The following is a 72,089-nucleotide window of genomic DNA, read 5'->3' as shown; positions in this document are numbered from 1 at the left end:
ACATGGCTCTGTCCCTGCAACTCTCCAGGATAGCTCATTTCTCCTGCTCCTGTAACTAGAAATTCCTTCTGTACCTTTTCTTTGCCTCCGTAACTAGAACTTCCTTCTGAATTATTTTTTTGTAGCTTTACCAGTCTTAATTGCAAGGAATAATATATTCTCTCCATCACTGAATTGTTATAACTATGTTATAAATGTAAATGTCATTAAATTGCTATAAGTACATTTTAACTGTAAATGTATACTTCCCAAAAATTGTACTTGCCAATAGTATGCAATTTGTTTTAGTGAGAAGTGCTACTATTTCTTCCATGTATTTTTCTTTGTATTGTTTCTATAATGTATAACTGGAGCTTTTCTCCCTGGGCCTCCACTGAGAAAGGACCTATATCCAGTTGGAATTTCCTGGTAAACAAATGTAAAATAAATAAATATGTCAATGACAATGTGGCAACAGATGACATTGCAGAATGGATAAGTACTAATGTGGCATGGAAGGTCAACTGGTATATGCACACATATTTACAAACATGCACACACACACACAAACACACACACACACACACACACACACACACACACACACACACACACACACACACACACACACACACACACACACACACACACACAAAATCACAAAACATGCACACTCTCACATACATTTGCACACTGATGGAAACAGTTCCCTGTCTCTTTAAAGTGGAGGCAATGGGATATCAATGGCTTGTGTGTGCTACTATCATGGATGCCACAGTCACTGTGTTGTATCCACACACAGTCATGGGAGTGTTGTACACATGAATGAAATGTGTAACTGATGCTACCTTGTGCAGATCAGATACAGGAAACTAAAGGCAATGGGTATGGGAGGGGAAGGACAGATATAGTCACTCAAACATGTGCATGTGACTGACATATGATGGTAGTCTGCTACCGTAGAATGCCATGCAGAATAAATACATATGTAACATATATTGTAGAGGACACAACCTCACAGTCATATTGCACTATAGCTGGATAGCCATGACACTGTGGTAGAATACATGAAATAGCACTGTAGTGTGGCATGATACATCACATACAGTAAGATGCAGGTGTTCTACAGCATGATACAGTGGGCCTAATACACCTGATGGCTTGCACAGCAGGCAAAAGAAAGCCACTATAGGACTGCAATGGTATGTGAACTAAAAAAAACAGTTATGTAGGCAATGCAGCAAATTTAAAACAGCATGAAAGTGTGCCATGCAGCACACTGCAAGCATCTGCCACGGGGGTAATGCCAGGTAATATGGTATAGTGAACATACGGAAGCACATAACTATGTGCCTCAGCATATATCAGCTGTAAAAGGGAGGCAGTATGTTGCTACTGTGTCATGCGGGAAGGGATTCTGTTCAATAATGGTAGGATAGCAGTATAGTAGACCTTGACAAATCATGCAAACAAAATGCAATAGCCATACATGATGTAGGCATACACCTGAATGCACACAGAGGCATGCTAGACATATATCCACTTATCTATAACAACACATGTACATACATGACTGAATATACACCATCCAGCAGGTGATAGCAGGCTGTGCATCCCAGCTATTGAATTATAGTGTGCAGCATTTGTGGTGGTACACACATTATGACCAACAGGCACAGTTCCTTCTAAACTTGCAGCACACTGGAAATAGTGGGAACATGCATGGTAATGTCCATGACAGACACCCATATAATACCAAATAGGAATGTAGCTATGTGGCAAGGGATTTCCAGTGGCTGAGAATTCTGTGGAAGGCATACATGTTGACACAATGTGTAGGCAAATTTGCACATATAGTTTGTATGACACCTAGGGAGGTGGCACTGGGTCCACTCATGGGGGGGGGCATAATTGTGTTACATTATGGATGTGTCTGGTGTGCCACCATACAATATATGGATAGCAACATTGTAGAAAAGTAAGCAGCTGCCCAGCAGTTTTGTGGACAACATACACACACATACATATTCAAAACCCATACAACACACAGCATGGGGGACGTTGTCTAGATAGATGCAAAGGGTGGAATGAATGCATATGCCTTCCTCACAAATGAGGACAGTTTGAAAATACATATAGGCCCATTCTTTACAGGATGGTCATGGTGTGTGATACTTTGGATGGTAAGAATGCACCAACAGATTTGCTAATAAGTTCATAGGTTTTATAGGAGATTACTACACTAATGTCCTAACAGCCCTTACAAGCCTAGTCAGTTTTACCCAATTTTCTGTTGAAAGAGAAAGATAACAAGGGTCAGCAAGTGTGGCACTGACAATTTTTACAACCTGTCTCTGTCCATAAGGGACATGGGCACAACCCCAGGACAGAATTTGTGATTTCCCATCCATTGGTCCAGACTGTGCCAGAAGATGGTCAGGGAAGTGCTCTGCATCATATGAATATGAAGCCTATTCCAGAGGAGGGACAATCTCTGGGACATATATTTGTCTCTCTATCATGATCTATTTGTATCAGAGATCAGGTTTAGATCCTTGGAGCGGGTAACCGTCATGTAGTTAGTTTTGCAAATATGCAATATTTCCATCAGGACTGGATCAGAGGTTGCCTTGTAGGTCAGGCATATATCACTCCTCAGTAATTGGTAGGAAAATGAGTACTGTGATAAGGCTTTAAATCAGTCTGCATATGACATGTTGGTTACACCCTGCATTTTTTTTGGTGAGAAATCTCTGAGGATGTTCCAGCTGTTGCAGTTGCCTGGTGAGGTACATGTCAAAGGGTACACTGTACTTGATTATTGGTCTGATGAGGGCTGAGTACAGTGGTACTATGACATCCTTAGATCTGGATGCCATAAGCTGAGCCTCATAGAAAGATTTCATCATCACTGTATACACATGGTGGTCAAAGTTCAGATTACTGTCTTTCTGATTATCGAGATCTCTCACCACTGGATCCACTCTTAGGGAGGTGGCACTTGGTCCACTCATGGGGGAGCATAATTGTGTTACATTATGGATGTGTCTGGTGTGCCACCATACAATATATGGATAGCAATGTTGTAGAAAAGTAAGCAGCTGCCCAGCAGTTTTGTGGACAACAGCATGAATGTATGGCCCCACACACACCTGTGAAAAACCACCATGGAACAGGCCACTGTTATATATCTTCTATGCCTGATGACAGTCTACACACAGGAACACACACACACACACACACACACACACACACACACACACACACACACACACACACACACACTTGCACACACATCATGGAATGTAAAGAGTATATGGAAAACATGTGCATTTGTCAGACTAAACTAAACATGCACTATTATACATGAAGTTGACTGCAGCTATGGCATGCAGCATTGCAGAGGTAATTGTATCCCCTTATGTGTAGACATGTGGAGAATATCATGTGACCATAGGCAATAGAAGGAACGACATGCATGAAATATCAGCACATACTGAACACCAGCTGGGTGACAACAAGGGGACATCACTAGCATGTACAGGCCACAGATCATTGGGAACTGCAGGCAGGGAAAGCATAAGGCACATAATGCCAGGTATTCACAGGAATGCAACCACCAGTATCACAAACACATAAATCATGGGGGCATGGGCTGCAACCTCAATGACATCTAAGTGCATGACTAACATTTGCATACTGCAGTGACAGTGGACAGTCATATATGTCACTAGATTAGGTCACAGGGCAGCGTAATTACAAAACAGCCACCAGTATACTGCATGATGCTGCACATAGTAGTACTATGATATGATTAAAATGGGCCACTGTCATGTCATGGCAATGCCTATATTGCTGTGTGCTACACTGACCATATAGTAATGTATATGTATGTGTGCTATAACAGCAGAAGTACACACTTGTGGGAATGACAATCACAGTAGTTCAGATATGAAATGTGTTAGTCCGCTGTACATCACAGAGGATAAGAGTGAAGGACTACATCACCTTCATATGCATTATCCAATATGACTACATCAGTTGCAGGTAGTCTGTATAAGTTAGGTGGTGCAGGACACATCAGAGGAGACTGAGTGTAAATCTTCAGTGCTATGCCACTAGATAACCATAGCTGTAAAATGTCTATGTACATACTGTTGATGACTGCATGTGATATGTGCCACTATTCAGCATTCCCCTGTTACTTACTACAGTAAATACTCCAGGCAGTCCAGTGGTCCACTATAGGTCTGTGTACAGCTGCAATTGGACAAGAGGACAATGGGCTACCAACTATAGCTTTCAACCTTCAATATCTAAAATATGAAACACTGCCTCTTGCAATGTGGAAAAATGGGTAAAATGGGGAATACTTACTAACAACTTTGACTAGGAAACTCAGAGCATAGTTAAATGTACTATCTTATATTTATACAAGTTAATATTGATAGAGTAATATGATGCAATATTATGTACCCAGAATATTTGTAAACTAAGTTTTTGACAATGTATATATGGCAGATGCATTCATTTAGAATAGTATGGAATATGGAATTCACTGTACTCAAAATGAGAAATGTTTCTGATTAGGTGGTACATTTAAGAAGTATGGTGCATGTCCTATCTACAGTGGCTGCACATAAAATACATCTAGTCTTTGGCAGTTTGTCCTTCTCTGTAAGCATTTAGCAGAGTATGAAAGATGCTGTAGTTGTACATCTCTACACATAAACAGTAGTACCTCTGGCTGTGTGAAACATGAAAGTGTGCATATGTCACAGCTGGCATACTATGGATATTATTCCAATAGTCACAATTATACCAGTACATATTGGTCACCTGTATGGCAGGTATGTGTGTAGCAAGGGCAACCAGCATGCATTTAGCGCATAAATACGGCTATTCCTAGTATATAAACCATGCAGTATGTGTGAGTGTGAAAAGGTATAGCACATCGTACATTGCCAAGCTAATTATACCTCTCAGCCACTTAGAGTAAGAAATGTGGACATAGCCACAGATAATTGGGGCACAAAAGTCCAAAAATATGGCCACTTTTTAGATACTGTTCTTACAAACTTAGGAAGTTGATAGAATAACAGGTTTTACATTAGCATGAATTTTTCTGAAGGATATGAAGTCTTGAACATCAAATGTCTGCATGTATTTTCTGACTTCAGTCCTCAATGATTTACCAGTTATTTGCCAGAAAACCATAATTTTATAAGAAACAGACCAAAAATATGAAGCAAAAATCAGGACATTCTGTGAAAATCTGGAAAGTTGAGAGGTATGATGCTAATACATGGGTTCACTGCATGTTTTTCCCAATGCTACTGGGCTTTGTGAATGTGTTGTACCAAGCAATGCAAGTTCATGTCCTGTGTTACATATAGCACTTATAGCCCAACAGGTCATGATGTAAATATCATACTGGCAACAACAGTCTCCCTCAACATCTAAGGTTCCTACTGCCTGTGATTCATACTTTCACATCTCTTCAGCCACAGGTTGTTGTGTGCACATTGTAGGGATCCACAAAGAATATCCATGTTGTACACATCTGTAGCAAGACAATGTATATTAAACCTTGAAGGCAATGTAATCTAGGTGCTAGTTTGTGAAGTGGTTTTATTGTGTACAGTGTATATACCAGTACACCAAGCTATCATTGTGTGCATTGCTTGGACAAACTATATTACTTGTAGGTCCATGTTTTTCTGAATCGTCTGAAATAGGAAGTATTGCATGCCTGCATTTGTAGCAAATGTCAGTATGGATTGCTGTTTTGTCAGATGTATATTTTTGACAGCTAGGTGTAAGACATTAAAGGAGTCCAACAACTACCATTAGGATAACAAACAATTCCGCAGTGAATGTAGCACTCATATTCTCTAAATTTTTCCATATGGTATACACAGACTTGTAACAGCAAATAGCCCCCACCATTCTGCTTTTGCTACTTTGAACTGTGTTGTCCACCCTGCCACTCAGAATGATGCCATCCACATCACTGCTGAGGTATTAAATGGACGGTAGTTCCACTTTGTCCTGGTAAGGTAATAAGATTCCATAACATTATAAGTTACTGATTCATATTATCCATTCCAAACATAGCCCAGATGTCTTGATGAGTTGCTGAGTTACCAATTCTGAAATTCTTGGGTGTAGCAGCTCTACTTGTATGTCTGATCTGGTATTGCAGTCAGACAGACTGTTTACAATACCAGGTCTAATATATAGGTGGTGCTGCACAACCATAATGCCATCCAGGGTAACAGCTCCGCCTGTATGGAGGACTAGTAAAAGCAACCCTGATGGCCATCATGTCTGCATTCCACATTCCGAGAAGAGTAACAGCCATATGAGGCTAGTAGCCAACCAGGGAATTAACAGTGGAGCTTTGCTGCTGGTAAAACCTTAAATAAAGAATTATAAAAAGGAAAGAGGGGCTATACTTTGTTTAACGGTTATTCATTTGGAGTACTTTAAAAATGGTTTCCAAATTGTCTATGAGGCTGTCATCATGATGGAGTAAAGAACTGAAAAGTCCAATTTTTATTCCTGCAAGATATATTAAATTTAATTTTTTGACCTAAAGAAGTTTGTTTTGTCACAGAAAATACAACTTTCATTTAGACAGTTGTTTCTAGTGCAATATTTTTTTCATGGTAGCATTTGTACTATTGTTTCCTATGTTCTTGCTATAGCATTAGATACAGAGTTATAACTCATATGAATCCCTGTATAAGGATATACTCTTTTCAATCCTGGCAATTTCTTGTGAGACGGAATTAACAGAAAAGCTTTGCATCCAAATGCTGTAAGTGCGTGCTTTTCCTCAACTAAAGATAGCCACATTCTGATCTGAAACATTTAAGCCAAAATTATGAATTGTCTGAGATGAGCTTCAAAAGTGCTTGAGGATTAAGGAACATGTCATGCCTAGCAGTTATTTCACATCCAAGCCAAGGTCTGACACTCCATTGCCAATATATACTCATGGGGACTAACAGAGCCTTATTTCCAATTCTAAAAGGGGAATCAGGCTCACTGTGCTGAAATGATTCTGTATTGCACATTGGTAAAAGTTTTGAATTAATGGAGAATCTTATTAAAGTCAATAGGAACTAGTGGTGAGCAAACAACACAAATTGTGTGTGGGCCTTAGGACTACAGGCAGTACCTGCTGGCAAGCCAGACTATGTGCTGTACCTAGATACATAAAAGTGGAGCAGTACTACAGATGTCAGGAGTCAGTGAAAATCTGGAACCATGCACATGCTCAGAATTATGCAATGCAAATCATTCCCCAAAATCCCTTTTGGAGTAATCACAATGACTAGATGTTAAAAATAGATGCATTTCCCAGGTAAACTAGTGGTCTCACATGCCCATCCATCTTCTTGGTTGCAGTAAAGCAGGTGCCTTCACTTGTCAGACACCTTCACAGGTGGAACTGTAGAGCTGAGCCCACAGTTACATTCAGGCTATGCTAAAAATAAGGTATGGGATACAGTAACATGGAATGTTACAGAATCCCATTAGCTTGTCTGGACATTGCAGTACTCCTTCTTTTCAATAGCCCAACATTGCAAAGTATTGAACTGGGCAAGCCCTACTCTCCAGGATGATGTTATTCCAGGAGATTGGATGGAGTTTTCAATTTTGTGAAGCAATGGTGAAATGGTCAAGACAGTTTGTTAACAACATATACTAATGGGGACTGCTGAAGCCTTACTTCACAGTTTCATAGGTTCATACAAGGCTATTGACCACCTAATCTTTACAAGCCCAGCCGTGCAACCCAACCAAGTTTTGTCCCAGACTCCCTTGGACATCTATATGGTGGTGGGGGGGTGTTAGTAAGGAGGAAGCTAAGGGCTATATTTGTGGGGACTATGTTAGTTGGGGATTAATTTACTTCCATTCAACCTCTGTCCTTCAGAGACATGTAAGCCAGGCCAGGGGTGAATTTGTGATTTCCAGTCCAATGATCAATGCTTCTTCTGAACAGGGTCAGGGATGAACTCTTCTTCATGTAGATGGGGAGTTTATTCTATAGGGTGAGGATCCTTTGAGACACATATCAGTCCCTCCAGCAGGTTATATTTACGTTGCAGATGAAGATCATGTCTTTGGATGTAATGTTCTGGTGTTGTTTGTCTTGCTAATGTGCAAGAGATCCAACAGAGCTGGATCCATGGATGCCTTATGTGGTAGGCATAGATTGCCTCACAGTAACCTGTAGAAGACTGAGTACAGAGATAGGATCTTAAGGTGATCTGTATAAAACAGGGTATTCATAGCCTGGATTCTCCTGGTGAGGATCCTTTGAGGGCATTCCACCTGTTGTATGTGCCCTGTTAGGTACATGCCAAAAGGGTCATTGTATTCAGTGACAGGTCTAATAAGGGATGAGTAGAGTGATATGATTACTTCCTTGGACCTGAATGCTATACCTTTGCTTATGAGTTGGGTGACATAGAATGATTTTCTTACAATATTGGCTATGTGTTGCTTAAACACCAGATTACTGTCTAAAATGTTCCCAGATACCTAACTATCAGGTCAGCTCATAGGGGTGTTTTATTAATGAAGTAATTAGCTTGGATGGATACTTTTCAAAAGGCACTATAATGCATTTCTTTGCATTGAGTTTTAATCCATGGCTTTTGCACTAGTCATTTGTTTGTGTCATACTCAAGAATGCTGGTGAATTAGCTATGCTATGCTGAACTGATTCAGCACTGAACCTTCCCAATGTACAAGGTAGAATTACTGGAGAATGCTACTAAAGTCAATGGTAAGTGTTGCTGAGACAACAGCCCATCTTGTATGTTAGACTAGGTACTGCAGGCAGTACCTGCTGGAAAGTCACACTGCTTGCAGTACCTACTTCCACATATAGATGGAGTTGTACAACAAATATCCAGATTGAAATGGGAGGAGGGGGGAGGGCTGCCTGTGACCTTACACATGAGCAAAGTTGGATAGTGTAAGCTATCACCAACTTTCTCATGGAACGGCTCATTTTGTTTGTAAAAAAAAGGATGCAATTCCTTGATGGTACAGTTGCTCTACACCCATGGTGGCTTGTGACTTTAAAGCAAGGGGGGGGGGGGCTACAGGAAGTAACTGACTGGGTGGCAGTAACTGGACTGAGGTGGGGCTGTATTATGACATGTCAATGACCATTATTTGCACTTAAACAACAGATGGAGTCAGTCTCGTTCATCCCCAGATGACCTCAGTACTCATTTATCATAGCTACTTCATAGACTATATACATCTCAGATATCTGTCTGCAATGAACAAGGCCAGGCTTAGGCAAAATGGCCACTCTTGCGCACTGTTCTCCCCTGTACCTCACCACTGCCCTTCTTCTGTTGCACCCTTTCTAATCCCATACTGTACAATCTAGGTGATTACGTCCTTCTTGTTTTTTAACAGCTTGTCATACTCTTTAGCTTTTACTTCTACCATTTCAACAAACCCTAATCAGCATGACTTCACTGCAATAAGTGTGAAGGAAGTAAATGAATTAAGCCAAGGGCCTGGGAAGCACTAGTCCCCCCAGAGGTCATAGGGTTCTAGATGGTTCAAGGCACATCTTAAAAGAGCTTTTTTGTAACCTTTTCATCCAGTGATAATCTGAACACAAATTATAAATAAGGAAATTCAGTTTTAGTTTTTTTTTCTTTCAATGAAAAATAAGTCATGTCTATAGTAGTTCCTAATAAATAGAGATGGCAAATACTTGCAAAGATAAATGAATGGTATCAGAAAATAGTGTTCTCCTTCCCACCCCTCCTAAAATGTTAACTTCTATGTGCCCTTCTGGTGTTATATAGGGATGAAAGTAAAATCACAAATAGCCACAGGTACGCATTATACACCTGAGGGTATGGGGAGGAAACCATAGAACCTAGATAAAACCCACACCCAAACAGGGAGTACATGTTGACTCCACATATCAGGAATCACAACCAAAATCTCAACCAGAGAAACAAGTGCTGTGAGACGGCAATGCTACTCAGGGCACCACTGTTGGAACTGCCCAAACTATCACAGTCTAAACAACAGCTTCCATACCCAGCAATTAAAGCAAAATGTTTATTCTGTAAGCCTTTAATATCAGAAGGTAATACAATAAAAAATAATAACAACTGCCCACATGCAAACACACACACACACACACACACACACACACACACACACACACACACACACACACACACACGCACACTTGTTCCCATGGTTCTGTAGCCGTTTGCTTTCAGTCTCAGCTGCTACTCAGTGCAGCCCGGTGAGCTGCTTGAATATTGGACAATGCTTCTAAACTTGTCAGCTCAGCATCAAGAAGTATAATAAGGTGCAATTGCCTCATTCAGCAAACTAAAGATGTAGACTGCATGTAAACAGCCTGTCAAATGAAGTGAGACAATTTTTTCTTTGCCATCTAACCCTCTTTGGAACTCCCCCATGTGCAGAATTCTGAGTACCAGGAAAAAAATTGAAGATGAAAAAGTCAGTCATTATTTTTAATTCAAAAATTATGTTCAACTTTCAAACTTTAAATGCTGCAATTCTTTCTTTTTTTTTTTCATGTGGGGGCTGCAGCCTAGCAGTCTGTACAAGAAGCTCTATTGTTCCACACCCATATCCCTCCTCCAGGATGTGCTAAAAGCATGCATGATGTCTGTGTTCATCATCTCTGCATTTATCTTTATGCACAGATTTTGCCATGACACTCAACAAGCCTCATGACAGAGACCTTTCAACTGTATGATGAACCTGGTACTTTAGAATCTAAAGATTTGTAGTTAAGGGAGATGTTCAGTGGATCCGTTTGAGAGACAAGGGTCTAACGGCAAAAGTAGTTTTGAGACGGTTTGCGTGGGTTGTAGATATTGTGTAGTATAGCTTTCAAAGTGTCAGGAGGTGATTCTTTTGAGTTGTGGAGAATCGTTTGGTTAACTAGCAGTTTACAGTAATCCAAAATTGCTTGGGCTGGCTGAAATGTGAGTGCTGTTTAAAAAGGCAGTAATTTGACTTAGCTATTTTAGTATTTTTTCTAGTTTAGTTGCACAAGGTCCTATGGGTGTGAAGTTTTTTCCTGCTCAACGGGATTCATTATTCATTGTATCCATGCCAGATCCCTACTTTGATTTGCTGTGCTAGTCCAGGTGAAAGCCACAGGACTTATGGTTTGTAGTCTGGTTTTTAATGGATATAGTTTATGTCATGTGAGATTTACATAACTGAGTAATACTTTTAATGCAGCTTTCCTATTGGACTATTATCTCAAGGACAACATGTATACAATAATGGTCAGAAGTTGCTGCCAGTTAAACATGGTCTAGAGTAGACACAATCTGATAACCATTTGGGACCTGCTAGAATGAGTCCCAAAACATAGAGACTGAATAGTCAAAAATAGACTTACATGTACTAAGTCCTTTTCCCATATTCCACTTTCTCCTAGGTATGGGGATCTTGGAGTTGGTATAAATAAATAAATAAATATATATATATATATATATATATATATATTGTGTGTGTGCGTGTATCTATATATACAGATATATGTGTGTGTGTGTGTGTGTATTATATATACATATATATATATATATATATATATATATATATATATATATGTGTGTGTGTGTGTGTGTGTATAAGTACATAAGTTTTGGGGTGTGGGTTCTTGCCCCAGCCCCCACAAAAAAAACTATGTTTAAAGGAGAATAGCAATGTTCCAAATTAATGCTCTTGGAAAGTTGTTAGAATAACAGGATTTGCACTAACATAATTTTTTGAAGATTATTTAGTCTGAAACTCTGACTTGTAGTTTATGCCTTTCTTTTTTTTTCAGCTTGTAGGCACTCAACATTTTGAGGGCTGCCAGTTCAATACGAAGCTCATAATCTAGTTGGAGTTCAGTGAAGCCTTTGACACACCCATACACAGGAGTCTGATAACAAGCCTAAAGTGGGCAGAGTAGGACCAAGACCAAGGAATTGGACTGCTGCATGGTTGATGGTTAAGACATAGAAGGTTGTGGCCAGAGGAATGATGTCAGGAATAAATAAAGAAAGAGAGAAAGAAAGTGACAAGTGAGGTATCACAAGTGTCAGTGCTTGGTCTAGTATTTTTCAGTGTCTGTCTCATTTATACTGAAGTCACTAGAGAATTTAAGGTCATTCTCTTTGCTAATGACACAAAGACTGGTACAACAGTGGGTGATGGGGAGAGGCATACTGCTCAGCCTCAAAGTACAAGAAACCTGGACTAAGCAAAAATAATGGGGGGAGAGGCAAAGACTCATAACCAGAGGTAAATGTCAAAAATTGTTTTTGCTCTTATAAAGGTAGAAAGTTGCTAGAATAACGTTTTATATTAGTGTTCATTTTTCTGAAGGATATGAAGTCTATAGATATCATTATCTCATTACATCCAAGTGACGCCTCCATGTGCATCTGTAGTTAACTCCTTCTGACACCTCTAGGCATCAAATATTGCTTGCTCATATTTGCATCAATAATTCCCAAACTATGTCATGTACAAGGTTTTAAAAGATTTCATCTTTAAGCTTATACAATGGCAAACTCAACTACATTAATATTTGACCTATGTCTACTGCAGGTTAAAAGGATGCTAACTGTTGTTTTTTTATATTAATTTATACAGATATAATTTTCACATTTTTCTAAATATCTCAACAACCAAGTAATACAGACAGAACTCCTTAGCCTCATATGAAAGCTCTCAGCTAGATGAACAAAATGCTGCTGACAGTGTGTGTGTAACTTGAATGGCTGCTGAGATAGTGTAAGTTGTTTTCAAAATATTACAAATGTAATAGTTACCGTGTTTGCTGTGACTTAAACCTAAAGAATACTACTTCTATAAATATAGCTTGTGCTGAAGAGTTTGCCATTTATACTGCTTTCATAACCCGTATGGTTCCAGAGATATGAACATTTATTTGAAATGTGAGGACATAATTTGATTCTGTCAAAAGGCTTAGGCTTTGTCCATTGGAAGTTACATTGCAAACTTCTTGAACTCCATTAGAGTGAATGAATTATTCAGAAACTTCATTCCTCAATGATTTCATAGAAAACCACAAATTTTATGACGGACATATTAAAAATATGAGGCAATATCTGGGCTTTCTGCAAAAATCAAGACCGTTGAGAGGTATGAGTGGGTGGGAGTGAGTCTAAGCAAGGATTTGGGAAGGCTTACCAAGTGGTTAGAAATGTGGCAGTTGAAATTTATTGCAAAGCACTGCACATATACCACAATCAACCTTATGGGAAGTATCAGCTGGGGGAGTGGAACCAATGGCTGCAGAGTAGGAAAAGGATTTGTGTATCTTGATCACACTCACTGGGCCACCAGGAGGTACAGTGTCAGTATCAAACAAAATGTTGGAGTATATCCTATGTGGGAAGAATTTGAAAACTATAGAAGTAATGTTTGTGCTGTACTTGTACCTGATGGTTCCACACCTTGAGCACTGTGTGCAATGGTGAAGGTTGTGTAAGCTAAGGGAGTCCAGAGGAAAGCTACCACAAAGGTGTGTGGAATGATGGGTATATGATATGATATGATAAAAGATTAGCAGAGATAGAAATCTTGTCAAGTAAGACTTGGTGGGGGTGTATGATAATGGTGCACAGAATCACATCATAGTGGTGTGAAGGGATCATGCTGGACAGAAACAATGAGGATGCAGGCAGCAGATTTAGTGGAAAACTACTACAGGATCTGCTAAAGTACTTCTTCACAGTGAGAGAGATTGAGAAAGAAAGAGAGAGAGAGAGAGAGAGAGAGAGAGAGAGACAGAAAAGGAGAGTGCAAGAGTAGTAAACCATGGAATGGACTATAGGAATTTGTGGTGGAGACAGAATCTATAGGACAGCTGGATAAAGAATAAGATGGAAAAAAGTGATAGTGGTGTGTATGATGTTGAATGCACTAAAAGGACAGATTAGACAGGCTTTTCTCCTTCTTACAGTATTTTAGGAAAACATAATGTTACAATAAAATGAAGCTATCCTCTTTATAAAAGTAGTACTTTTCCAGGCTTGGATAAACCATTGTTTACATGTGCTAAGGTTGGTACTGTGCTGTCCCTGCTCTGGGCCAGTAATCAAGGAATCTCAATCGTCACCACTGACACTAGTGAGGAACTTTCACTTGGAACAAAAATGGATACATCAAGCACAATTTCCCTTAAGATCACACAGGGACACACTCAGTCCAGGGGCTGAGTTTCCTTGTCTCTCCCCAGACCCACAGTAAGATGCCCCACTGACACCAACATAGAGTTGAGTCCTCAGCCGAGTGTTCCAAGCCAAGTTTTCCACCACCCTCTCTGTGAAACCAGTGATTTGTGTCCCTGCTCCAAATAGCTGACACACATACTCTTTGAGATTTGATTTTTCAGATGCACACACACACACACACACACACACACACACACACACACACACACACACACTTTGAAAACGCTGGCACAGATTTACTAGCTCTGTCCCCTTGGCCCAGAATATAATTTAGATTCACTGCCACCAGCCAGCTACTTTAACGGTCTTACAAGGATACTCAATTGTACTGAGAAAAATTAATACTAATACAAATTGTAGTGTTTGATCAACACAACAACGCTTTCAGGAGTGGCCACAGTGTCAACAAATAAATATAAATACTCTCAAAGGTTAAAATATTCTCTAAAAGACCAGTCACAATGAATAGTTTAGATGTATTTAATAATAAATAATAAAAGAACATGAAAATACTAAATGTCTATTTACTATAAACACCAGACTTTCAATCACAGAAAATATTAAAAATAATACAGATGGATAGATTCACATATATACAGAAAACAGTACTTAACTAGTCTAACTATATTTTCCTGAGTGATTTAAAGTATTACTGTTCCCTTGCTACTTAGTAAAGCAAGGCAAGATGAAGTGGGTTGAGTGTTTTTGCTTCTTTGTCAGGTCTCAAAAACAGACTGCTGTGAGAACTCTTTATCATCTAGTATTAAAACATCATTTCAGTGCTGTATTACAGAATGACATCACATACATCTGGTCATCTGATTTTGGTTCCCACATTTCCCCCCTTTACTAGAAACTGAACCAGAATTTGGCACATATGTGTTACCATACACATAGAGCATTGCTAAGATGTGTTATAGCATCTGGAAGCTATAAAACCATTTCAACACTTCTACCCTTTCAGGGCAGCAATTAGTTCACCACTAAGGACAATACAGCAGGATTCCTAGTCCTTATTTTCACAGATGCTGTGTCTCTGGCTGCAGTCAGAACTGTAAAGTACAATATTTATGGCTTAAACCAGGTAATTTTATTTCAGACTATTTTTTTCAAAGTTAGATGGACTGAGATTAACCTCTTCTCTTCCAGTATCCTCTGTTGCAATATATTCATTCAACAGTTACAATACATTCTCACATACATGTGCATTTCTTGTCTGTAGCAGGACCCCCTTTTGTTACATTTTTAACAGAAGCAGCTTACAAATACATTTCAACACAAGCACCTGTACAAATCAGTTTGATGACATATAATTTTTAGAAAACTCCAGCTAGTTATGCTGGCATATGTTATACCTCCACTGCCCCACTTCTCGTGGCATATCTGGCAATACCTCACATCATTACAGGTACATTCAAGAAATTATATTTTTACTAGTATTCAGACTTATTTTGTAATATTTTTCTTAATAGAGTTCACAGCTGGAAAGGCCAACCCCTGCTTTATACATGAACATTTACTGTATAACTTCCACAAGGAAGCTCTGGAGCCTAGTGGCTGAAATGTTTCTTAATTTTACAGCTTGTCTGCCACACATTTGCTCATTATCAACAACATGCTGTTCACAAGATGACTCAGAGAAATGTCAGGTCAAGAAACAACCAACCTTGCGGGCAATTGCTGTATGTATAAGCCTGGTGGCAGTTTTAATTTGCATTCACTAGTGCAATAAGATGCATCAAACTGTATTCACCTAGGATGCCTGTATTTGAAGCATTTATAATGCCTTTGTGAAGGATGGAGTTCATCAAAGCCTTCTTTTGATCAATTTGACTGCTTGTGCATCCCTGATTTATTTCAGCATGATTCTTTTTTGGAGAAAGTAGGGCCTATTAGGCAGAATGATGTTTGTATTTTCACCTGCATATCACTTTAAGCAGTCTGTATTCAGGAAATATATACTGAGACACAAAACTTTTGTACTCTGGCTAACACTTTCGTGTCCTGGAGCAGTCTCAACATATATGACAGACTGAAAAGGCCTTTAGTATGTGTACAGGAATGGATGCATTCTTATGGTGTTTGGACCACTCTGTTTCTTCTCTTTGCCCCTTCCTTTCCAGTGGAAATGAACTTGCAATACTGTTGCCTGCTTTTTTCTCTGCCTAGTATAGATCTGCCTCCATTATGTCTTTGCTCTTCAGCCAAGCTATTCCAAGCTACTGAGTTAGAACCATGGCTTTCTTTGTTCCTTTCTTTCTTCCTTTGCTTTATCCCTGAGCTATCAAACGAAGTGATAGCAAGTGAATGGTGTTTCTAGACTAGGGCAGTACTAAATGTCAATAATAAGTGACACACGTCTGAAGGTACTGATCTCATTCTGTCTGCCACATTCATTTTTAACTATGTTCTCTATGGAAATAGGTCACTGAAAATGTGCTAGTGTGATACCTTCAAGGCCCTACAAAGAACATTGGTGTTAGCAAATGTGAGCGATGCCATATCACAAAAGAGGAGGACATTTGGATATGCAACATACTCCTCAGTTATCCCAGGGAAGGATTCTCTCTTTTCCCTCAACATCTAGCTCTCTGATTGACTCTGTCCAGATCTGGACCTGGGTCACAAGCATGATGAGCAGAAACCCTGACATATATGTGGTGGTACTAATGTATTAGACATGAAACCACTTATTTATTAAGTAGGTTAACATTGTTCAGAAGGTTTATCTTGTACTGTCACTGTAAATTTAACTTAATAAGAAGGCATAGTTATTCTTCCTTAAGGTGTGACCTAATAAGATTTCAGTGAAGTTAAGGCCATATAATCATAGATTTAAAACAGCAAGAATTTAAGGTACCTTCAGTCTAAAGATTAAGTACTTCATCTGTTTCTAAAATTACATCTGTCCTTTGCTTTGCAGTCTGCAGTCTGACTCACACTTGAATGTCATTTTTATTTGTGGTAGGCATCTGGCTTAAAATACATTGCAAAGCTGATCTTTACTTCTAAAAACAAAAAATTGACAATGACTTCTATAGAGTCCATCATTTTTCTACAAAATTGATTTGTATTGTCCATCAACAGGCATCTGTCCATTTAAAGCATCTACAGCAAAACTGGAAATGACCTGGTTAAATGTACTTTTTATCTTTGATTTGTGAGAGCACTTTTTAAACACAATGGGCTGGATTCCAAAAGAAAGTTGCAGACAGTGCATCACTCTGAAGGAAAACATCAATGCATCAGTGGCAGACATGCCTTCATAACTTGCACCAAAATAAGACCAAGTAGTTTTCTATTCAGTGTAGGATAATTACAGATTCTGTGCACTCCCACTGGATTCCAGCACACCATGGGAGTGCTCAGTGCAACTTAAATGCACCAAAGTACTTTGCCAAGAACTTTCTGAAAGCAGTCAGTGGAGGCCATATGTGCTTTAACTTAATGCATATACAGCAGGCTGGGGTACTGAAACCATACCAGAGGTTGCCCTGCAAACACATCCCAGAAGGCAGCCAGCTAGATGCCAGTCTACAGTCTGCAATTAAGCCATCTCTCTGACCAGGAAATAATACATAGATTCAGATTAGACAGAGAGCTGGTGCAGGACGCAATCTGCTGGGTAATCGAGTACCGATAGAATCAAAAGTGTTTCTTAGTCTAGGTATACTAACATCTGGGACATTTCAGCAGCATGTACGAGATGTTATAAGAGTGTCCCTCACAGTTGCCAGTCACATCCTGTCACAGTTCCTGGCAGAAATGTATCCATTTCCCAACAACATCCATAGAGAATAGAACTACCATGCAATAGTTTATTTATTCATGTTTATGAATGTATGTTTGTATGTATGTATGTATGTATGTATTTATTTATTTAACATTTGTTTACCAGGGTAGTCCAACTAGACAACAATGTCCATTTTCAGTGGAGGCCCAAGGACAAAAGTTCCAGTGTAGTACAATTTTTACTAATACATGTCATGTAAAAAGAAAAGAAGAGAAAAAGTATATTATACAGATTATTTGTGTCTGCTTACATTTTAGCAGTTATTTAAAAAGCACATTTATATGCATGGGGGATTAAACAAAAATATGTACATGAGAGATGAGATAAATACATAAATACAGTACAAATATAGTACATGTCTTAGATTTTCTTCTGCTACTACAGCTCAATTAGTATGTCATCAAACAGTATAAAGTTTATAACAGTGTGGAAGACCTAAGGATTTAGAAAAGGGAGAGGGAGGTTATAGGAGTTATAGAGTGGACAGAAGTGTAAATTGAGGTTATATCTGGTTGAGGGCTTTATCCAGGGTTAGTACATGAGCAGATCCAAGTGGATGTTAGGTGATCTTTTAGTAATTTCTTAAAGTTGGTAGTGCTGATGGTGGATCTAATATCTATGGGTAGGGAGTTCCAGATTTTTGGCTATGCTATTTGAGTACAGAGAGTCAACAGCATTATTGCTACTTTTAGTGATGTTTAATAGGTTTTTGTTACTGGAGTGCAGGGTTCAGTTATTGGAATAGTGAGTGAGTAGGCCTTCGAGACGGGGAATTTTTTCAGGTTGGTTGACTATTTGGTGGGCCATGAAGGGCTGGTTAAAAGTAAGTAGGCTGGGGGAATTCTAGCCATGAGAGTTCTTTGAGAGCATGTCATTGATGGGATCTGTAGCCGGCATCTGTAGAGAACTTTGCTATTTTATTATAACAGCTATCTGGTTTGTTTATGTAAGTTTTCTTGAGATTGGTAAGGATGGGAGATGCTTATAGGACAGTAGAAAGAAGGTGGGTTCTGGCAATGGAGACTTTGGATTTGCTTGTCAGGAAATGTTTACTCCTGTACAGGCTACCTACTTTTTGTGGACTTTTTTAATTGTTTGGTTTATGTGGAGATCAGAGTTCTTGTTTTGGTCTATTACTCCTCCCAGGTGTTTGGTGTGGGGGACTGGGGTAATGATGGTATTGTTTGTGATTTTGAATAGAGGAGAGGGGTCTTTTGTATGGTGAAACAGGATGAGATTTGTTTTATTGGGAATAAGTATTATCTGGGCATTGGTTAGCCAGGATTCTACTTTAGAGAAGACTTGATGTGTTATTTGCTGTAGATGGTGGATTGTTGTGGCTGCACATATTAAGGTGGAATCATCAGCATATTGTATTAACATGGCTTCATTAGTGGCAGTTTGCAGGTTTTTGGTGAATAATGTGAAGAAAAGAGGGCCAAGAATGGATCCTTGTGGGACTCCTAAGGTAACTGATAGCAGTGTGGAGAGGGTGTCACCTGATTTTACTGCTTGCTGCCTTCTTGTGAGATAGTTCTGGAACTAGGTGAGTGTGGAGTGGCTAATTCTAAATTCTGATAGTGTGTTTAAGAGTTTGGAGTGTAAGACCATGTCAAATGCTTTTGAGAGGTTCAGAAAGACAGATAAGACCAGGTTACCTTCATTCTTGAGAAGTTTGATAGAGTTAGTGAAGCTTAGAAGGGCAGTGATTGTACTATGGTGTGGGCAGAATACATGTTAAGTTTTGGATAGCAGACTGATAGCAGATAGTGGAGGAATTGGGTATGGATGCATTTTTCCAGGATTTTTGATAGCGGAAAGAGGATAGCAATTGGACGGTAGTTGGAAAGCTCTGTAAAGCTGCCACCTTTATATAGTGGGATGATGTGGGATATTTTCCAGATAGCTGGGATTTTTGTTCAGTGATGGAGCAGATTATGAGGATGGAGACAGGATATGTGATTGTTTCTGCAGTAATTTTGAGAAAGTCTACTGGCAGGCTGTCAGCAGCTAAGGTTGTTGGTTTGAGTATTTTGAGGTATTGTTTATACTGGCAGTAGTAATAGGTTGTAAGAAAAGTTATTGTTGCTTAGAGTTGTAGAGAGGACAGTAGGGGGAGGAATTAGTGTTTGTTAGCTTGAGTATAGAACTGGTGAAAAATGTATTCAGCTGTGTGGGTTTGTCATCTGTAGTGTTGTCTGTGCTTTGGGAGGGGGTATTGATTTGGCCAGGTTGAAAGATTTTCTTGATTGCTGACAAGAACTTTTGTGGGTTTCCTTGGTATTCGTGTTGTATTTTAGCATAGTATTCTTTTTTTGCCTTGTCTTATATGTTTTATGGCAGAATTTCTTAGTTCTAAGTATTTCTGATGATTAGCTAGTGTTTTGTTACGGTGCCAGTTGTCTCAGGCTTTGTCTCTTGTTTTTAGCAGGGCTCTTGTTTCTTTGGTTAGCCATGGGATGTATTTTCTTTTTTTTCCTAATTGTTCTTGGTGGGGCAAGTCTGTTTAGGATGCTAAGGAAGGTGTAGTTAAAGAACTCCACTGACTCATCTAATGGGAGTTGTTTGAGAGGTGCCCATCTGCAGCTTTTGAGTGCAGATAAAAACAATTGGGGACTGAAATTTTTTTTTGTTTCTTATTTTCTGAAAGGAGGGGGTTTTGGAGGGTTTTATTTTTATTGCTGGAGTAGAAAGGTGGGATGGTGATCACTAAGACTGTCAGGAAGACAGCCTGTGCATTGAGAGAGGTTGGGTTGATTGGTGAGTATCTAGTCTAGGATTGATTATTTTTTTGTTTTGTCTGCCTATTAGTGTGTTGGATTAGTTATGAGAAGCCAAACAGAGATATATGGTTTGTGAGGATATCTGAGTTGCTAGTATACAAATCAATATTAAAGTCCCCTAGTATAATTGTTTCTTGGGGGAGGATCTTGTTTGCTCATTGTAGGATATGTTCTAGAGCAGGGATATTATTCCTTGATGAGATGTAGACACCTACTAGTTTATTTGCTTTTTAGAATTAAGTAGAAGTTTAGTTAAAAATATTTCTGGATTTTTGCTATCTGGGATACTTATATCTAAATTTTTGAGGTTTAGACTATTTTTGTATAATATGGCAATCCGCCCACCTCTTTTTCCTATCCAGTCTTGTCTATATATGTATAGCCAGGGGATGTTGTCTCATTGCTGTTAATCTCTGGTTTAAGCCATGTTTCTGTTAACACAACTATATTGTGTGAATAGTGTGAGATGGTAGCGTGGAGCTCACTAGTCTTGCTGAGAATATTTTTAAGGTTTATGTTTAATATTAGGAGATTGGAATTTTTTTCTGGTGCCATTTAGTGGGGTTGATTGTATCTTGTTATATTTTGTTGGGGGTGGCCAGGTAAGGATGTATGTCTCCACTAAGAATTAGTTATGATGCAATATTAAGTATCATTTTTATGTATCTTTGTAATGCTTTGTCATATGTTAAGGAGGTATGTGACTGTGTTTTGAGGAGGACAAGATTCAATGTGAATAGGGAGGTGTTGTTGATATTAAAGATGTTAGCAGCAATGATAATGGAGGTTTCTACTTGTTTTAATGGGTCGGAGTTCTGGAGGTGTGCTGCTGCCATGTGGTATTAAGATGTTTATGATAGGATGTGAGCTGTGCAGCTATTAATAGGGGAATCAGGGTAGGAATGTGATAAAGTAACATATTGTACTATCTATGGATGTAGGGTATTAGGTATGTCTTTCTCTTTAATGTGGGATTCATGAGACGGTATGGGTGATGTGTATTTAGTGATTGGCTGTATTACTTAATTCAGATATTTAAGTAGTAGAGATTAGTTGTAGGTTATGGTGACTTAATTTAGGTTATAGGGTGGTGGCTGGGTTTATATAGCATTCTGATTGGAGGGTGTAGGAGGGTGGATGTGGTTTCTTAGGATTAAATGTAGTAGTAGTGGGGGTGGGTGGGGATTGAGGACAGGGTAGTGGAGCAGAGTGAGCCCATAGGGTGAATGGAGCAGGAAGAGCCAAGCTAGGTATGTGCAATAAAAAAAAAAAAATATATATATATATATATATATATATATATATATATATATATATATATATATATATATATATATATATATATATATATATATATATAATTTGCTCTGAAGTCATGGTTGCAATTTTAGTTCTTTGGCTGCTACTTTTAAGAAGTTAGTGAGACTCTTTTAATTTAAGCAGTTGGATGTCCTAACAAATTTCCTAGTATGAGGTCTGTAAATGAACGAATCAGCTTTTGTTGACTCTGAGATACAAACTGGGGATGGGAGTTGGGGAGATATCCAGATAGAAAAAACAAATGGCCAAACAATGTCTTTAGAGACTTTAAAGGGTAGAATTGTAATTTAGTGTAGTGTGTTTTTGAGACCTGATGGATGAGAAACCAGAATGTTTTAGCATGGGGGTAGATAAGAGTTGAAATTTCTACTGCTGCCTCATGCGGTAATGCTCAATACATTAAGGGTCATAGCAAAACACAATCTACTAATGTTCTTTGTGGTATAATGAGACATACATTTATGCTCTGTTAGGTTCCTCAGCACAGTTGGGATTCCCGATGGTTCTACTTTTGTTAGTGGTGCTATTTGAAGCAGGATAGGAACCCTGAACACTAAGGGACACAGCTGGCTTGGGGCTGAGAAAAAAAGTAAAAGATGATAGAGAAGAGTAAGCAAATGTACAGCTCCAAAGCTTTAACAACCAAAAATATACATATTAGAGTATTATTCACAGTTTAGTAGTGCAGTTGTAAGTAAACAGTCTATTACAGCAACTGCTAGATTCTTGTTCTGTAATAAATACTCAACACATATTTAAAAGTGCACCTGGAAGCTGAATAATCTTCAAAAGGTACAACTGATCTAAGTCCAGCAAGTCCTGTTCTGGATTAAACTAAATAGTTTGTTTTAGCAATGTAACAAATAGCCTCTGGTAGTTAAATCAAACACAAGTGCTTAAACCTGTAGACAAATATAGCCTGTGGTACTGTGGGTGAACTAAATGATTCAGTTAACAATGTATCAAGAGCCTCTGGAGCCGACCGTAAGTTTACAGTGGTAACTGACCCAGTCACTTAATTATGTAATAAGAATAACCTGTGGTACATGTCATAGGTATAGAAAGAATTGCAAAACCACAGTCGCTAAGTCTCAATTCATCTTCTTCTTCTTCCATTACCATTTCTTTCTACTTTGCTTCATAATTCCTACTCTTGTACTTCTCATAGAATGTTAGAACTGTTGCTTGCAATTAAAGCGTGAAACGTGGCACTGCTATTCCCCCATATTGCTTTAGTAGAACCATCCTGTCCCATGCCACTTGATATTTTGCCCTGCAACACAGAATCTCTCCTTCGGTCACTCTTCAGTATACTGTTTGCCTCAAATGAAGCCCAGAATGCTTGTGCTATATACAGCACATGTGATAAAACATGCCAATATAGTATTTGGGCTTGAAAGTCCAACCCTAATTACTAAGGTTTTCTCAAATTCTTTGCATTCCTTTTATATACATTCTTCTTGATGCCTCCAAATCATGTGCCATCCAGATGCCCAGATACTTAACCTCTGCATAATCCCAGAGGCCTGACTCTCCAATTTTTAGATCTTAAAGATTGATCAAGTTAATCCCAACAGCTTGTGTCTTGGTCTTATTTATCTTGTATTCCACTAGGGAGCCAAATCTACCCAGCATGTTCCATAGTCTGGGAATATTATTTCCAGGATTGGTTAAGGTTAGCAGTACATCAGCAGCAAAGCTTGAGAGTTTCAGACTCATATTGCCACACAGGTTACCTTCAGTTTACTGACAGTTCACTTCCCTGACATGCATTCAACTGACACTTCAAATTACCGACATTCCCAAAGCCGACGTTACCAACACGGTTAGTGAACACTTGGCCATCTACTTGAACTTTGCCCCTTACCCCCCGCGGTAGTGCGTTCTCAGAGTTGGTATATTTAGTAAGGGGGGTGTTGGGGGCGTAGCCCCCCCCACATCTGTGGGTTTGTTTTCTTCGGGTAGTTCTTCCATCAGGATGGCCAAGTGTCGGTAAACCAGGTTTCGAGGAAGTGGACTGTTGGTAAACTGAAGGCAACCCATTGCCACACATATATCCTGGTATATCCACCGCTCTAATCCAACTGCCAAGGGGTTGATATATATATATATATATATATATATATATATATATATATATATATATATATATATATTTATATATGTAATGCAATCTCGGAGTTGGTATATTAAAGTTACGGGAGGGGGTGCAGTGGGGCGGAGCCCCCCTGCTAGCACTTTAAAGGAAATTTTATTTCCTTTTTTTTGGATTTATTCATAATGTCGAGATTTTGAATGTCGGCCATATGGTTGTCTGCATTCTAAAATTTTGACATTATGAAGTAGATCTATATATATATATATATATATATATATATATATATATATTTATTTATTTATTTACATTTGTTGACCGGGAGTGTCCGACTGGATGTAGGTCCATTTTCAGCAGAGGCCCGGGGAGAAGAGCTCCACAGTTAAAATAAAGAGACAGCAGTTACATTGGATTACATAGCGATTAACAATTTAACATACCAATTACTTACAACATATTTACAGATGAAGAACATAGTACATCAGTAGACAACTAGAATATTTATCTGTGAAGTACATAACAGACATTAACAAATGTTACAATAAGAAGTTCCTGCTGTATAATAAGTACTAGGCTTATGAACATTTGAGCTTGCTATAATCAAGGTAGTTAGTGGAGTGGAAAGAAAGGTAGTGGTTGGATGGGGTGGGTGATATTAGAGTGGGAGTTGCAAGGGCATAGCCAGCATGTTTTTAGGTGCACTTTTAGTAAAGTTTTGAAGTGGGTGCATGATGGTATGGAGGTAATACTACCCCCTCAGCTGACAAACTTCCTGCAGAATATCTGCAAAAAGGAGCTAAAGCCATAGCCTATCCCATTTTCATTCTGGTTAACAGAACTATATCTACCTGGAAAACTTCTCACATTATCCCTCTACATAAAGGTGGGAACTCTACTGACTTTTCTAACTACTGTCCTATTGCTCTTCTATCTCCCCTAGCAAAAATTATGGAGAAATGCATCCATAAGCAACTACTTAACCACCTACTCCAAAACAACTTACTAGCCAATTGTCAACACAGATTTAGACCTTTCCACAGTACTACCACTGCCCTACTAACCTTCACAGACTTAATCAACAAAAACCGAAACAACAAAATTCTCTCCTCTGCAGTCTTTATTGATTTATCTAAAGCTTTTGACATGGTTAATCACCATCTCCTTTTAAATATACTGAAATCCCTCTCACTTGAACCTCTAACCATAAATTGGTTTAAATCTTACTTAGACAATAGACAACAGGCTGTGCTATGGGAAAACAACCTATCTACTCACCTCCCTATTTCCCTAGGTGTTCCACAGGGCTCTATATTAGGCCCACTCCTATTCGCCATTTTTATTAATGACCTTCACTCAGCAATTCCTGAAGCCACCTGCATTCAATATGCAGACGATTCCACAATAATTTGTTCAGCCACGTCTGCAACTGAACTACAGTCCCTTACCCAAAAAGCATTTAATACAGTAGAACAATGGTTCTTATACCACTGCCTCCTCCTAAATACTAAAAAAACTAAACTTTTACTTTTCACACCAACCCAAAAATCCACACCAATAAATTTCACACTAGTATCTAATAATGGCACTATTATATCTCCCGACTCAACCACTAAACTTTAGGAATAACAATAGATAACCACCTTAGCTTTGATACTCATATAAACAGTACTATCAAAACAGTCAACAAGAAATTGGGGTCCCTCTATAGAATCAAACCCTTTCTTACACCAGTAGCCAGGACCGCCATAGCCAGAACTCACCTGATCTCCACCCTACTCTATGCTTCACCTATATTCACTAATCTTTCTAAAAACAACCTCAACAAACTGACTATCTCCTATAATAATACTTTTAGAACTCATCACTGTCTTAATCTTAAGCAGCTAGGATGGCTAGAGTTTCAAAACCAACTGCAATTTCACCAGCTTGTCATAGCCCATAGGACCCTGTATCAACCCACCAACACTCCAATACTCTGTTGCCTCATTATCCCATATAACAATCTTAAACACTTGTGCTCCTCAAACAAACTTCTTATCAACACCAGCATATCTAACAACTTAGCAGGAGACTCTATGTTCTCTAATACTGTTGGTAAGCACTGGAATCTTCTTCCCACTGAACTCATATCTCAGTCTTCATTGACACTTTTTAAACAGAATCTAAGACTATTTCGCAGTACTCATTGGTTATGCCCCTGAACTAACCCTGACTAACTTTCTCTCCATACACTAGTTTTATTACTCTTTATCTTTATTGGCCTATTTTTAATCAACCAAAGACCATGTTATCGCAATTTAAAATATGTATATATGTATATAGTAACATCTCTTGCACATTAGCGTATATGCTCACCAGGAGTATTGTATTTTACTAACAATAGCGGTTATATACTTTGACTATTGTACCTTGCTATATTGTCTTTATGTAAGTGTCATGGAGCTTTTCACCCCGGGCCTCTACTGAAAATGGACATGTATCCAGTTAGACTAGCCCAGTCAACAAATGTAAAATAAAATAAATAAATAAAATAAAATAAATAATTGTGGGTGGGACGGAGTTCCATACTTTAGCTATGGTGCAAGAGAATAGTGCTTCACCAGCAGATTTATTGGCTTTAGTGATCTGCAAGTGATTTTTGTTGCTGGATCTTAGTGGTCTGGTGGTGCGATAGCGTTGGAGTAGATTCTGGAGGGATGGGACATTTAGTGGATGGTTTACTAGTTTGTGGGCGAGTGAGAGTTGATACCATTGAAGGAGGTGAGGGAGTTCAAGCCAGCCCAGTTCAGCAATTGAGATAATGGTGACTAAGGTAGGATGCGCCTGTGGCGAATTTGGCGATTTTGTTGTAGCAGGTCTCTAGCTTGTTTAGATCGCATTGCCTTAGGTTGGTATATATTGGAGAGGCATAAAGTAGGGTGGAGATAAGGTGGGAATTTGCTATTGAAATCTTTGCTGCTTTGGTGAGAAGTTGCTTATTTCTGTATAACGCTCCTAGTTTTTTGTGGACTTTTTTTATGGTCATGGATATGTGAATGTCAGATTTTAGTTTATTGTCTATTTCCACTCCTAGCAATTTGGAGTGTTCAGTTGGGTATATAGTGGTGTTGTCTTTTGCTGTGATGTTAAAGTGAGAGTTGTTTTGAGTATATTTGGCGGGTTGGAAGATGAGTAGTTTAGTTTTGTTTGGATATATATATATATATATATATATATATATATATATATATGTGTGTGTGTGTGTGTGTGTGTGTGTGTGTGTGTGTGTGTGTGTGTGTGTGTGTGTGTGTGTGTGTGTGTAATCAGTAAAATATGAGAAGGCACACATGGGGACTACATGTTAGTATGGGGATTGACATGGGAACAGTCCATAGAAGTGCAGTATTGCTGAGTGTGAGGCATGTGCAGTACCATATTAAAATGCCATAAGTAACACAGGTGCTCATACAAAAACATACTTGTGTAGGTGGGAATAGCAGACAACAAGGAAATGTGTAATGTAGCAATCAATGAGGGATGACAAAGGTAACATGCTGTTGACCATGTAAATATATGCTATATGTCAGTTAGCAAGAGATGCAAACATAGAAGCATGGAGATAGTCACATATAGCATTACTGTTGTCAATATCTGTATTAACATATACCAAAGACAAGTAAGTACTACATATCACAACCTGAAGCTAGTCATCTAGGTCAGATAACTGATCACAAAAACCCTGTGTCATCAAACATTTGAAAAAACTCCTACAGATAGATTAGTTAGTGGTCATCATGGTTATGGGATCAGAATGACACAACTGGGCACACATTGGATTAACTGTCATTGTTACTCTAACACAGTCTAGGGCAGCCATGCTGATGGCTCATACCATGGTCTTGGCTGCCATTGCTGTGTCCAGAAACATTTGGTCCTGGGTGCTGTAGCTATGAGCTGGATGTACTGATGCTAGCATTTTGGGACACAGTGTGGTCAGGATTAGAGCTGCAATGTGTCTGTCTGGATATAAATACTGAACTCACAGTTGAGTGACCAACAGCAGATGTGCATGTGTGTAGTGGCACAGACATTGATATCTGAGGACCACTTGTGGGCATAATGAGAGGTGGTATACCTCTCCTCACTGGAGGTAATATGCTCAGTGCTGTTATGGCATATAAAATCCAGTTCATGCTACAGTACTGCTGTAGCACCACCATAAAAAGGCTTCTAATACAGTGTGCAACAGATGTCACATTGTCATGCTGCACAGCCAGTGTTGCCATGACCTTTCCATGCCTATGTTCCTGACCTTCATGTAACGCACACAGCTGGTGTGCTGCATGATTGTTGGCACAGACTCGTGTTCACAGGTCAGAGGCATGACCTCAATGTGGCCCTGGTCATCATCATGTCTGTCATCTGATGTCCTCACATTATCAGAATTTGTCAGACACATTATCTTTCCTATCAGAGGCTACACCAGGAAACACATCTGTTTCTTTCCAGTCTGGAGAGTGACCCCAATATATTGGCCTGTGTGGCAAAAAAGACAGTTGACACATATCACATACATTCACAGAAGTCAAAAGATGCAGCATAGGACAGATATTCAGATAACTTCTACTTGAAAAGAACCAGACACCAGGCAGGGTAAGGTTATAAGTGCTTTTGTTCCCTTTTTTCACACTCAGTACAAAGGGAACTTCATAGGTTCATAGGTAGGTACTAGGCTATCGGTCCTGGGGCATATACAAGCCCAGCCAAAAAGGTACTCTGGCTTTTGCCACCCAAGAAAATTATTTTCCTGTGCCACTGTCGAGCAGAGCCACAGAGGTGATCCCCGGAGTGAATTTCCTATTTCCCATCCAATCATCAAGATTTTTCTTGAAGAGTGCTAATAAGGAGCTTTGTTTGATATAGACAGGTAGTATATTCCAGAGTATGGGAAGTCTCTGGGACAGGAATCTATCCCTCTGGCATGTTTTGTTTATTGTGGTGACAAGGTTTAGGTCCCTAAAGCGTGTAGCTTGGAGGGATTGGGATTTCTTTAAGTGGAGCATATCCAACAGCTCTGAGTTTGACATAGCTTTGTATGTTAGACAGAGATCACCTCTGAATAGGCGATATGCGACGGAGTAAAGCTGGAGTTTTTTGAGACAGTCTGCATAGGGCATCTGTTTGAGGCCAGTAATCCTCTTTGTGAGGTATTTCTGCAGCCTTTCCAGTTGTTGTAGATGTCTTGTGAGGTACATACCAAAAGGGACATTGTACTCTATAATGGGTCTAATGAGTGATGAGTAGAGGGGAAGATTGACCTCTTTTTTTCTGGATGAGAAACCTTTTGTGATGAGGTGTGCCACGTAGAAGGATTTCCTGACTACTGTGGCAATGTGATTATCAAAGGAGAGACTACTATCCACCTGTGTCCCAAGGTCTCTTATCACACTTTCAGTGTTAAGTATACTACCGCCTATGTTGTAGTTCATGGGTACAGAGTTTTTACCAAAGGGGGTGACAATGCACTTTTTGGCATTGAGCTTGAGGCCATGGCTTTGACACCAGGCATCTGTCTCAATGAGAACCTTTTGTAGGATGTCCACATCGTTAGGAGTTTCGATTATGGCTCCTTGTTTGCAGTCATCTGTGAACTTCATTAGCCAAAGACCTTCTGTGTTAGCCTGTACTTTGGAGAAGTAGATACCAAACAGGAGAGGACCCAGGACTGAACCCTGTGGTACTCCACTTGTCACTGGTCTGAAGTCGGATTTGGAGTCTGCTACTTTCACAGTGTGGGTTCTGTCAGTGAGCCAGTTGGCAACCCATCTTGTGACATAGGGATTTATACCTAGTTTAGTGAGTTTATCTATAATTCCATAGTGGGGTATGGTGTCGAAAGCCTTGGCAAGATCTAGATAGGCTGTGTGAACCACCTTACCCTTGTCTACTGCTTTGGTGACTGCTTCAAAGAAGTCTATCAGGTTTAGGAGACATGATCTGCCTTTTACAAACCCGAACTGGGTGGGATCCAGAGTTTGGAGATTACTAATGTCTTTATTTATAAGTTCCATGATGATACGTTCCATGGCCTTGCAAACCAGGCTCATCAGGCTAATAGGGCAGTAGTTCCTGGGGTCCGTGGTGGCTCCCCCCTTGTGGAGTGGGATAACAGTTGTTGTGCACCATTCAGTAGGCACAAAGCCTGAGGTGAGGCTATGATTGAACATGGTACATAGGTGGGGTGCCAGTTCATTCTGTAGTTCGTGTAGAACGCAGCCTGGGATGTTGTCTGGTCCCATGGATGCTGTGTTCTTGGCTTTGGAGAGGGTGGTTTTTACCTGTGCAGCCGTGATTACAGGAACTTTGCATTCTTCTGGTATAGAGATAGGCTCTTTAGGGGGTGAGAGCGGGTAAAGTTAGCACTGAACCTATCTGCCAGGATGTTGGCAATATCAGATACAAAACCTTACACACTTCCCCCCTTTTTTATATACAATTCAATTAATTAATCACAATCAATTAACCTAAACCAATTAATTAGTTAAATGTGCTCTCAAGTTAGACACATTAATTTGTTCTTTCTTTAAAAATATATAGCTATGTATAATACATGAGTAGTTCTCCTATAAAAAACACATATATAATAAACATTTCACCTAAGAAAATATATTTATAAATAACAATACATATATTAGATTCTAATTTAATTGCTTCTATATTCAACCACTTATACCATTTTTATTTAATCTCATCTGCCTTTAAATGAAGCAAGCTCCTTAGAGAAATCCTGTCATCGATACCAGGAAAAACTGTGGCATTCAACAAAACCTGCCAGTGTGTTTCCCTATATTCTAAAAAACAGGGCCATTTACCCCCCTCTCCTGTCTACCTACCTTTTCCAATACACAGAAGAGGAATTTTTTTAAAATCCTTACAGTTTATGCTGTGTCTAAATAAAGCATTTGTTTTGTTTTGTCTCTTAACTGCATAAATGTGTTGGTAAATTCGCTTTTTTAACTTGTTTTCCATTTTTCCTATATAATATGCACAGCATGACTGGTACAAGGCCATGTAAACAACTCCTTTTGTATTACAGTTATAATTTCCTGCCACTGGAATTATTCTATTGTGAACCCCTTTCACTATATTCCTGCATTCATAGATGTACCTCCATTCCCTGCAGCCATTGCATTTCCTCATATTACCTAATGGAATCCTATCGTTGTCTTTCTTCCTTTCAAATAGGTTCTTAATGTTGGGTCCTCTTCTGAAAACTATTTTTGGTTTATTACCCAGTTTTTCAGTAAATCCATATGCCCCAAAAACACAATTCCAGTTCTTTTCCACCATTTTACGTCCCTCTACACTATCCTCATTATATGTTAGCACACAGCAAGTAGTTACCTCTTCTGTCGTCTTAACATTCAACAAACTCTCAGGTTTTTTCAATAATGGGGGATAAAATTCTTCTCTCCTGCTTGTTACGTAAATCTCTTGTCCCTCTAGGACACTAGTTGGGTAGCCCCTTATTCCCAGCATAGTCTTTAACTCTACCATTTGTTCTTTAAACCTATTGTCATCTGTTGTTAATCTTGATATTTTAATCATTTGGCCCTTTACAAAATTTCATTTTTGCCAAAAGGGGTGGGTCACTCTCAAAGTGGAGATAACTACTCGAGTTGGTGGGCTTTCTATATATACATGGTTCATAACATCCATCCCTTCTATTTTGTTATAGGTGGATATCCAGATAATTAACTGCTTCTTTTTCAATTTTACTGGTAAAGCTCAAAAAATCAGTAGTGGCATTAATATAGTTCAAAAAATCATCTACCTCATCAAGCCCCCCTTCCCATAATATTAGAATATCGTCCAAAAATCTATAATAGCTAAAGATATTTTCCTGAACATTGAATTTATCCCAAATTTGGTTTCCCAATACCAAAGAAAGATATTAGCAAATATTGGGGCTACTGCTACACCCATTGCTACCCCTTGGGTTTGCTTGAAGTGTTCCCCCTGAAACCATACAAAATTATTTTTCAGAACCAATTCCATGAGGGTAGCTAAGACATACACAGTATCCCTTGAAAATCTAGTTCCTTCCCTGAGTGCTTCCTGGAGATATTCCATTCCTTCTTCATGTGGGATACAAAGAAAAAGGTCCTTAATATCAATAATCAAGAAAATAGCTTCTTCCTTGAACTCATTCTTTGCCATGCACTGTAATAAATGCCAAGAGTCCTTCAAGACATGTTTTTATCCTCAAAAAATCCTTTTAGATGGAAATCTAACATTTTTGCTAAAGGTTCTGTTTTACTCCCACCTTTTGCCACTATGGGTCTCATCAGCGGATTCCCTAATGATTTATGAATTTTGGGGATCCCAAATAAGGCTGGGGTTACAGGATTGTTCACCTTTAAGTATCTCACCTCATCTTCACTGAAGGTATATTTGTGGAAGAGTTCTTCCAAAATCATGTCTAATCAAGCATTAAAGATGTTAACCTCATTCAGTGATGCCACACTAAAGTAGGAACTGTCATTCAAATATTTCATCATTCTGGTGATGTAGTCATAATGTTCCATCACAACTACCCCTCCCCCCTTACTGGGCTTCATGATTCTTACTTCTTGGTTCCTCATTAACTCTGTTAATGCCTGTTGTTCCTCTTTTGTTAAATTTTGGTTAATCTGCCTAGTCTTATTCCCTATTAAATTCCTGTATTCTATTTTGTTCAATCTTTCGAAAAAGGCCACTGATGGTAATGGGAGGGTTATAAGTACTTTTTCTTTTTAGGGTTACTCTAGTTGCATCACTCGCCTTCCCATTCTGCATTACCAGCTTTAAATGTATGGCCCTTGCAAACATCTTCAAATCTAAAATGGTATTAACCATATAATTATGTTTCTTAGGGATAAAACTAAACCCTTTTACAAATAGTTCTGCACGGATGTTATTTAATATGATTCCACTGTAGTTATAAATATTAAGGCCCTTATATTCCAGAATACAAACATTTCCATTTTCATTGTTGTCATTACTGTTCCCTGTATTATTACTATTGTCATTATACATAGCTTCAATAGGGACATTATTAAACTCAAAATCATGCTGTAAAAATATATCATTTCCTTCATTGGTTGTACTCAGTACATCTAGATTTTGTTTGTTCCCCAAAGATTCATCACAGTATATCTCATGTGTAATTTCAACACAGTGCTTTTCCATGCTAGCACCAAAATCATTATACAGTTCCTTAAGACATGCCTCATTAGATAAATCGTTACATTCTACAGCATACTGTAACAATGAGGCATTATTGCTAAAACTTTCATTTATAGTACAGTCCATTTCCAATGTCCCAAGTATCAGCAACAAGCTCTTGAAACACCATAGTACAAGGAAAGTCAGTATAACACTCACTGCTGTCATTTCCACCAAACAGAGGTGACCTTTAATTTGTTTTATTCTGGATTCTTGTATAATCAGTCTTCTCCAAGAATTTATCACCAACAGACTTATACATCACCTCAGTACTAGAACAGTTAGAAAAATACTTCAACTTGTCATTAACAACAAACTGAGATGGCCTTACCATTGGTAGAATGATTGTGGTGATGGTGGTGGTCTCCCTTTACTTCTGTTTTGGCCCCCTTGTTGCCCACAATAGTCTCTCAAATACTGTTTAGTTGTTGTTTCTGGGTGTCCAGAAACCATACTTGCCTTTCAGCCATGCAGACCTCCTTGGCACTGGTTGAAAATCCTGCTCTAAACCAGTCCTTTGCTCACCAAATACCTCCGGTTCATCAACCTCATCTCCTGGCAAAATTTCCACAACTTCTTCATCTGTTTCTACGAATGAAACTCTTGGCCGACCTCCTGCACCTGAAATCAGCTATGCCCTCTTCTGCTAGAATTCTTCCTGGTTATGTAACAAGCAGGAGAGATTTTTATCCCCCATTATTGAAAAAAACCTGAGAGTTTGTTAAATGTTAAGAAGACAGAAGAGGTAACTACTTGCTGTGTGCTAACATATAATGAGGATAGTGTAGAGGTCCGTAAAATGGTGGAAAAGAACTGAAATTGTGTTTTGGGGGCATATGGATTAACTGAAAAACTGGGTAATAAATCAAGAATAGTTTTCAGAAGCGGACCCAACATTAAGAACCTATTTGAAAGGAAGAAAGACAAAGACAGGTTTCCATTAGGTAATATGAGGAAATGTAATGGCTGCAGGGAATGTAGGTACATCTATGAATGCAGGAATATAGTGAAAGGGGTTCACAATAGAATAATTCCATTGACAGGGAATTATAACTGTAATACAAAAGGAGTTGTTTACGTGGCCTTGTACCAGTCATGCTGTGCATATTATATAGGAAAAACAGAAGACAAGTTAAAAAAGCGAATTTACCAACACATTTATGCAATTAAGAGACAAGACAAAACAAATGCTTTATTTAGACACAGCATAAACTGTAAGGATTTAAAAAAAAATCCTCTTCTGTGTTTTGGAAAAGGTAGGTAGACTGGAGAAGGGGGGTAATTGGCCCTGTTTTTTAGAATATAGGGAAACACACTGGCAGGTTTTGTTGAATGCCACAGTTTTTCCTGGTATCAATGATAGGATTTCTCTAAGGAGCTTGCTTCATTTAAAGACAGATGAGATTAGACAAAAATGGTATAAATGGTTGAATATAGAAGCAATTAAATTAGTATCTAAAATATGTATTGTTATTTATAAATATATTTTCTTAACAGATTAAATGTTTATTATATATGTGTTTTTTATAGGAGAACTAGTCATGTACTATACATAGCTATATACGTTTAAAGAAAGAACATATTAATGTGTCTTTAACTTGAGAGCAAACTTAACTAATTAATTGGTTTAAGTTAATTGATTGTGATTAATTAATTGAATTGTATATAAAAAGGGTGTGTGTGTGTGTAAGGTTTTGTATCTGATGAAGTTCTGTTTGTAATGAGTGTAAATAAAGGGAACGAAAGCGCTTATAACCTTAACCTGCCTGGTGTCTGGTTCTTTTCAAGGAGAAGGTATCCTGTGACATTTTTGTTGGATTATTTGCTTTTATGTGTTTTACTAATGTGACATTCAGGTAACTGCATAAAAACACTGCCAATTACTAACTTACCAGGACATTGTGCCTGTGGGTGGTTTAGAGATATATGCCATGTCAGTTAAAAACAATCCCCAGGATTCATGAAGCTTGCGCCAAGTGCAGGCGTAGCGCAGGTGGAATAACGCCAAATATGGCCATCGAGCGATTCAGGTACGATCCAATACCAAGTGCAGTACCAGCGTATGCCAGAACTGCACAGCCCTTGGCATAGGTATGCTAATCACCGCATGAGCAGTGTCGCACCATGCAAATGAAGGCAGATAGTGATTCATGAAGTGGTGCAGGTGTAGCGTAAGCCCACGGAAATGTAAACCAAAAAACACGGTTTACATTTTTCCAAACAGAACATCGGAGCTATGGAAGCGGACCAGACTCATGTATTACAAAGTTAACATATGCCAATGTTGAAATACACAGCCAATGGCATAAGAAAAGATGCACAACACCTAAAAAACAACATTTAATGTCATGTCCAAAGTAACGCACAGTACAACCACAGGGCATGTGTGCGCAAACTGGAACATAAAGAAATTATACAAAAATGTCATAAAATCGCAATGTAATACAAATCAGGTTTACACCATAATACACAATGGTAGGCATGGAACACCACAACCAAGGTGCAAGGGTTGCTAAGGGCCTGCGACAGTGTTCGGCGCGGTAACTATGAATTAGTAGTCAATGCCATGCAAATGAGGCAGATAATACTGAATCGCAAATGTCCCGCCGGATGAAGGTTGTACCATACGGCACAGTGCTATAACACTGAGGAGTGGCTCAGAGGAGATACATGACAGCAGCAGAGGGGTGTGCCACCGTAGCAGTAAGCACATTGGAGCAATGCAAATCTGGCCTGGCCGTTGCTAAGCAAAGCTGCAGGACAGGGGTGGGGAGGAAGGTATAGAATCGTTCAGCTGAGAACACACATGTTGCCCAAAAGCGCATGTGTACGGGGATGAAAACATGCCCGAAACCCAGTAAGCAGATGCACGCGCAGCAACCAATAGCACAAACAGGAAGGTCAGGGGAAGCAACGAAGGAAATGCCGAAGTAGGGTAATTGGAGTACTAATGAGCAATCAACACCAATCAACTCACGGCGGCCAATCGACGGCAGCTGACAAGTCTGCTCGCAGAAACCTGCAAAACAGGATCGGGGAGGCATTGGAATGCAAAGAAAGGAGGGGAGGCATTGGATTGCAAAGATAGGAGATCTGTCATAGCAGAGCAAAGCAAACTGACAGTAGACCGGCAATAGCACACATTACGCAAGATACGCCAGGTCTAGGAAAGTACAAATGAAAGCAGGCTGCTGGATGCATGCCAGAAAATGGTAGGTGGAACGTGCAGAAATGTAAAGGGAAGGTCAAGAGGTAATCCACATCAGCCATATGTAATTCAACACCAAAGGTACCACAATAGTAGTTCCGGTAGTAAAACACATAAGATACCCTGTAGCTACGATCGTACATACACACCCTATGACATCATCGGTGTTCACAGCACAATAGTATAAAGTGTGAAAGCACTCTACACACACCTGTGTATTCCCAAACACTGCACCATAGGTGTAAACACACGGGGAACTTTTAAAATGTACATGTTGGGAGCTGCCATAGCTGTGATTCATCAGCATGTGTTAGAGACTGACGGTGTTGTGGAGGATGATGCCGACAACCCACCGCAGGCCCCGGAGGAGGAGAGGAGTGTTCAGACCAAGGGTAACCTACCAGGGGCTACATGATCTGGAGATAGTAGAGTGTTACAGGGTGGACAGGGACATCCTACAGCAAATAGTGGAGCTGTGCTGGCCATGCCTGAGAACCAGAAACAACAGAGGGGAACCCATCCCAGTGGACACAAAGGTATGTGTAAGCTTGCGAATACTAGCCACAGGTACCTTTCAAAGGCCAACTGGAGATATAATGGGGATCTCACAGGCATCAGCATCCAGGGTACTACACCAGTTCATGGATGCCATGTTACCACATGCCAATGAGCATATATACTTCCCCCGAACACAGGAGGAGTTGGCCAGCAACATGCGTCACTTCCACCGTGTGGCACACTACCCAGAGGTACTGGGTGCGATAGACTGCACGCACATACAAATCAAGTCACCACCCAGTGAGCATGGTAGGCGCTACATAAACCACAAGGGATTCCACTCCATCAACTGCCAGGTTGTGTGCAATGCCCAGGGCATTGTCATGGATGTGTGTGCTGGCAGCCCTGGAAGCTACCATGACTCCCATATCTGGCATGTCTCACAGCTGTATCAGGTATTTGTCAAGGGGGATGCTGGCTATGCACTGGAGACGTGGATGATGACTCCCATCAGAAATGCACACACACCCATGCAAGAACGCCATAATGAGGCACACGCACAAACCAGAATCATCACAGAGCGTGTGTTCGGGATGCTGAAATCACGGTTCCAGTGCTTGGACACATCTGGTGGAGCCTTGCAGTACTCTCCAGGCACGTGTGCCCACATCATCATAGTATGTGCCATGCTACATAATATGATCCTGCAGAAACAGCTGCAGCAGGGAAAAAATGGTGAAGGCCCTCATAGCCCACCGCAATTGCCAAGGCCATCACAGGCACAGAGGGATTCAGACCATGAACACACTGTGCCAGCCCCAGTAGGCAGACGGAGGCATGCCCAATATGCCTATGCCTTGGCAAAGAGGGAACGTATAGCACATACTCTGACAGTGTAGGCCTCTATGGACTGACACACCACTCCACCTGCACACACAGTAAAATGGATGGCACACAAACACGACCACCTGTAAATTGTAATGTATAGGTGGCCCACTGTGTGAATCCTACATAGGCAGCCCTCAAACACTGTACACACAAGAGCTATCGGAACACGGAATGTCAACACCTGAACAGTACATGCGCCTATCAGCATATGGTGGTGCTGTGTGTATAGGTTCCCAGGTATATCGGTAGGTACACGGCCAATTGTCAGAGGCCATACACCAAACGGGACAAACATGTCTGCTATCGCCACAACATCGAGTAACCAACTGTCGCTTAGTGGAGCAGAGGCAATTGTGGGAGCACATGTGTGTAAGCACTGTTCTGCACACACTCAGGAAGGAGTCCCTGCTGCGTTAATGAGGGTCCTCCACATAATATAATCATGGATGTTGTGTCAAGGCATGGGGTGTACCCATGACAGGTATTCGTCACCCCAGCATGCCCCACCTACGGTCGTTTGAAGGTGTAGCACAGTATTGTGTGTGGCTCACTGTGATATACATACCCAATGCCAGGGCACATCCAGTAAACATCACATGGACATACTATTACCTGGACTCAGCAATATGTAAACTAACTGAGTTACCCATGCGAGTGCAGTATGGAGTAACAGCCGTAGTATACTCCACGTACAAACTGACATAACACGTGTACAAATCCCAGATGGCCATGTGTTAAATGCAGTGACCGTCATGCATGTTCCCGGTCCACATCCTGCAAGGGATGTAACATAATCCCGAAGGCACGAGTAATGCATGTCGGATGCAGGTCATCAGATCATATGTGTAGCACACGTTAGCGGGAATATGCATTGCCCACTGCTGGTAAGCAACGTTTAAATATGAATATATGGATATGAGCGAAACAGGGATAAGCTTCTCCGAATATCGCGCAGATCACGGTCAATGATGTCCAGAACAGGTGAAACCAGCATTAATCACCCCTATACTAATAGCGCCTGCTCTGAAGGGTAAAACGACCACTGCCAGGAGTAGAACACGCAATCATGTATAGAATCACCTAACACTATTGCTAGCCAAGATGTACCTATGGTAGGGTTGCCACCTCTTCAAATGACCAATGTGGGACATACGTCAGATGTCTGCAGGCCGACGCATACACCTGGCCAGTACGAAATTGAGAACTTCACTGTTTTGCCTAGATAAAAGCTCATCCTTGTAATGTTTACTTACTTATTCTGTTTCTAGAACATATAGGTGGTTCAGATACAGAATAACTGTTTTATGCAACTATTACATAAACTATAGGAAATAAGTATGTTCTAAAATCTCAGGACATTTGCCATGTTTACAAATATTATGCAGGACACAACTGCCCAAAGAGGGACTGTCCCTCACAGAGTGGGACAGCTGGCAACCCTAACCTACGGCAGGTGTGTAATGTGACAGGTTCAGAGACAAACATGTGGAGTCCAGGAAACAGTATACACCAACAAGTACACAATGAAAGGTGTAGCTTGCCTGTCACTTTCCCCGTCAGATATATATATATATATATATATATATATATATATATATATATATATATATATATATATTTACTCATATATACATATATATAATACAGATAGAAAGGGCGATAGAGTGATATATGTTGATATATATGGATTCAGCGATATCTGCAAATATATATAGATAGGTCAACGACATTCATAACACCTTGGAGGTACAAATAAATAGGATACCGCCAACTATGGAATGTGTAACATACCGACATGCGTAACCACGAGGCTGAAAGACTGAAAGACTGAAAAAACATAGTACCGGAACAGTACAACCGCGAGTAATAGTATGATGATATGAAGGGACATTTAGTTACCGCTGCCGGTGTTGCGGTCCACGTAGGTACTGTGTTCAACTGTGTTTGTGAGTGCCGTAGTCTGTGTATGTGTGTGTTGAGGGTGCCGTGTGCATCCCCGTGTGACTGTAATGTGTGTGTGTGTGTCCACATCATGTGTCTGTTAGTGCCAACTCGGAGGTAGATCATTACGGTAGGTGTGGGTATAGCTAGCTGTAGGCATACGGTTACCACCTGTCCCACATTAGGAGGGACAGCCCCTCCCTGGGCAGGTGTGTCCTGACATAAATCATTACAAAGGGCAAATGTCCGGGATTGTAGGACATTAATATGTCCCATATATAATGTAATAGTTGCTTTAAATAGTTATGCCTGTATGTAAGAAACGTAAATGCTACATACAATATGATAAGTAACCAAAGTCCCACAATAGGTATGTATTGAGGATAAAAGTATGTGCTAACCTGTGTACTGACCGTGGCTATGTGTTGGCCTGTAAACACCGCTGTGCGTCCCGCAAGTGTCCAACAATGGCCATATGAAAAGGTGGCAACCCATGGCAAAGAGGTTGTGTTACCAACACAACCGCAATTACTGCAAATATCTGGGACAGAAATACACGGGATAGCTGTCATTTAGACATATCCCTTTACATATCGCTGCAATTCTGGAGGTATGGAAGTAGCAACCTCACCTGCATACTATATAGAAACCAATTGACAACGGCCCAATGTACAATCCCGTAACATAAGTCTACTAACTGACAGCTCTTTAATTAGGGACAGGGCCCACACACATATATCTGGAATATGTAGAAATGCAAGCCCCACAAACCTGTATATGCTACGTACACCCACTGACATCCCCCACACTAGAAACCATAGCAATACAGACTGTAATAACAGCACAAACATCCAGTCAGTCAATTACATCTGCAGAACCGTCAACATACCTTGTGAGAGACACAATTAAAGGCGCCATGTAAAATTGCAGCCGTTATATAATGGAACAAATGGCGATGTTACAGGTTTTGTTTGCAATAGTCCGTTATCAGATGTTGGGATGACAGGTACACCCACATGTTGAACCACATACTCTAGCTGTCACACACAATCCACGGGGGACATGAATCCAAAGTATAATTGTCTCTATGCATAGCAGTTGCAATTACACATAACAAAACACAATACAGGCCGTCTCCCCGAAGGTAGGGCAAATGGGCAACACCCAAGTGGAGAATTCAATTATACCCCACTGTTGCCGCATAATTGGCAAATGGAGTATCTGCACAGCTGATATGCAAGTAATTAGTCACTCAAGAACACCAATTGGCGGGAGGAAACCACATGTTACAGGTATCGACGTATATAAGGATGACTTGCCAGACATTCAAACCGTATGCTCATACAAAATACCTGTTTAAGCAGTGTGAGAGAGATAGAGACGAAAGTCCATAACGATAACAAGGTATGTAGAACACTCGGTATGTACGTTTATGTATAGCATGTTTTTTATTAATTATTTACTGTATGTATAGCCTGGTTTGCATTAATTAAAAGTGTCCGCAATGCATAAAGTGGGAAAAGGTATTTATGTAGTGATGTCTTGCTGAGCATACTAATGCATGTAGAAACTGTGCGTCCAGCAGTGGGCCACAAGGTACACATCACAGACATCACAAGGGATGCTACATGAGGGCTTTAAACAGAACAATTCCATACAACCTGCCGTCAGTGGTAGGGTATGTCCAACAAGTACGTGCCATAGCAGGGGATAGTGTATGTTGATATACTGTCACAGTAGGCATGTGTATGGACATATAACGACAATGACATGTCTAAGGTGGTCCCGCTGTGCAACTATGCTTTGCATTATGGGATACTATGTGAAATATGTGTAATGTATAGTATTGTAGGTAGATATGTCAGATATTCTACACAGCATAACAGGCATATCATGCATACCAAAGGTATCGTCTATTGGCATGAACAATAACAGGATACATATGGCTTGTAGGCACGGGACATTGCAATAGCATGATAGCTAATCTAAATGGAAGGGCTACCAAGTAACCATGCACAAAGGACATGTAATAGCTTCACAGGTTCATAGTGGGGTAATATGCAGTCTGGCAAGTTCATGTGTAAGCACAACTATAGTGTTCACACCAGTAGCACCTCTCTAGGGTAGTGTCCTGTGAACAGCAGAGCCATGTGTTACCTGCACCTCTGCACAGTACAGCCACTGCAGTGATCCCTGTCATACATGTGTCTCCCAACCACCAAGGGAGGTATCACATGAACAGTGCTACTGAGTGTCCCTGCGTGATGTACACAGGACTCATGTTCCAAAGCATGGTGAGTGTCCAGTTTGGGAATGTAACCCTCAAGCACATCCCACTCATTGTTGCCTGTGTGCACATATCCATGAGCATGTTGCTCACAGTGGCTTTTGCTTATGTCGCGTATGTGGAGTATATCCATTAATATTGTTGTGGACATGGGCTCTGTCTGTTCAGCAGAGGTCACCCCTGAGTATGTAGTATGCAAATGTGTACAGACATGGTGTCCATAGTTCAGCCGCATACTTTAACTGTCGGAGCTCAATAAACGTCATGGCGTGTTAATGGTGTGGTATGTAAAGTTGTAGCTGTTGTGTAAGGTACACCCTAAATGGGGTGGTGTACCCTTGAATGTGTGTAGAAGTCTTGAGTTCAGAGGTGCAATGGGTGCCTATGTACCAGCTACACACCCAGTACAGATAAGTGTGGCCATGTAGAAGGATATCCACACCACAGTGGCAATACGGTAACCACAGGAGTGGGTGCGACATACGTGTGTACTACAAACATGTACAATGTGACATGTATGTAGGGGACTACCACCTATGTGTAGTCAGTGGGTGAATGGTGTAATGCAAAGGTGATGTTCATGCACCTTGTGTCATGCAGTTTGAGGCCATGATATTCATATCAGTTATCTGTCACAGTGACACCTGTATGGATGGAGTCAGTATCAGCTGGTGGATCAATCATGGTGCTTTGTATGCAGGGGTTTGTAAAGCTAGGCAGGGAAAGTCCCTCTGTGCTAGCCTGTACCTCAGGGAAGCATATACTGAACATGAGGGGCCCAATGACTGAGGACTGTGGTATGCAAAATGTAACTGAAATGCAGTAGGTACTATGGTATACTACCCTCATTGTGTGTGTCCTGTCCATGAGCCATGTTGCATAACATCCTGAGACATAGGGTACGATGTGCAGGTGGATGTGTATGTTGTCAATACCAGAATGGAGAACGGTGCTGAAAGGCTATGACAGGACAATGTAGGATGTGTGGACTCCCGTACCATCATCAACTACCCTGGTAACTGTATGAAAGGAGTCCACCAGGTGTAGGGGCCATGCTCTGGCCCTAACAAGTCCAACCCGGGTGGCATCAAAGGACTGGAGCCCAACAATGTCTCTGTGAATGACGTCCTTGATGGTGTGCCCAATAACTGTGCAGAACAGTCCAGTCAGGTGTGTAGGACTATAGTCCCACTCATGCATTGTGGTGCCACCTGTGTGGAGTGTGATAAATGTTGCTGTGTGCCATTCAGGGGCCACAATGTCTGATACAAGGCTATTACTGAATATGGTAGCCTAGTAGGGAGACATGTCGTACAGAGGTTTGTGGACATCACAGCCTGGGACTTTGGAAGGTGTCATGGGGCCAGTGTCCCAGGACATATAGAGTGCAGGTTAGTACTGTGTAGGTGTGACCGCAGGGACACCGCAATGTTCCTGCATGGATTGTGGCCCTGTAGTGAGTGAGAGGGTGTAATGTTAGCATTGAATCCATCCGCCAGCATGTTGCCAACATCACCTGGGTCTGTAATGTTCCTGAGTGACTGTTGTATGTGAGAGCAGATGTGGGTGTTGCCATCGACTACTGACATACCACCATAATGCCTTGTGGTCCACCCCGGAATGTGTCGCAGTAATGCGTACGTAGCTAGTCTTGGAGTATGTGATGAGGGATCCCGTGGCCCTACCGAGGCTGACCAGTGAGCTACCCCATCCATGGGATTGTACACCACTGTGCAACAGCCTCCACCTGTTGTTGTACATTATGTCCATGGAACTTGACCACCAGAGTGGCGTCTGTTATCTGGTGTGTACCATCATGGCTCTGTGTGGAATATCATGATCCATGCAGTCGTGTACGTGCTAATGAAGTACACTGGGGTATGTTTCAGCATTTGTATGTGCATTGTCCATCTGCACGGGTGTCATGACGTTAACAACCGCTGTCATAAGATGTCTGTAGTATGTGTTGTAGTACTCATGTACTGTGTATGCCGTGAAGGGTGTGGTGCCAGGATGTGGCTAACAAGGTTGATTAGCATATGTTCAGAACCCACCAATGAGGGGATAACCCCAGGTGTGGAACACCAGTCACATGTTGGTAGTGGTCATGTCAAGGTTAATGTAGGTCTTGGAGGTGTTGTGTATGGGTTGATCCAGCCAAGTGGAGGTTATGACTCATGGATGTGTCGTTACATGAGTGGCTATCCCAGTTAAGTGTGGGATAGTGTCAGTCACACATCAGTAGTAGCTGTCTGAGCCCTACTGTCCAGTACACCAACAAATGAGGTCTGATAACCGTGGGGTATGTTGTTGAATCTGTAGCTTGTTACAATGTGTATAGCGGTTCCGGACACAGTTAGTTGCACGTGGAGCACCTCTGATGCATTGTGCTAAGTAACTAGCCAGGATGTGTGTACAATATAGTGGGATATGGGAACACCTCAGCTGTGGGTGTGCCTGTCCAGGTATGTGCCTGAAAGGTATGGTCTGTCCATAACCTGTCATTATAGGTGTGCTCTGCAGAGCCTAGAGGCAGGTCCCAGTCACTGCAGAGATATTGGAGTGTTGCATTATAAGGTTTGCCTTGCCTGTGTGCGTCACAGAAGATGATGCAAGCATTGCGTCACATGACCCCATGTCTTGCTTGCCAGTTCCCATTCTGCCTGTGACTGTTATTGGAAACTGTGCAAGACAGGCAGTATAGAAGCAGCAAGAGCCTTACATGTGATCTGTACTCCCAGGGCTGACAGGTGCAGGTCATCTGTGCCAAAGCATTGTGTTTGACCAGGTCATTCATAGCGGACAGATACCAGATGCCTGTGGAATGACAGCAGAAGCATAGGCAACTGTTGAAGTGACACAGTCAGTCATTGTACAGTGGTATCGGGTCCAGATGAATGAATAATGCTCCCCAGGGCTAGGCCCACACCTTCAGGGCTACAAGGCTGGTGAGCTATTGCATGTCCCTGCACACGTTGTCTGTGAAGTGGCATCTCAGGGCAGTCACACTAACATAGAGAATGACAGTCAAATCATACCTGGTGACGTGTGGCTTGGGTGCATAAGTTATGTTGCAGAACCGGTTACCCGACAGCAAGATGTAAGTGACTATCACCTTGTGTAGCCTGCTGTGTGGAACTGCAGTGTGACCCCCTACGGAGTTACCTATGACTGGTATGTTGTGTATGTTATAACACCCTATTGGCTGTATGTGATGGACACACATGAGTCTGTGGGCTATAAGTTGGTGATGTTGTGTTCTGTGATGGGGGCTGCCTTTGGTGCCTACAAAGAGTATGGAGAGGTACTGCACAAGTCGTCCTCGTATGTGTGGCCTGTGGTGGAGATCATGTGAGACTATGTGATGAGTGGGGTGTGTTGCAAATGTTACACATCCCCACATGACTGTCAGGTGCAGTCAGGGTTGGTGACAGCATTGCCCCCAGCAGGGCTGCATAAGTGCATCCCCCACAGGCTGTAGTGTCATATGTTGGGAGGTGAGCATTGAATGTGTACATGAGACAATTGCTCTATTGCCATATGTACGACATATCCATCATATAGACAGGCAATAGCACTGGTACGTGGCAGTTGGACATGCCTGTATATACAACAATGTCTCACAGGATATGTGCGTTACGTGTGTACAACAGCTGTTGTACCATAAGCAAGCTGGAAATTTTAGGACAGCCAGTGTACCTGTGGGAAATGGTGTGGAATGTGTGCTATATTAATCAGTAGCTCATGACATGCTCACAAGTTCTGAACAAGTGCCTAGCATGACCATACAATACAGATAGGGTGTTGGATAATATCAACCCACAAGTGGTGACAGTCATAATGGGTGGCACCGCACTATAACCCTGCTGAGTATGGTGTGCATGTCCATGAACCATTATCACTGTAGATGTTAGCAGTACAGCTGTACAAGACAGTATGGATGTATGATTACAAATACCTTTGTATGTCACAGGAGTGTTCTACCAGTGGCCTGTTGACAGACTCACAACTACAAAAGGTGCCAGAGTGACATGTGCATATCACACCAGTGCCAGCTACAGTAGAACAGGGTTAATGTGTTGTACTCCACCCTCATTGTAGCCCATACCACACAGACAAATGTTAGGCATCTGTGTATGTAAGGATGTGAATGGCCATGACCTATGAGGAATAGCTGTGTCAGTGTTGTGAACAACATACAGAATGGGCTGTGTGGGTGAGGTGTGTGACATATGTGCACATTCTGATGGATGATATCAGCATTGTCACCACTAGGTGAACATCCCTGTACCCATTAACTACCACCTAGGCTGTGGTCAACATTATGGACACTGTGTAAGGGATGGTGTTGTGCAGTACACCTCCCTGCCTTGGTGACATCTCCAGGCCCCTTGGGTAGTCATACGAGATAACCATGTCATGACATGGTGCCATCCATGAGCACAGAGATCATTGGACAGGCATATACAGCACTGGGGTGACCAATATTGGATCACATATCACCTTTAAGGGGTAATGGCCATGCATGGATGGGTGATACCAACCCTCACAATCCTCACCTCCACTATGCAGCATGCTGTCTATCTTGCATAAAGACATTTGCTACATCATGATGATGGACATGCTACATGTCCATATCCTGATCTGTAAGACATACGTCATGGACAGCCACCGTCCTAATACTAGGATCGCTACATGCTGGACAGATCCTTGTGCCATACATGTGACATACTCCCGCCAAACCATGCAACCCTGTCCATCACAGCTGCACATGTCATCCCAGTCATACATGGTGTGATGGCCGCATGTTAGATGTAGTATCAACTGTCCGGATCAGTAATGTGGCACTGATGCACCTCGTGGTGGCATAATGGCTGTCTGTTACAGCTAGGAAACCTTGCCCATACATGCTATGGTTGATAACAATCCCTGTGAATGATGTCCGACTAGCCATTGTCCCATGTCTATCACATGTGGAACACAGGCGATCCGTGGCAGGATGTTGAACAGATGTACAGTGCTGTGTAGATGTATATGGCAAAACACATGCATGTACAGGTGTCCATGCATATGGGTGCATTGTCACTGCTCAAGTCCATTAAGGTTGTGTCTGTGTTGATATGTGACATATACACAGCATCAAGGTCAACAGCATTACCGTGGACACATCCAGGCATGTGCAGATAGGTAAGAACACCAGTGCAGGCAAATAGACATGCCCACATCAAGACAACATTCACATGGAGTATGAACACTGTAATGAGGTGACACACATATATGGTGATGATATCCAATGCATAACGGGTGTTAAATGTGTGTGACACAAACACGTCAGTCATGTCAGTGTCATGATGATTTACAAAGATAAATGTGCAGATGTACTAGATGTCATAGAAATGTATGTGCAGCAGTATCTCTGTACATCTCTGAAACTGCGACCTGTCACCATCATTATGTCTTACAGATAATGCCTCTTATACGCCTTCCAGTGTACAGCCGCCAGGAGGATGATGTCCTCATCCCGTACCTCCATGAGAACTACGAGGTGTTGTTCAGCCATGTGCCACAGCATGCCCAGCAGTGGGACAACCTGTGGCAGGCTCTACGCAGGAGGGTGAACGATGTGGGTGGCCATAACCGCACCTACCAGCAGGTGCGCAGACACTGCATGGACTTGATATGACATGCAAAACAGCATGCCACTGCAATCGCCAGGGAACAAGGTGGAACAGGTGGTGGGCCACCAACCCAGCCCCCACTCACACACACCGAGGAGCTACTGGCCAGTCTGGGGACACCCTCAGAACAGCATCCACACACACTAGCTGCCATCATGGAGGTGGGTGTTTCCCAACCAATGAGCCTGGAGTTGCCCGGTAAGTCAGTACTGTACATATGGCTATTATATCCCATTTAGTTGCATGTGTCACTGTACATTATGTAAAGTAACAATATATGCAAGGTATGTGGACACACATGCTGCATACTACACTATGCTACCCTGTGTATGCACACATGTGCATACTATATGCTATTATACAGGCAGATGTGTTAACATGCACAGTGCACCCTGTGGCTGTCATACAGTCATGGATAATGTTCATACTGCTGTGTCACCCCTATACAGGTACCTCTGGCGTGCCGCACAGACATGAGTCCATTGCAGGTGAGACTGTCATCAGTATCAGGCATGTTAAAGCATAGATCTATTTGCCATGTGGCCAGTTAACAGTTGCACACTTGATGTTTGTTCCAGTCACGATATACAGGTCGCATCACCCATCATTCACGCAGGCAACCCATGTGCAATATATACAGACGAAGTGATACACCGACTTGAAACCACAGTAGTTGTCATTGCTACATGTGTGGTCAGCTGTGCATACAACGGTGGAGGTGTTCTACAATGGAGGCATATGTAGTATGCATTGGAACAACATGTGTGGTATGCAAACAGTACCACACAGTGAGCTGTGATATGGGCAGCCCACAGGTGTCACCATTGTGTTATATGCCCCTGCATTGGGTGCACACATTGTGATGTGCCATCTGACATGTCCCAGACACGTAGTGTTCTGGCTGCAATATTGTCACACTATCCCATGACCCATACCCCACATACCAAACATACAACCCGTTGTCTGCATAGCCCTGTGGATGGTGACATATCTGACATCTATGGGTGTATGTCATATGGGACAACACAGACATGTGAGATAGATGGCCATCACACACATTTGGCCAACACATGTGCACACATGGCTATGGGGGATGGCCAGAGACACGTAGCCACACAGTAGATGTGATGTGTATACACCCTGTTGCACATTGTCCACACATGGTCCAATTATAGCCTTAGTTGACTGATTATACAGTTGATGTGGTACACTGGACACCCTAAATGCCTGTGCACAGCTAGTGGAGGTGTCACTGAAGTCTACCATATAAGATCTGTTGAACACCACGACTGTGTCATAGCATGACAATAGTCACCTGTACAGCTTCCGCAGACATTGATACCGCATCAGGCCACAGATACTGTACATTTCCCTTGCTGCTGTAGGACATCACCATTAGCTGTGCACCTCGTGTGTGTGGTACATCAATGTCATGTGGGAAATGGTGAATTGACATGTCCGCTATGTGTGGACATGATTGCCAGGCAGCTAAGACCCTGTAGTTGTTGTGCAGGGGTGTCATCTGTAGGTCCTCCAGTGACCTGTCACTTGACACAGCATGGTTTTGTGTGTATACACCTCAGCATCGTGGGTCATAATCCACAGTTATGTCATGGGTATGCATGCAGTTATGGCTATGCAATGTGTACATATTATGCATTGTACAGCAATATAGATGCCTCATGAAGCCATGCAATGGCACAGTGTCTGTACTTCACACTGTATAGCAATGTAGATGGCTTACACTACCCTTCCATGCTCATGCACATTTGCTAAACATGCATTCTATCTGTAGGGCATACAGACAACACCGCAATGTGATTCCCATTACGATGCTGTACATGTGTCAGGACACCATTGTGTCAGACATGTATGCATGTTAATGCACACGTCAGCAGATTACATGTCAAGGTCACGTCAGCCATGTGTACTGTTATCCTGTTCTAGTCCACATGGTGTAACACGGGGATGCATGCATACTACCATGATTGTGTGAACTGCATGGTTACTGATATGACACCTGCTTGCTGTAGTGTGCACCCCAGGGAGGTATGCTTACTAACACTATTAATGTCTGAGCTGCATGTCCTCTGCTGTATCACAGGCATGCTGCATGCCATCTGTCAAATCACATGCATGGTGTGTCTGTGTGTGCCTGTGTGTGTGTGTGTGTGTGTGTGTGTGTGTGTGTGTGTGTGTGTGTGTGTGAGTGTGTCTGTGTGTCTGTGTGTGTGTGTGTGTGTCTGTGTGTGTGTGTCTGTGTGTGTGTCTGTGTGTCTATTGTAATTTATAGTCTTTCTTTGCATTCACAGGTGATGTAGGTGCGTTACCCTCCTGCGGTCCATCTGATGTTAGTGTCCCCACAGATACTAGCAGTGATGAACATATGCATGAGGTACAGGCAGGGTTGTCAGGGGCAGAATCTGTGCCAATGGTTGCCATCCCAGCTATGTCCCCCTCTTCCCCGCACACAGTTCTGCTGCCAACACATACCGCATCACCAGTGGCCACAGAGGAAGGACAGTCAGCGTCTGTTAGCGTGGAACAGGAACGTGTGGTGGCTACAGAAGGTGTGTCTACACACCATGGTGTCAGTGTAATGACTGCAGATGTGCCACACAGGCATGTGGCCGGTGCTGCTCATAGGAGGACCTCTGGCAGACATGCACCTGCAGGACAGAGTGCAACAGCTGGTATCATTAGACGCATGTTCCAGACTGTAATGGCGGCACAGGCACGTGCTGAATGGCAGAACAGAGAAGGGCAGAGGCTGCAGAGGGCTGCTATCTGTACCCTAAATGACAACATCCAGGCATTGGCAAATGCTCAACAGCAGATTGCTGATGTTCTGGACAGGCAATTGGGTGACATGGTTGGAACCCTTGACCGTGGCATGGCATTCCGTGAGCATGAGCTGTCTGTGCTGGAACATCTGGTAGGAGTGAGGTGTAGGCCACGTGGACCAGCTACACCACCTAGTGCAGGTCAACATGAGCATGCCACCTCACATGCCCACTCCCATAGTGCCGGTAGCAGTAGCAGTGCAGCTGGTGCTGCGCTGTCCACACCAGGACACAGCAGGCCACGTGGACGTGGCCCTGGATGTTCCCAGTGTGGACACGGTTCCAGTGGACATGTGTCGTCAGACAGTAGCCAAGCTGTACCTCCGCCTGGTAGTGCCTGTGCAACCCCTGGCAGGCACAGGTCACGTGGCCGTGGCCGGACACAGTGAGCTGTGCAACCTGGTCTGTACAATCTGGAGCTGTCAATAATACCCTGTGTAGGCCTCAAAAAAGGCAGTACTGTGCGCACACATACACGCACACAGCAAAGACATCTGTAGGGCACCACAACACTCACATGCATACTGAACAGACATGTCCAATCATATCACTGGCCCTTACCCACACACAAGATGTCATCCATTGGTGCAGCCTATGCCCCTGGCAAACATTATCAACCTGTGCATATGATGAAGTCTGTGCTGCATCCCTGTCGTCCACACCATTGGTGCAGGGACATGCTCAAATGGTCTGATGCACAGGGTGAACAGAATAGTGAGAAGTGTATATTACATTAGTTGTGTGTGAATAGTGAGAGACGTGTATATTACATTAGTTGTGTACTGTTGACACGCACCAGACATACCATGTAGTACAGGTTTAGCATGCATTGTTATATGTTCACAGTATGTGTCTCGGTAACAACAGTAACAGCATGTTGGTAATGATGCCCTAGTTCCCTCCTTGTAGTCTACTTGCATGTGCCTACAGGTAGCACTGTTTGCAGTCCCCATGTGTAACTGTGGAGTACTCACAAGCACATATGGCAATATCAGCATGCTATACGTAGCCTCAGCCTGACTGTTGGAAAGTCTAACATAACACAGATGTCCACACATATACTGATCCAGAAGCATGTGTGCAGTTTAATAGGCTACAGTGGCTAGAGACGTGACATCCATACCAGGTCACATCACAGGTATGTTGACATGGTGCATGGGTTGTACACAGCGGTCTGGCCAATGATAATGTTAGAGGCCACTTGATAGCATGAGGCCTCACTGTGTAACAGTAATACCCTGTCACATTACAGGAACATGCTCACACTCATGGGGTCAACAACACTATAACGCACATCCCATAGTGTTGAGCTGAGGACCCATGCCTATGTGGTCATCACCATCACAGTACTGTGAACCCACAAGACGTGACACAGAGAAAGAACATGTACAGGTAGCCAGTGTGGCTGAGACCGATGGCATCTACATGGTAGTGGACTGCATCACCATGAGGGGTTAGGGATCCTGTGTGTTCTGTATGGTAGCATACACCCTCACTTCAAGCACCAGACAGCCATACATACCTACATACACACACTGTGGAGACCACACATGTCATACACATATGGATAGCTGATGTGTGTGATACACACACCACACCTGCCTACATCATGCTTTCCACACTGCAGTATGTACAGATCTCTACAACAGTGTACAGGGGTGTGTAACAATTGGGATGTATTCCCCACCATATGTGGCATATATGGTCACACAAGCAATCACACATGGCAGTACTGTGAATGATACACCTGCTATATGATGATACGTCTGACAGACATGCAGCAGTATTGGCCGCATTATGTGTACCAACACTACCTTCGGCAATTGTGCTGCTATATGCACATGGGAGGATGTAAGTGTTACAGGTGTCAAGTGACGTACTGTCGGTAACACCTGACCGCTGTGTAGGTTCTATGTCTCCACTGTCAAGTAACGGTAACATAGCGTACTGTTTGCACATGTAATGGCAGGATGGCATGTGACACACCTGTGAGCCGTCCCCGGCAAACATCCATCTATACAGGTGGATCACCTCTTTATGTACACACATCCATCCATACCTGCTGTACATCCTACCGTACTGTCAGTATGTCACCATATACAGGTGTCAATGATGGGGCTGCATTGCAACTGCAAGTTGTAGTTAGGCACAGATGAGTTACTTACATCAGCTACTGCACATGCATGGTAGCTGCATGCACACTACAGATTGTACATGTGTGTTGGTCCTACATGCCTGTCATGTAGCCATGTTTGTATGCATTGAAATTGGTGGACATGTTTGTTGACATAAATAACACATGGACTGTTGTATGATATGATGGGTGTCATGGGTAACTAGTACAGAGGGAATGTGTCCTCGGTCAACATTGCTGCCTTATGTACTGTTAGCATTCAACAGCCATGGACCCACCTTCCATTTGCGTGTGTATGATTGCTGTAGCCACTTGTCTGCATGGTGGACAGCAAAAGCTATGATATGTACATATGTGTTGTGTGTGTTGTCCATGTGCTTAGTAATGTCGGTAGCGCATTCTGTAAATGCGTCATGCTGTAGTGTGTTAGGGTAGTTAGGTGTATTTTCGACTCTCAGCCCTGTCAAGTGTGTGTGTGTGTGTGTGTGTGTGTGTGTGTGTGTGTGTGTTTGCGTGCTCCCATCTGCCTGGGGACTCAGCCTTGCTTTTAGATGCCGCACAACACAGCAGTTTGCTACCGACGTCTTTGCCTTTGCGGATGATGACACGCACCTAGATGTCTGCCTCTGGGACTGCTGTGCTTAGTAATGTTGGTAGCGCATTCTGTAAATGCGTCATGCTGTAGTGTGTTAGGGTACTTAGGTGTATGTTCGACTCCCAGCCCTGCCAAGTGTGTGTGTGTGTGTGTGTGTGTGTGTGTGTGTGTGTGTGTGTGTGTGTTTGCGCGCATGCTCCCATCTGCCTGGGGACTCAGTCTTGCTTTTAGATGCCGCAGAACAGAGCAGTTTGTTACCGATGTCTTTGCCTTTGCAGATGATGACACACACCTAGATGTCTGCCTCTGGGACTGCTGTGCTTAGTAATGTCGGTAGCGCATTCTGTAAATGCATCATGCTGTAGTGTGTTAGGGTACTTAGGTGTATGTTCGACTCCCAGCCCTGCCAAGTGTGTGTGTGTGTGTGTGTGTGTTTGCGCGCATGCTCCCGTCCGCCTGGGGACTCAGTCTTGCTTTTAGACGCCGCACAACACAGCAGTTTGCTACCGACGTCTTTACTTTTGCGGATGATGACACGCACCTAGATGTCTGCCTCTGGGACTGCTGTGCTTAGTAATGTCGGTAGCGTGTTCTGTAAATGCATCATGCTGTAGTGTGTTAGGGTACTTAGGTGTATGTTTGACTCCCAGCCCTGCCAAGTGTGTGTGTGTGTGTGTGTGTGTGTGTGTGTGTGTGTTTGCGAGCATGCTCCCGTCCACCTGGGGACTCAGTCTTGCTTTTAGATGCCGCACAACACAGCAGTTTGCTACCGACGTCTTTGCCTTTGCAGATGATGACATGCACCTAGATGTCTGCCTCTGGGACTGCTGTGCTTAGTGATATCGGTAGCGCGTTCTGTAAATGCGTCATGCTGTAGTGTGTTAGGGTACTTAGGTGTATAGTTTCATAGTTTCATAGTTTAGTACTAGGCTATCTGCCCTGGGGCATTTATAAGCCTAGCCATAGTGATGTGGCTTTTGCCACCCCATGTAATGGTACAAAAGTGTACAGAATAGATTTAGAATACTGTGCCTCTGTCTAGTAGTGACACAGTGAAGACCCCCTTACATAATAGAATTAGTTTACTGTGCCTCTTTCTAGTAGTGACACAGAGATGACTCCTGGGGTAAACCTACAATCTCCCATCCACTCGTCAAGATATCTCTTGAAGAGAGTCAGTGAGGGGCTCTGCCTAACATGAGCTGGGATTCTGTTCCAGAGTATGGGAAGCCTCTGAGTTATGAATCTGTCCCTCCAGCATGTCCTATTCATATTTGTGCTGAGGTTTAAATCTTTAGCTCTCGTGGTTCTGATGGATTTGGATTTTTTGAGGTGGAGCATGTCCATCATTTCCTGATTGGACATGGCCTTGTACGTCAGGCACAGATCACCTCTGAGTAGGCGGTATGCTACTGAATAGAGCTGGAGTTTCTTTAGTTTGGCAGCATATGACATATGTTGGAGACCTTTGATCCTCTTGGTGAGGTACTTTTGGGGTCTCTCTAGCTGTTGCAAGTGCCAGGTGAGGTACATACCAAATGGGGCATTGTACTCAATCATGGGCCTGATAAGGGAGGAGTATAGGGGTACAATGACCTCCTTTGATCTGGATGTGAATCCCTTCATGATAAGGTGGGCAAGGTAGAAAGTCTTTCTAACCACTTTGGCAATGTGGGTGTTAAATGAGAGGTCACTATCGACTTGGGTCCCCAGGTCTCTGATTACTTTTTCCATACTCAGTGGGTTACTGTCTATGTGATAATTTGTGGGTACTTTGTTTTTCCCAAAGGGGATGACTATACATTTTTTGGCATTTAGTTTAAGGCCATGACTCCGGCACCAGTTGTCCATTTCAGTGAGGCCTTTCTGTAGGATGTATGTGTCAGCTGGTGTATCGACTATGGCGCCTAGTTTGCAGTCATCTGCGAACTTTGTCAGCCACAAACCTCCCATGTTTGCTTTCACATCTGAGAAATAAATGCCGAACAAGAGGGGTCCTAGGACAGAGCCCTGTGGGATACCACTTGTGACTGGCTTTGAGTCTGACATGGCTCCAGCGATTTTGACTTTATGGGTTCTATCCCTTAGCCAGTTTGCAACCCATCTTGTGACATATGGATTTACATTTAAGCTGTTGAGCTTGTCTATGATGCCTCAGTGGGGTATTGTGTCGAAAGCTTTAGCCAAGTCCAGGTAGGCTGTATGGACTGCTTTGCCCTCGTCAGTGGCTCTAGTGACTGTTTCGAAAAAGTCAACCAGCTTCAGAAGGCAGGATCTGCCCTTTACAAAGCCAAACTGGGTGGGATCAAGTGTCTGTAAGTCCCCAATGTCTCTGTTTATGAGTTCCATAATGATTCTTTCCATAGCTTTGCAGACCAGGCTGGTTAAGCTTATGGGGCGGAGGGTCTGTAGAGGTGCCTCCTTTGTGGAGTGGGACTACTGTTGCTGTACATCAGTGTTCAGGTACATATCCTGTAGTAAGGCTAAGGTTAAATAGCATTTTTATGTGTGGGTTTAGCTCCTCTTGGAGTTCACGTAGCACGCAACCCGGGATACCATCAGGTCCCATTGATGCTGTGTTTTTAGCTTTGCTGAGGGCGGTTCTCACCTGGACATCTGAGATGACAGGGAGGTTACATTCAGCTGGGATAAGTATTTCTTCTTTTGGGGTGAGGGAGGGGAGAAATTTGCACTGAACCTGTCTGCCAGAATGTTGGCAATATCTGTGGGTTCAGTGTATTTTTTGTCATTGTGAACTAACTGAACATATCTAAGGGTTTCTGCCCAGGTTTCTAACATAGCAGAAGAAGGCCTTGTGGTTATCTTTAGTGTCCATAGCGATTTTTCTCTCAAAGTTGGCCTTGGATGTTTTTATGAGAGAACGTAGCTTTCTACTAGTGCTGATCAGAGATGCCTTCTCTTCATGGGATTTTGCTCTGTCGTGCAGTAGCTTTCTTCTTTTGTTATACAATTTGTTTATGGCTGGAATCCACCAGACAGGACGCCTGCCCTTGGTGGAGAGGGTCTTGGTTTTATTTGGGATTGCATGATCCATGCATTCTTGGAGATGTCCATAGAAAGCATTTGTGAAGGATTCTGCATTGTGGGATGTGGTTTCCACTGGCCCAGTGGGCTTAAAGGATACCATCTCAGTTTTAAGAAGTGTAAAGTTGGCTTTTGAGAAGTTTTTCACTGTAGTCTTTTGTGTTGGGGGTGGAGGTGGGATATGTATATGCAGGGTGATTAGTTTGTGGTCAGATCTCACTAGTGAGGGGTATACTTCGTGTGGAGCACTTTGTCCCCATGTTTGTGATGATCAGGTCTAGTATATTATCTCCCCTTGTGGGAGAGGTGACTAGCTGTTCCATTGCATTTGAATTTATGAATTCCAGGAACCTTTGGGCTAGGGTGTTTGGGCTAGAATAATGCACCCAGTCTATGTTAGGGTAGTTGAAGTCTCCCAATATGATGGTGTTTGGTGAGACATTCATATCCTCCAATGTCTTCAGGAAGGCTGAATGGGGTTCCTGAGATTGGGAGGGTGGTCTGTAACATGCTACCAGTTGTATAGCAGTTTTGCCTACGGTTAGTTGCACCTTGATGGTCTCTGATGCTTCATGTGTTGCCACTAACCTGGAGGTATGGGTGTCCTTGATGAATATGGACACTCCCGCTCCCTTTTTGGTTTGGCCCAAGTTTTGGGGCCGAAAAGCATGATACAAGGTATAGCCTGGTAGCGCTGGAGTGCTCTCAGGAGCCTTGAACCAGGTTTCAGTTACTGCACAGACATCAATGTTCTCCATACTGAGGAGTGCTTTGAGAGCCTGCATCTTGAGATTTAGACTTCTGGCGTTGAGCAGCATTACCCTTAATTTTTTTCCATTTTTGTTTTCTAAGGAGGTGGGTTTGTCTTTTGAGCCTTGCCTAAAAAAGGCACTATGGGGGTGGCAAGAGCCTTAGCCAATATCCGTAAGCCCAGTGGTGACAGATGCAAGCCGTCCCTTGCGAAGCAGCGTGGCTTGTCAAGCATGTCATCCCAAGCAGACAGACATTGGATCCCCCTACAATGACACCAGTATTTGAGCCAATTATTAAAGCTGATTATCTTGTCTTTGTATTGTGGCATCATTCTTGGTGAGGGCAAGATGCTGCTCAGGGTCAGGGTCATACCAGCCTGGGCTACATAATCAGAGAGCTCCTCTATGTCTCTTTTCATGTAGTCCAGGGAGGTACGTCTCTGGTCATTCACGCCATATGTTCGACTCCCAGCCTGCCAAGTGTGTGTGTGTGGGTGTGTGTGTGTGTTTGTGCGCATGCTCCCATCTGCCTGGGGACTCAGTCTTGCTTTTAGACGCCGCACAACACAGCAGTTTGCTACCGACGTCTTTGCCTTTGCGGATGATGACACACATCTAGATGTTTGCCTCTGGGACTGCTGTGCTTAGTAATGTCAGTAGCACATTCTGTAAATGCGTCATGCTGTTGTGTTAGGGAAGTTAGGTGTATGTTCAACTCCCAGCTCTGCCAAGTGTGTGTGTGTGCGTGTGTGTGTGTGTTTCCAGCTGCATGACAACAGTACATTGCTTTGACAGTGTTCACTCTCCATAACATCCGTGCAGCGTCTTTGCCTTTGATGCTGCTGTCTGCAGGCTAGACGTGTGCCTGTGTGAATCATGTGATCCACTGATCACGGTAGAGCATTTTGTAACTGCGTAATGCTGTCGTGTGGTACAGTGCTTACATTTATGTTCTGCTCCCAACCCTGCTATGTGTGTGTGTGTGTGTGTGTGTGTGTGTGTGTGTGTATCTATTTACATATATATATGTCTATATATATATATATATATATATATATATATATATATATATATATAGATATATGTATGTATATAGCTATATATATATATATATATATATGTGTGTGTGTGTGTGTATATATATATATATATATATATATATATATATATATATATATATATATATATATATTGTATATAGATCTGTATGTTGGGATTATCACTCTTGACTGTGCTGCATTGTCTTTACGTGAGCACCCTGGATGTATGTACATCTGCTATGGCTCTGTGATAGTGCACATACTGTGTGCTGTAGTGATCGTGGGTTATACATGTGTAGTGACCGGTTATTGTGTTGCTGGGTATTACACGGGCATTGGAAACAATGTTAGTGCAGCACCTTTGATTGGTCGTATGCAGGTCTCTGCAACAGTCAGCAGTGGTTATTACATTGGAGTGTGAGTATGGCTCATATCCGTCTGTAGTAACTGTCAATTCTATGCACCCCAGGTTAACATTACAGACGCATGTTTATCCACAGGTTGTGGTACAGATCCCAGGACTGTATGTGTAGACATTGACAGGTGCAGGACTGGGTTGTGTTGGATGCATGGAGGGGTGTCCATGGCCAGTAATGGGGATCTCTACAGCCTGGCAGGTATGGTCTGTGACTGTCCCACAACCTCCTGTATATGGCTGACACATGCTGTACCTGTGTATATGCAGACACACACACTTACCACAAACAGCAACGGCTATCACATACACACACCCATTGCACCACCATTGGGCTATGCAATAACCATTGTCCCTCACACACACACACCTATGTGTACATTGGATGGCTCTATGACAGCTCTGGACATGTTAACACCACACCCTGTGCATATGATGTCACCTGTGCCACCACCTGTGATGTGTAACATTGATGTAGGATCTGACTAACCTGGCACTGCTGCACACAGTGGCTTTATTCCACTGTATTGATGTTAGCATGCTGTTAAAACACAGTGTGTTACATCCAGGTGTACTTCAGCAGGCATGATGCATTGCAGCTATGACCATCACTGTGGCATAGTTTACAGCACTGTTACCTCTGATGATGTAGTCTCCATCCATGTGCCATTTCACTGATGTGTGTAGTATTGGCAGCATGTGTGTCTGTGTGTGCAGTACGTGTGTAATGTGTGTAGTGCACATGTATACCTGCTTACAAATGCATACACGACATTACACGGGCTTCACCATTCGTACACTAGCTTACTCGTTCTTCCACATGCGCATATGGGCTAACAGATGCACACACATGCTTACACGGGCATACTGGCACCCACGGGCGCAGACACACTGTGGGCAGGTTTGCAGGTCACATCGGTGGTATCCATGGCATACACCGTCAGTCTCCTGATGTTCCCTAGGATAGCTCATGACACGCCTCTTCCACTGAGTACTGACAGCACACATGTGACACTGCTCCGGTGAGGTTACAGTGTTTTGTACATACACACTCCTGTTGTCACCTATCTTCTACTCTAATAGTCCCCTTAACCTACACTACAATGTAGAGGCTTAGCCCATATGGCATGACATGTTGTGATTCACTATCCTCAGCCTCACTTGCCTCACATTGCCTACAAATGCTTCGTTACATCTCTGACAGAGAGCTTCCACACATAGGTACCAGTACGCAGTAGTCATGTTGTCTCCAGCTTGCCATTCATCTGCATGGTGTACTAACATCTAGCTAAACCTACATTTTGTATGTATATTATCCATATGTCTTGTTTTGAAGCGCAGCGCGTTCTCGTGGTGCTGCGCTATGCTTCCACACCAGGGATCGGGGGAATACAACAACTGGTTCATTGATATCCAATGGACAAAGCCGCCACTGGCCTTGGACTTGGACATTGGCATGCTTCTTCGACTGTATTCATACTGTATTTGCAGCTGTCATTGCTCCATTTAGCAAAGTGCAAAACGTTAGTCGCATAACATCCGGGTACATTTCTGCACATAACTCTGCTCTTGCACGGACAGCTTACTGTTTCATGTATCGCGTAATTACGTAGGGTTACCACCTGTCCCACTTTGCGAGGGACACTCCCTCTTTGGGCAGTTGTGTCCTGCAAAAAAATGTGAAAAAATGGCAAATGTCCTGAGATTTTAGGACAAAATTATTTTCTATATTTTATGTAATAGTTGCATTAAACAGTTATTCTGTATCTGAAACACCTAAATGTTATAATAAACAGAATAAGGAACTAAAATGCTACAAGAATAAACTTTTGTTCAGGCAAAACACTGAAGTTCTGTCCTTTGTACTGGCCGTGGGTATGTTTTGCCCTGCAAAATCTGATGTTTGTAGCACAAATGTCCCACTTTGGGCATTTGGAAAGTTGGCAACCCTATAATTACATCATTTGCATAGCTTACACATACAAATGGGGTATGTTGCAAATCCCAACATTGTCCGTCCAATGTTCGTGTTACGGGCGGTCTTGCACGCCCCTGCAGGTGTTTGCTGAATAGCCTGGCAGTCATCTTTCCTTGCTGTACTCTCACTCAATCCATACACGTCGGAGGCTTCATGTATCATGGCCTAGGCTTTGCTGTGTGCTATGTCTATTTGTGGTGTATGCATGGCTGTGGGTATGTCCCAATGTCATCATTAATAAAGGTGACACCCTATAGGTACTTCCTGTAGACTGCTGTGTCATTTGACATGTCAGCACATACCTGCGGATGAACTTCCTACTGCAGCACTTTTCATACCTTCTGAGTTATCTTGCAGTCGATAATGCTGTTTCCTCAGACATGTATCTGTTTCTGATCATACCTATCAACCTCCTAGTGCAAAACATCTGTACAAAGCCTAACATGATGGGGGGACAGATAGGAGCAGATTCTACATATTGCTCTTACAAATGTAGATAGTTGACAGTATTATAGGTTTTGCATTAGTATGACCTTTCCGAGGGATTTGGGGTCTTAAACACATATGTTTATCATTATTTAATGACGTCAGTTCTGAGGTATTTGGTAGACAGGTACAGATTGTGAGAGGAACACACCACACATATGAGGCATACATCTGCACATTCGTACAGTTGCGAGGTATGTTTCTGATACTGGACATCAATTTCCTTACGCCAATACACACAATACATGGCGCCATCACAGGCCAGTTACCATTACATTCCTATTGCAGGGCACATCCACCCACTGGGTTATATTCCTCACACAGGCCAACAGGTGCTTATCCACACTAATTATTCCATCATGTACCTTATGTGTATGCTGGTATTTGCGCTTTCCGTCAGTGGCAGAGCTCACGTACGAGTATGGGGGACTGGACACTGTATCGGTGACACTGCATGACACCCTGAGGGACACATGTCTTTTGAGTCTATTACCCTTCCACATTGACTTTCACAGGCCATACATTGTAATTCACATTTGTGGACAAACATGCTTATGACTTGTACATGTTTTGTCATTTGTCCTGATGTCTTTCTTCTCACCTGTCCACCTAGTATCACTAGTTCTGTACATTTCATTAGGACAGGTTACCTTCATACCTCTCACCTGTACACATTATGGGTATACACCTTGGAGTTTGACCTATGATTCTGTTACATTTGTCATGATAATGTGCCTTTCTGGTAGATTGCTGGCAAGCCATGACAGACTGTGCGGTTAGGTAATCATGACTGACATTTCTATTTCATGATTACTAACTCTCATAACATTCGTATTCCTGACTACGCAATTATTCTATCAACGGTCTGACTTTGTCTGAGGTATATTTAATATAGTCCCTATTTGTCTGTCGTGTACTATGCCTTAGTCCAGCTGTCTTATTCTGACATTCTGACAGGTATGGTTACCATCTTGGTCGTATCGCCTACATGACACTGATATAGGTCCCTATGTCTTCCCCCAATGGTTTACACAATATCCAGTAGATGGGTTGCACCTTTTTGGAGAATGTAGGCGTGTGCTATACCCACATAGGTATATTGATCACTCCCATGGGGCGTACCTAATAGATCTGTGCCAACCAACACCTTGGCCCAATTCTGCATACCCATGATTCCCATACCTGACACACCTCCACTGTACCCATTAGACATGTTTAATGTGAGCGATAATAAAGTGTGCGGACACTTCCGAGCACTCCCCACTCTGCAGATATCAGCTTGTACGTCATACATTCAATCGACCCATGTGTTATTACCCTTGCACCTGCTACTGTTGCATGTACACCTATATCGTAGTTGCAGGTGTGACTTCTTTTGCATCAATGACGGTTCGCACTTCATACAGGATCAATTTTTGGGGTCCTGCAAAGGACACCTATATTCATGTTTAACGTGTAGAACTTGCAGGCCCTGTCACACTGGTACTTTCCGGGCAATGGTTTGGAAACCATCGGTGTAGTCTCCTTTCATGCATGTCTGTCTGTCTATCCATATTAGCTATACCATGACCTATTTATGTACATGTGTTATATGTACAGGGACATATGTTTGTTGTGTATATATCTATTCATGTATCGTGTGTGTATAGATATATATATATATATATATATGTACATATGTACATATGTCTGTACAGTCCTCATCTCGTAATTTGCTTTGGATTATGTCTGTGGATATATGTGTATATATATCTCCATATCATACCTTTCAACTGTACAGATTTCCGCTGCATGTACAGCTGTTTGCCTCTTATCTTTGGCCCATTTTTCATAACCTTGTGTCTATCTGGCAAGTTAGTGGCATATCATTAAAGACTGACATTGGTAAATAATGACAGACATTTCAGGTTACGACTTCATACCCTTCAGAGAATCCATGCTAGTGACACACCTGTTATTCTATCCACTTTCTATGTTTGTTAGGGCAATATCTGGGGATTGTCCCTATTTGTACCAGTTGTTGTTATGGCTTTGTCCGGTTTCTTACTTTATGGGTTTAACAGGTATGAGCCATGTACATAGAACGTGGGGAAAACACCATTCATTTTCTATTCTGTGAGCGGATTACACACGCGCAGGCGCACTTGCATATCCTTATTGTGGGTTACATATGTTTCATAGATAATTGTGCTTCCATGAACTTTCATAATTCTGACCATAACAGTTACATATCTGTATTCCAGTTTATGGACTACTGCGAAACACACGTTCACCTTTACGTATTTAAATGTGTGTACTGCACGAACGCTTTCATTACACTTTCAAGTTATATGTGCAGTGGTCGTAGGTCAACCGGGACTGCATTCACATCGGCCACTATTCTATTGGTGTTCTCCCTCATTGATATGCATACCCATAGTACTTAGCTACATCAACATATGCCTCATCGCTTCACCTACGACACAGGCATCCATTCTCCTGCTGTTAAAAAGGTGGTACTACATATTACACATTCCCTATTGCCTACTGCTGTGGACTCCGGCTGCATTGTTAATCACTCCGAGGATATGCAGAACACCAAGGCATATAGTCCAGCCACATACAGGTCTTTTTTTGTCAGGGTGTTCATGTAGTGATCTGGGTTTTGGCTTGTCCACCTGGTGAACGGAACTTCCCTGGCCGAGGTGAAATGTCAGACGAAGCATATGGACAGGGATTATCTCCCTATTTTTAAGTTTTACCTGTGTTTATAGACACAGGTGTTTGGGCACCTGTCAGCAGCTTATTCTGTTGGCATTACATATTATGGGTGAGGTTGTTACAGTCCATACTCCACGGTGAGGGGTGTTCCCATTCACATTTGACTATTACCTGTATACAGTCATACGGGGATTATTATTTTTGGACATGAAGTGACTACAGGTATGCAGTTGTACATTACACAAGTGTGAAGGGCTGTTCCTGTAAATATGTATGTACCATACCTCTCAACCTCTTAGAGCATCGAACCTGTGCAAAACCTACATGATGGGGGGACAATTAGGGACACATTTTAACGATTGCTCTTACAAGCTTAGAACGTTGATAGAATGCTAGGTTTTGCATTAGCATGACTTTTCTGCAGGTTGTGGAGTCTTATACTCAGGATATTTCTCATTATTTAGTGACGTCAATCCTCAGCTATTTACCACACTGGTGCAGATTGTTGGAGGCACACACCAACACTATGGGGCGAACCTGTGGTCATTCTTAGGGTTGCCACCTTTTCGACTGCCCAAAGTGGGACATGTTCTGTAGAGATGTCAGATTTTCCAGGACAAAACATACCTACAGCCATGCATAGTACTGAACTTTAACCTTTTTTGTACATATATTACCTTATTCTAGTAACATTTGAATTGCTTATGCTACTTCACATAACATATTGAGGATTCATATATAAAATAACCATTTTATGCGACTATTAAAGTAAATTAGGAAATAAACTCTCAGGACATTTGCTATGTCTTGACACAACTGCCTACAGAGGGATTGTTACTCGCAAAGTGGGACAGGTGGTGACCCTAGTCATTCTGCGAATATCCAGACAGTTGAGTGGTATGGCACGGACCTCTGTAATACGCTGTTGTGTTCTGGCACAGCAGTAGCTCAGCATTAAAGACTGCAGTCGGAACGTGCTGACAGACAGTTGGGTTTCAGACTTCATACTCCAGACATTAATGCCAATGTGCAAACTGTTATTCTATCAAATTCTATGTTTCTAAGAGATATGTTTACAGATTGTCCCTGATTTTGGACCTTTGTCTCACTTATATTCACGGCTCTGTCCAGATATCTTGCTCACACAGGTTGACAGGTATGGTCAGTCATGACTGCACACAGTCAGTGTCCCTCACACTTGATCAGGGTTGACCTGTTTACGTAGTGTCTTCCTTGCCCTCATGCCGTTTTCCACTTTGCAAATGTGTGCATTATATTCTCCCTCCTATTCGTGTCTGGACACATGCATCACGGGAAGGTATTTTATCCTGGGTGGTAGGTTATGCATGCCCACTTAGGGCTGGACAGTGTCATGGACCTCCACTGCACGTTCTGACTTGTGTCCAGATATCTACTGGATTGGACATCATGTCGTCATACCCATTCTACTATTTACACAAGTTGGTCATCCCGTGAGGGATATCCCAAAAACTGGTCAAGACCAAAACAAGTTAGATAACGAAGAATTTTGTGGCTGCATGAAAACATGCAGGGGGTTTTACCTGCAGGGGATACATGGTTTGCAATACTGACACTGCCTAGGGTGACAATACCTACTACATATGCATAGGGGTCACTGTGTGTAGCTGTTTCTGCAACAAACCAGTGGACCAAGTACTGCTGGATTTGGTGGACGTTCTGGTATGGTGGCAGGTTGTGTGTTGTGGAGGGTATGCTGGGTAGGCTATTTTGCATCCAGGTGTGTTGTGTTTGTTATGGCCAGTTCCATCAGGACCCATCTGTGGGTATGTGACGTTGCCGTATCTATACATTTGTCTCGCATATTTCCATATTCATATGTTTGTGGGATTGTGTTCTACACTATGGCCTGTCTGCTTGTCTTGCAGCTGTTTTTACATGAGGTTGCGTTTCTTTCCACTTCACCCGCTGCCCCCTCATACACCTCCGGTTCACCTTTTCTGCATACGACACAAGTATCGCCTTTGAGGAATTTACCATTAAACACACACCCCTCACATGCGAATTACTCACACCCCATAGAGCACTACTTTGGTTGTTGGCCCATGACACGGCCAGAGTTACACATTGACTACCCTACATGTGTCAGGTACCTTTATGGTTGTGTGGACTACCCTGCCATGTTTGCTTTCCACATGCTATACCTCATGCACATAGGTACACGCCCTTACTTCACTTTCATTACTTGGTTGGTGTATCCGAGTACTACCCGTTCGACTATGTCACATACACGTTCGGATTATACAGCTGCCTTCCAGATTTTGCCAGCCTGTTCTACTCATTGGTAGGATGGCACCTTTTCCTATGTCCAAGCTATTCCTTACACATGTCCGACTGTTGTGGACATTGCCTCCCCACAGTCAACGGTTGTGTTTCCACCTTTTCAATTGGCCACTGTGTGACATAGGGTTACCACCTGCCCCACTTTGCGAGGGACAGTCCCTCTTTGGGCAGTTGTGTCCTGGCATGTAATTGTCAACATGGCAAATGTCCTGAAATTTTAGGACAAACATATTTCTTATATTTTATGTGATAGTTCCATTAAACAGTTAATTCTGTATCTGAAATACCTGACTGTTATGAGAAACAGAATAAACAACTAAAATGCTACAGGAATACGCTTTTCTGTAGGCAACACAGTTATGTTCTGTCCTTTGTACTGGCCGTGGGTATGTGTCGGCCTGTACAGTCTGATGTCTGTACCAAACATGTCTCACTTTGGCCATTTGTAAGGGTGGCAACCCTACTGTGACAGTTGCGGTGAACACAGCATATTTTACAGGCCGACACATACCCACGGTCAGTTCGGCAGATAGAACTTACAATTCTTGCCTATATCTAAGCTTATTCTTGTAGCATTTCGGTATCTTATTCTGTTTGTTATGACATTTATGTATTATACGTCCAGTGAAATATGTTTAATGCAACTATTGCATGACATCTATGGAGGAATTATGTTCTATATTCTCTGGACATTTGCCAGTTTTACATGTTTGTGTCAGGACACATCTGCCCACAGAGGGACTGTCGCTCGCAAAGTGGGACAGGTGGTAATCTTGGTCGACGGTACGGATCATACTGTTCCTTTCATCCTACATGTATGTGTCCGTGTTGTTATGGCTCGTTTATATGCTCCTTCTGTTTCGCTTACATGCATATGCTATTTCCTATCACATTTGGTATGTGAAATACGGACATACCTTTTGTATGTGACTATTACATGGCTTGTGGGATATGATTCAGACATACGGTCACTACCTATATCTACATTTCTCCTCATGTATTTTGTTATGGACACATCTGCACAGCTATGTTCCCTCCCTCAAATTATGGGTCAGCTGGTGACCCTCTCCATTGGACTGGGCGTACCTACTGGCGGCACACTAACATCTGATACGTCTCACTTCCACATGGTATAGCTATCAACACTACGTTGGACTACAGGCACACGGTTTTCCTGTCATTTGTTCATGGGTAGGGACCCGTTATTCCATACCGTGCATTTGTGTTTGAGTCTTAATTTTCTGTTCACAGGGACTCTGCTTTGCATACGTTTCAGTCTCCACAGACACTGATAGGTACGATTACTATTGCTGGCGGAATATAATATTCAGCAGTTTAGGTTGCTCCTCGAAAGCCGACATTGACACGCCTCCCTGCGCAACTTCGATACGCCCCTTGCACTCGCACATGTTTCCTATGCACATGGCTGTGGTGGCTGCACACCTTCATTAATATGCATATGGTGTGAGTACTCCCCATCTACGCTGCACGGCCGGCCCAAGCCTTACGCCGGACTTGCGCCGAGCTTCATGAATCCGGGGGAATGACATATGACATATAATGTCATTGCAAGCAGTAAAGCCCACCTAACATGTCCTCCTCTGACACCACCACTGGTAGTGAAGGTTGAAATGATACTGTTCTGTAAAAAAAATACGCACATACCACTCAATAGTAAGCACATACAAGACATCATACATAATTAAACCTGAGGTATAACACACAGCAAATAAGATATATACATACTGGATGGATGTTAGTGATGTTCTCATTGCAGGTGTCCTATGGAGGTTAACATGACCACATTAGTCACAAAGGGCACAGATGCAATTATCAGTAGTGAACAGTAGCAAACATCTAGAGAGCCTTACCAGGTATGTCCTCCCTAGTTGAGGAGCGTATCATCTGACATAAAGTGAATCCTGTAGTAGATCCATCTGTCTATCAGCAACCCCTTTCTCCAATTTTTGTACATGGGTTTGGGTTTTCACTTAAACAGTGACAATTATCTAGAGCCAAGGTTCACACCACTGGGTGGCCATAGCAACTAATCAACCAAGTAAGTATAACTCACATTTATAATAGGAGGCAGAGGCATACAACAACTATGTATCACAGCAACAGGTTGTTGAGACAAGTGACAAAAGGTGCAAACATCATGTAGATGTATCTGTGTAGGGAAGAAGCCAACATTAATACCATAGATCACAGGTGTGCTAAACAGTGCTGAATAACAGAACTGTATGAACAACTTTACAAGGTCTACCTGTAGTAGGTGGTCCCTGGGCCATGTCTAGCAATAAAGTACCTGTAGGTTAAAATGGCACATGAACAATATGTGAGCATGCTCCACAGTAATAACAAGAGGCAGAGCCACACAGCAACTATGGATCACACTAACAGGGTATGGAAATGCTTAAGTGACATGTGCTGCTGATGTTCAGATACTGATGGGCCTATGCAAGTGAAAAACACAACATTGCACATGTTGCTGATAGTGTTCTTTATGTACTGTTTTGCTAAGAAAACATCATGTGTGGTTCCATGTCAATGGCATAATTCTACCTCTGTAACAAAAATATAATAATATGTTAAGACTTGTGCAATAATGTCCTTCAATGAAAATTGGTGTGTGCTGCACTGTTCGTGAACAATGGACATATCTGTAAGTCCTGGCACACCTGCCTCAATACCTTCCCTGCTGATCCAATGTTCATGGCAGGTGGTATGAGTGGAGGCCAGGAACATCATTATCTCATCTGGAGAGGCAATGGTGGCCTGCAATCAGTGGTACTCCTTGCCCTCTCATGGCAGTAAAGTCATCTGCAGGCCTCCATAGATCTATTTAGACCACCCTTGGCATTTTTCATGTCATCAGATCTGACTACAATTCATTTCCCCACTCCACACATCATTGTCTGTCTGCCCAAGCAGATTGCATCTATGCTGGTGCAGAACCAATATTATAATCTCATTCCCTGTACGTGAGAAACTGCCTCTTCTACTACAGTTTAACATCTGAAAAGAGGGTGATATGCATATCTTAGATTTCCTGCAGGGGTTCACATATTTATAATGACAATGTAACAAACATATATCATATGAATGGCTCACCTCTCATTTACATTGCATAGCTATGCAAAAAATGTGTGATGTATATCACTGTCATGTACAGATAATCAGAGTAAATATTAGAAACATCTCTTAAGAGATGATCCATATGCTGTGACATCATCAACATAGATACACAAAGCTAACAATCCATTTAACAACTTTGTACAGGTCTTATGTGCAGAGGTGGTGTTTGAACTCACATTAGTGGATATTTTGATAAGGAAGGACTAATCATATTAGCAATGTGCCACAAATGAAGTACTGCAAGTATGGTGTTGCCACAGTTAACATGCATATCCAAGCACAACTAGCAATTCTATGTCAATAATGGAGGACACATCTCAGACATTATTACAGTCGCTGACAGACAGCATCGTACATGTGACCATCATGATAGGGTGCACGATGCAATTACTGAAATTTATACAGAAAGAAGGCAGTAATACAATGGCAATGGAAAATGAGCTGCTATGCAGTCCTGACTACATGTTACCTCAAAAAATAACTTAAATGCCAAGACATCCTAATATTGCCTATATCCCATTGAATGTTAATAAAATCACTGCTATATAATTCAGCATCAGAGAGTATTCATAAATCAATCACTGAACATACAGCTTGCAGACAATCTGTAATTCATCAGACTCCACAAACATACTTCAGACATTACTGATAAGGCTGGATTAACTACAGATATATGTTATGTCCGTCTGTATCTGTACTTCAACAAGGCTGGTTTGTTTGTAGCCATACAACTGCGTAAGGGACAAAGTTCCTTGTTGCTAATGGACATGTACCAATATGCATGCATATTGTGGAAGTCTAACCCCCTTCTTTATGTAACTGACAGTTTGTATTGTAGAGAATTGTAAACATACATGAAAACATATTTCAGTTATTTTACACAACATAATGTGAACATATTTGATAATAGCACTGTATTCCAACACAGGAAAGCAAGCAGTTAACAACTTACTTTTAGAAGCTAGTAGCAATTCAGCTATACCCCAGAGTGAGGTTTGCTAAGCACACACAGCTTTAATGTACCATCTGCACCATGCATAATTAATGAAGTTCATTGGCACTCAATGTTTTGGGATTCCATTAGTGAATGTCTGTGTAAGTTCTTGAATCTCAGTGCATTAACCCATAGTTCAGCATAAGTGTCCAGTGCTCATTGCAGCTGTCCAATAGGTATAAGTAAATGGGAATGTCTGTAATGCATGACCAATGGCATCCAATAGTCTACTACCATCCTACATGTGCCAACTTTAAAATGTAATATTGATACATATTCTTATCATACCATTGCTGCCTGCAAACTGATTGTGATCTCAGTTAGCAATTTTGGAAGGCATTGTTCTACAATGTAATACTACTTCAGTAAGGATGTTGACTGAGAGGAGACTTTGGTGTGTCTTGGTGCCAAACAGGACAGAGAATGAGATGATGCAGATGCTCATTGTTTATGCTGGACATGAGCAGAGGATGCAAGCATGCCTCAGGAACTTTGTGATGATCAACATCTGGAACCAGATTGTGAGGGAGCCTAAGCTCTATAGGCATCAATGCACCATGGCCATTCTAGATGTTTAAAACTATGTAATGTATATGTTACCAAATATAGATCTTCCACATGTGATGTGCATAAGTACATGAATTACTGACAATAATACTGAGATTTGAACCCAAAAGTAACAAGGTTTTCTCGTTTATACTGTCCAGTGTTTGACATCCATAAGTTCATGCAACAACAAAAAACTGTTATCTAGGCAGCTGTCATTTTGGTTTGTAGTATAAACATAGGTGACACTTGTAGGTTTGAATCTAAGTTACTTCTCTTTGTCTACAGTAATCCTAATGTGTGCACTGTACTGAGATTAAAACATCAATTACTGAATGTGATATTGTATTGTATGGCGATACGTGCTAACATAGAAATAGCTATTTTTTCACTGTTCTTTCTTTTGGACTTAGCAGTCATTGTGTAATGATCTTAAGCAATCCTTCTGTTTCATTTTCTGGTTGCAGCTGCTGAAAATTCTTCCAGGAACACTGTGTTGTGCATAGAGCGTATACACAGATTTGTGCAGCAGGAGAGGGAGAGAGGTATGCATTATAACTTTCCACCTTAATGTCTCCAAAAATAATACTAATGTCATTAAATCTTCAAGTTTAGATTTGTCATCTTATGACATTCATGCATGCTAATGTTATGTCAGACTTTCCATAATGCATCTGCAAGGCATATGCGATATGTAGGGATTTACTGTGAATGACATTATTGTTTACAGAAATTTCAGTGGAGTGTAGTGTTATGTGTTAGCAGGAATCAGTTATTACATTGAGCTTATATGCTGTTTGTTGACACAACTTGAGTGACAGACATCTGTATTCAGCTGACATATTGGTTTAAACTTGAATGTTTTATGTATTTGCTGCTTATATTGTTACTGCTGTTAGCACAGTAGGCAGTAGTAAACTTCTATGTATAGTAGTGGTTCTCATTGTTTTGTGCATAGCCTGCCTATTTCAATATTGAATGGGTGACTGCTGATTCAACATAATTAATGCTGTTGGCAGATCTTCTTTTTGTATATATTTCTTGAGTTTAACTTCTCTTGGAATGATGTGTAACACACTGTGATG

This window comes from Protopterus annectens, chromosome 12.part0, assembly GCF_019279795.1.
Source record: "Protopterus annectens isolate FY-2018-M chromosome 12.part0, PAN1.0, whole genome shotgun sequence".
Classification (NCBI taxonomy): Eukaryota; Metazoa; Chordata; order Ceratodontiformes; family Protopteridae; genus Protopterus; species Protopterus annectens.
Note: the sequence above shows the minus strand (reverse complement) of the source record.